The sequence below is a fragment of the Kogia breviceps genome, chromosome 13 (assembly GCF_026419965.1).
Source record: "Kogia breviceps isolate mKogBre1 chromosome 13, mKogBre1 haplotype 1, whole genome shotgun sequence".
NCBI lineage: Eukaryota > Metazoa > Chordata > Mammalia > Artiodactyla > Physeteridae > Kogia > Kogia breviceps.
Window position 1 is genome coordinate 45,173,348 of NC_081322.1, and position 72,089 is coordinate 45,245,436.

Sequence of the window (72,089 nt, forward strand, 5' to 3'; positions counted from 1 at the left end):
AATCGTGTCCTCCAAAAATTCATATTTTGAAGTGCTAACCCCTAGTGCCTCAGAATGTGACTGTATTTGGAGACAGGGCCTTTAAAGTAGTAATCAAGTTAAAATTAGATCGTATTGGTGGGCCCTAATCCAATTTGATTGGTGTCCTAACAAGAAGAGGAGATTTGGACATAGACACATATAGAGAGAGAACTCCACGTGAACGTGAAGATGGCCATCTACAAGCCCAGGAGAGAGGCCTCAGAAGAAACCAACCCTGCCAGCACCTGATTTCAGACTTCCAGCCTCCAGAACTGTGGGAAAATAAATTTCTGTTTAAGCCACCCGGTCTGTGGTACTTAGTTATGGCAGCCCTGGAAACTAATACAGCAGGTATGAGTTGGGCTCCAGGTACAAGTGAGCTGGGAGCTCTGCCCTGGGCTGGGTTTGACAAGGGTACTTTAGCTGGGGCAACTCACCTCCACATGCCTAAATTCCTACTTCTGGCACCTGTGGCTAGCTCTGGGCATATCTTTCTCGTGGATGCCAGGAACACAAGAGAGAAAATGGAAATATGCAAAATCTTTTGAGGCCTGATCTTGGAGCTAGCAAACTATTGATGCTGCTTCATCCATCGACCAAAGAAATCCAAATGACTAAGCCCAGGGTAGAGAATGAATGCAATCTAAATAATTGTCAATAAGAAGTATGCCTACTGTGGGAGAGAACTGCAAAGAAGCACATCAAAGTGTATGGATATGGAGGAGGGAAAGTGGGGCAGGGGCAATTGGGGCCAATGATGTAATCTATGTTAGTATCTTAGATGTTCACATATGTTTATATTGCAGCAGTCTTAAACTGTGTACTATATCTATATATTTCTAATTTTACTTACATTTAATCTTATTCCACATTTTTAACAGGACTGTTAATTTTAAACTTTATTAGATGCAAATACACCATATTAAACCCACTCTTTTTATGAATTGAGACTACAGAGGTACATAGTCAATTGCACAGTACATTAATGAGGAAGTAGTGTAAAAAAATCACGTTGAAAATTTGTTTCTAAAAAATCAGTCAAGGGCTTCCCTGGTGGCGCAGTGGTTGAGAATCCGCCTGCCGATGGAGGGGACACGGGTTCGTGCCCCGGTCCGGGAAGATCCCACATGCCGTGGAGCGGCTGAGCCCGTGAGCCATGGCCTCTGAGCCTGCGCGTCCGGAGCCTGTGCTCCGTAAAGGGAGAGGCCACAGCAGTGAGAGGCCCACGTACCACCAAAAAAAAAAAAAAAAAGAAAAAAAAGAAATAAAAAATCAGTCAGTAAAATTAACCAAGTAAAAGTTTAATCCAAATGGAAAGTTTATAACAGCACAGTATAATGTTTCATACATAGGGAGTACTCTACGTATTTGTTGAATAGATTCTATGTAAATTTATTTTGAATGTGAAAACTGTTGCTAAAACAACACATTCAAAATGTGAGAACTCTCATTTGTTGGAACAAAGAAAAGAAAATACATACAAAATACTGACAACAGTATTGACTCTAAAATGTTACCATTTGGTATCCACCATCATCTTTCTAGTTAGAAACACATGGAAGTATTTTACGGACATGTTAAAACTTTTTTACTCACTTGGATGGAAGATTGGCTAAAATTTAGCCATCCTGATAGCCATTTTTTTAAAACTATGATCCTATTTTTGCACTCCAAAAACACTTTTATGTTTATGCAAAAGGAATGGGAGAAATCTTCGAGAATTTTGTTTTCTGAAGAGTGATAAACCTCATTTTCCTAAAAGGATCAAAGGACGAGAAAACTTTATTGAAGTTTCCTTTCTAAGAGAAAGTAAATCTTGGCTCCAAGTTCATTTTCCAAATCAGGAAGCAGAAATTTTTTCTTAGGATAGCATTGAACTTGAGAAATAGAAAGAAAACAATTTTCCAGTGGTTAATTATTTTTATAATTTGGTTCTCAAAACATTACCACTACACATATTTCTAAAAAGATTTTAGTGTCTTATGTAATCAGAAATGCAGTCACTTAAAAAACATGTGGAAATTGCAGAACTAAATAGCGGACATATATTTATTACATTTGGTACATGCCCATACTCTAGGGATAGCTAAATGTGTGTATAGTACTCCTTTGTCTCCTCTTAGAAACCCCTCCAGAGCTCTGTTATGAATTATATTGTTTAAATATGTCCACATTCAGTTTCGGGGAGTTATTCCCAAGCCGGTTTCAAATTGAACACATGTTGCATCTGTTTTCTGTTTGTGAATACTGAATGCTTGGCACTCTAATTGGGATATTTTTCTTTAGAATGAAATAATTTCAAATATTCGCTGAATCAAAACATCAGTTTCCTTTTCCAGTTTCCATCATGGGTTGTTGGTAGGTTTCCCAGACCTGGTCTCCTGTGCAGTAGGGAGGGACCCACCTCCCCCTTACATGACAAGGGGGAACAGAGGAGAGAGCAGGCAATATCCAGACCACTGGATCATCCCTTCTGCACGTCCCATGCCTCTCCAGATCCCACCTGACCTGAGGGCACATATTCAAGTACTCTGGAAGGTTTTAACCATCTCACTTTCTTCTAGTAATTTATAATCTTTTTTTCTTTGAAAACTTTAATGGGTGCAGAAGAATTTTCCCCATAGATAAATTTCTGTGAAGCTACTGGAACCTCAGCTCCCTCCCCTGCTTTGATTCAATCAAAAGCCTTTGGGGACCTCGATTTTGGGGGTATATGTATTTAGGATAAATTATCCTGGTTGCAGGGTAGAGTATGGGACAGTGTGGATCGAAGCAGAAAGAGACTGGAGGGAAGGAAGGCAAACTAGGAAACTGTTGGTGTTGTCCATGGGGAAAACGAGGAAGGTCACTGCAGTAGAATTGAAAGAACACAGCACGTGCTCCTGGGAAAAGCAGACTTCAAAGTTAAAAAGGACTGGGTTTGAACCAAAGCTCAATCACGTATGAGCTCTGTGACCTCTAAACCTCAGTTTCTCTACTTAGAAAATGGATGTGAAGTTAACATATATAATTCTTGTGAAGACTAAATTATAGTTTTTTAAATTCCTAGTATATAGTGTTAATATGTGATTTTAGATAGACACATTTGAAAGATATTATGAAGGAAGAAACAAATAAAAGGCCAATGGATTGAATACAGGAAATGAAGGAGAAAGATTTTCAAAGATCAGAAAGTATCTAGTCCACCAACACACAATTTCTCTAATTTACTGACCACAGGACGTTTTTTTTCCCCCCACAAAAAATTAAGTAATTGGGGCTTCCCTGGTGGCGCAGTGGTTGAGAGTCCGCCTGCCGATGCAGGGGACGCGGGTTCGTGCCCTGGTCTGGGAAGATCCCACATGCCGCGGAGCGGCTGGGCCCGTGAGCCATGGCCGCTGAGCCTGTGCGTCCGGAGCCTGTGCTCCGCAGCGGGAGAGGCCGCAGCAGTGAGAGGCCCGCGTACCGAAGAAAAAAAAAAAAAAAAAGTAATTAATCAATTAAGAAATAATGAGGTTAAATAACTTGCCTTAAATCAGGCACTAATAGTGGCAAAGACAAGACTCCAGTTTTTGTCTTTTGCTCTCTCTCTTCCCTTCCTTTACCTTCTCTTTCTGAAAAACATTTGACGTGAAAAACTGTATCTTAGACAAGGCAGAGCCAAGGCAGATGCCTGCACCTTGAGGAGCCTCAAAGTAGAGTGCCGGCGTCCCAGCAGGCTGAGGGGCATATCCACATGGAGATGAGCGGCTCTTCCACTCCTCAAGGGACTGACTGAAGTCACCCCGGGGCACTCACTGGGCCTGGGCTGGGCTAGTCTTTCCATTTCTTAAATGCACTAGCTCTTTTCTGCCTCAGGACACTAGGCAAGGTGCCCTCTCTGTCTGGAGTCTGTAATACCCAACTCCTCACTAGGCTTAATTAATTCCTACTCATTCTTTAGGTCCCAGCTGAAAGGTCACTTCCTCAGATAGACCTTCCTGATGCCCCCTCTCCCGTTGTCCCCTCTCTCCCACATCCCGATCTAACTTAATTCCCGCACTGTGTCCTTCATGTCACTCCTTCTTCTCTTCTATATAGCTGACTGACCAAAATCATAACTACATAATTGTCTGCTTGATTGCTATGCCTGCCTCTTTCATGAGACTAGAAGGTAGATTACATTAGGGCCAGTGCTATGAACCCTACAACAAATACATCATTCAGGAGAGAGCCTAACATAAACATACACATTTGTTTTTGAGGCGAAATTCACATAACAGAAAATCGAGCATTTTAAAGTGAACAATTCAGTGGTGTTTAGTGCATTCACAGTGTTGTACAACCAACGCTTGTATCTAGTTCCAAAACATTTTCAGCACCTCCACAATGAAATCTCATACCCATTTAGCACTTACTCCCCAATTCCCCCTCTGCCCTAGCCCCTGGCAACCACCAATTTGCATTCTCTTGCTAACAGTTTACCTATTCTTGATATTTTATATAAATGGAATCATACAATATGGGACCCCTTGTGTCGGGCTTCTTTCACTTAGTGTAATGGTTTCAGGGTTCATCCATGTTGTAGCATGTATCGGTATTTCATTCCTATAACATTTCACTATTACATATTAGTCTGTAGTTTTTTCTTGTGTCTTCATCTGGCTTTGGTATCAGGGAAAGACTGGCTTCATAGGATGAGATAGTAAGTGTTCCTCTTCTATTTTTTGGAAGAGTTTGAGAAGTGTTGGCATAAATTCTTCTTTAAATGTTTGATGGAATTTGCCAGTGAAGCCATTTTTTTCTTTGTTGGGAGGTTGGTTTTGTTTTTGTTTTTGTTTTTTTTAACTGATTCAATCCCCATTACTTGTTATGTCTATTGGGATTTTCTATTTCTTCTTAAGTCAGTTTTGATACTTTGTGTATTTCTAGGAATTTCTCCATTTCATCTACATTACTAAATTTTTGGCACATAATTCTTCATATTATTCTTTTATAATCCTCATTATTTCTGTAAGTTTGTTAGCAATGTCTTCACTTCCATTGCTGATTTTAGTTATTTATGTATTCTCTCTTTCTCTTAGTCAGCCTAGCTAAAAGTCTGTCAATTTTGTTGATCTTTTCAAATTTGATGAAATATATGAATCTACAAATCAAAGAAGCTCAATGAACTCCAAGAATTATAAACACAAAAAATATACATTGAGACACAGTAGGGTCTCACAGTTTAGCATGAAGGCTTTCATTTTCTCAGGGTGTCACCTCAGGTCTTGTGTCTCTGAGCCCAGAGCCAATCTGGTTCATCTTCTGCAGAGGGCAAAGCTCTTCTACTGGGGAGGAGGAGTAGGGTGACTGCCAGGCTTCTCAGGGTAGGGAAAGGTATTTAGAGATCTAGTTGATCCTCTTAAAGACATCACCAATCATCCCACTTTCATTTCCAATTAGCACTGCAGCTGTCAGTGATGCCTCCCATTCTATGCCTTTCTGGAGTTCTGACAAGGAACTGACTGCTTCCTGACTTTTACCCTTGCAGGAGTTGGTTCCAATCATCACTTTCTGTAACTTTCCAAAATGATCCTTTTTCTTTTCTGCTTTAATATCCACTTCCATTCTCCTTCTGGATTTAGTTTTTGCTCCTTTTTAATATATTAGTGGTTTTAAGAAGGACCAGAGATAAACTCATATCTCACTTAATCTTTATATCTATCTGAAATTGATATTATTCCCATTTTATAGATGAGGAAACTGAGGTTCAGAGAGTTTAGGAAACTTATAAAAGGCCACAAAGATAGTAAGTGGTGATCTTTATACCACCTTATATAGCTTTACTAAGCATAAGTAGTCACAATTACTCCAAGGTTACCTGGCTTCAGCAAGTGTTCTAAAATAAGTTTTGTTGATAGAGTTCCCTCTGTTCCCTATGGCATAAATCAAGAAGTTCATTTTCCTGGCACTCGTACCCTAACACTAGACAGGTTCATTATTTTAAGCTTTACTCATACTCAATGTTCCTAGAGACACAGGAATCTGTGTTAGGCAATTACTAGCAAAGGTTCAAGAAGCAGTAAAGAGGAAATCAAGTGGTAGTGATAGTGGCTGAGAGAGATTTGGTTAGTTGTGCAGGAAGGAAGAGTGGATTTGCTTCTAGGTGGGCAAGGCAACAGTGACTCAAGTCTAGTGTACTTGAGCCCAAGAGAGAGAACAGTTGATGATTTTCTACTCCATTGCACAAAACAGCTAACACCAAAGAGTCCTCTGGGAAGAGGAACAGGCCAGTTATGAGTTTATTTCCTCTCAGTTCCAAATAGAGCCTTCTTTGCCTGCACCACAATATTAGAGCTGACTCTTAAATACCTCTGCTTGGTCAGCTGGCATGATACCAAGCTTTGTCACTAGAGGGTGCTAAAGGAGGAGGGACTTCTCTTCTCTGGTTCTGGTGTGCTCTTCTCAGCAGGTCCTTGCAGTGTGAATGGCTTCCCCAGCACCTGGCTCCTGCATCACCAGTTAGCTTTCTAGCATCACCAGTTAGCTTTCTAGCATCACCAGTTAGCTTTCTAGCGCTTGGCCTCATCACACAACGGTCAGCAGCATCTCCCATGCACCTTAGAGGGAGAATTTCGGCAGGTGTTGCAGAGTGGGTTTCCACCCGGACAATCCCCAGTGACTTCTCTGCTACCCTGAGAGCCATGCACGTCTCCTCTCCAGAGTCTGGATCTCAGTCTTGGGTTGGGGTGGTGGGCTCTTCGGACATGCTCTCTCAGCCCTAGGGGTAGTGGACTCTCCTTATGTTATTTATTGCTGTTTTTTTTCGTGTTTTTTTTTTTTTAGCCTTCTCTTTATTTTTCACTAGGCAGTCCCTCATTACTCCAATCCTGTTATAATTAATGATTATATTAAACTTGTGCAAATTACATTGTGGTTTTTCTCTCCTTATTAGACTCTGGCACAGGGAATCTTTGGTCTCTGTGACCTTTATGATATTTTTCCAATAGAAATTTTTGGTATAATGAACTGATGTAAAATTTTAAAAATTAACCTCTATGGGTAAATGTTTAGATATGAGGGAAAGATTTAAAAAAAGAATTTCTAGTAAGTATATTATATTCAACAACCAAGAAATATATTGCATACCTATTATGCAAAAAGACATAAAGGCATACTGTTAATTTTTGACTTGAAAAATCTTTCAACACAGGGATGGCAAAAGCATTTCATCTTTAATGCCAACTCTGATTAAGTATAATGGCTATCTCGGTTGAGAAGGATTTTAAGGCCAGAAAACAATGATCAATTTATGATATCTGCCACAGGTAAAAGAAAAGTGGTGGAAAAACATGGTCATTTGTCAGCTGTTACCTGACCGGTTTGACAGATTAGTAAATTGAGGCATAGAGATTTAAATGACTTGGTCAAAGCAAAGCTATATAATATAAAGGCTGGGGCTAACTCCGTATTTATGATTTCCAGTGCACTGCTCTTTACCTGTTGCTGCTCTAAGTGATGATGGAGTTTTGAGCAGGCCACGTAAGAAGCACAATCAAGCTAAAGACGAGGCTGTTTACCCTTAAATCACTTTTAGGATCTGTGGTGCATATCTGGGAAATCAGATTTATTGCTCACCATAGTAATAAATAGATCTGAAATAAAATGAACCTACACAGTTTTCTGTCTAACTCTAGAAATAGGACGGCATTGAGTGTCATTAAATTAAGGAACTCCAATGCTTTACCATTTACTTAAAGAGATGTCATATGTTAATTTGGTTTTCAGACAGATTTTTAAAACGTACTCACCATCAAAAAGGAATAGCACAGAAATTGCACTTAAGCCTAGTACATGTAAACATTAACTATACAAGTAAATATGTCTAAAAATAATATTTTCTTTTTTTAATTCACCAAATTTTTATTTGCAATTGACTGATGGGGAGGATGATAGCTAGTAATAGTTTGGACTTCGGATTGTAGAGAAAATATTTTCCTGGAAAATACTGTATGTCCACTTCAGGTAGATCCTATGGAAATGCAAATTCAGCCCATTTAAGAGTATAACTTCTGCAAGGCCAACGAGATGTAGCTCTCCAGTTCTTGTACCTGGAAGGCTGTTATCCACCACAGGAGCACACAAGAGTGCCCTTAAGCAGCTCAATCCCACCTAGAATCTAATCAAAGGCAACCCAAGTTTGAATTTTCCTGCTAGACTACAGAATAAGAGATTTTTGAAGTGCTTTTCTCACCTAGGGACACAGCAAAAGTGCAATTTAAAAAGGCAAAAGGAGAAACTCTTGTCTCTTAAGTCAAACATTCAGTTTATTAGTTGCCAGAACCCAATGACCTTTTGTTGGTATTTATTAAGCAGAAGAAATTTTGAGAACGTTTTCTCTTTTAACTTAGGAACTGCTTCTCTATATTTGCCTGTTTATTGAAAAGTTTTACCTGCACATCAGGCAATTAAGTATATGCCACGTGATTGGAGGTCACCCATGAAATGCTGATTTCTGAAGAAACAAAAAAAGCGAATTAGTTAAAGGATACATGAGAGAAGCTAGAAACTTCTGCTTTATCAATAGAACCAAAATTCATAACTTGAGAGAGACTAAAGTCCTAGATTTCACTCATTACTTTGTTGAACTCACTCCTGAACACATACCATTGGTTACAAGGTGGACCTGGCAAAAACACTGACCGATTTGGAATTTTATTATTCACGTTATTTTAGAAATAATTAATTTGTACATATTTCCTCAACCTTTAAACATTCATAAATTATTAAAGAGCAAATCACAATCTAATCAAGGACTCAGCTCTCCTTTATAATTTATTCCACCAGCACTTACTAGTAATCCTAATCACAACTCTGCAAAGTTTCATAATTTCAAAGATCAAAGAGGTTAGGTACTTAGTTTAGTAACAGAAGATGTGGAACAAGAGTCCAATGTCCCTGCATATGAACTTCACTCTACTGAGATGCATTTCTTTTTAAAAAATATTTATTTGGTTGCACCAAGTCTTAGTTGCAGCAGGCAGCCTCCTTAGTTGAGACTTGCCAGCTCCTTAGTTGCGGCATGCAAACTCTTAGTTGCGGCATGCAAACTCTTAGTTGCAGCATGCATGTGGGATCTAGTTCCCTGACCAGGGATCGAACCCGGAACCCCTGCACTGGGAGCGTGGAGGCTTATCCACTGCACCACCAGGGAAATCCCTGAGATGCATTGCTTAGAAATAAATTTCAATTCCTTTTCTATTGTGTATTTTAAATGATTCCATTCCCAGCCAAAATACAAAACTACTCTGGCTCTAATATTCATTTCCATTCTACTTTTGACTAGACAAGTCACAAGTAACATTTACTACCAGATACACTCTACCGTGTTTTATGGATGTAAAGCTCGGGAATCAGTGTTATAATTTTTCTACCTAAAGAAAAATCCAAATCAATAAACCACATTGTAGTTTAATTCAAATAGTATTGAGTCCAATATTGCATTCAGAAGAACCTGTTAATGAGTGTTAACTCTGCTTGTTAAATGGATCACCAAGTGATTACAGGAGAAAACGCACAAACAGTAGAAAAAAACAATTTAAACAATGGAACATCTGCCATCTTGTGGTAAGATGGAGGAAATGCAGCTACTGTTGAGTAACTTCTAAATATTTTAACCCTTCTGAACATTTATTTCTTCACATGAACATTGCTACGCATGTAAACAGCCAATAACAATTTAATAGTTTCATTTTTTCCATAATCCATTCACAACCATTTTGCTTGACAGATTATCTGCGAGTAAATTGCAAGGGCATTGAGATCCCCTTAAATTTGCCAAACGTTAATAGCCTCCTTGCTAAAACCAGTTGTCAAAAGATTGCTTCTCTATCCACCATGGCCTAGTAGTTTGATGCTAGTAGGCATCGAACTGCAACAGAAGGCTCAAAAGCAATTCATCTGATGTCTAAATAACACTTGAAGATTTAAGACTTCCCTCACAATTCAGGCCCCATCTATCTCCCTTTACCTGACATAACAACAGTAGTAGTTAACACTTGCTGAGTATTAACTGTGTATCGACTCAATCCTTACAACAACCTTAATGAGGTGAGGACTATTATCATCTTCCTCATTTTAAATTAAAAAGCAATTGAGGCACAGAGAAATTAGTAACTTGCACAAGATTGTGGAGAAGAAAAAAAGATCTTCAAGCTGCTGAAACTTATTACTTGTGATAGCATACAAATTGAAGTTTTCACTTAAAACCTTGAAATCCATGTCCTTTATACCACAATATAAATAAGAAATGCTATGAACCCCAGGTATAAGAGAAGCCTCAGTAGTAATTTTACTGAAGCCAGGGAAACCAGAAGATGCAGGTAAATTACTTCAATGTAAGGACTTCAAAGAATCTCCTATTGACAGAATGCTAGTAGGTTGGTAATTATACAACTACCTTATAGTACCAATGGGATTTGGAAGCTTTCACCCACGCCACAAGAAAATGAGAAAAATTGAGAACACAGCAACATCTCCATTAACTTAGTTAAAGGACTGGCTCCCACCCCCTTGCTGAATTGAGGTTTTAGTTTTAAAGTGCCATTTTTTAAGAATGAAATGATAGTGATGGTTGATAGCTACTATACCCTCATCAGGACCATATACATGATTGTTCCAGATGACTTACATACCTTATTTTTTGTGTTAGGCTTTTAGACACATGGCAAAATCTTCCTTCTCCTGGGAAGAAATGAAACTAAGATAGTCACTAATGTCCCAGCAACACTGAACTGCATGAATCTGCAAGTCATTGCAAAAGATAATTTAAGAAAAGGAAAAGAAAGCTGTAAGGTTGTATAAAATTTCCATCCCTTTGACCAGAAATGATCTGTTCATATTTTTTAGTTAATTAAAAATTTAATAATTTACACATTAAAAATATTGAATAAAAACCCCATGACAACCTCAATAGATGCAGAAAAAAACTTTTGATAAAATTCAACATCCATTTATGATAAAAAAATTCTTCAGAAAGTAGGCATAGAGGGGACATACCTCAACATAATAAAGGCCATATATAACAAACCCACAGCTAGCATCATACTCAATGGTGAAAAAGCTGAAAGCATTTCCTCTAAGATCAGGAACAAGACAAGGATGCCCACTCTCACCACTTTTATTCAACATAGTTTTGGAAGTCCTAACCACAGCAAACAGAGAAGAAAAGGAATCCAAATTGGAAAAGAAGTAAAACTGCCACTGTTTGCAGATGACATACTACACATAGAAAATCCTAAAGACACTACCAGAAAACTACTAGAGTTCATCAATGAATTTGGTAAAGTTGCTGGACAGAAATTAATATACAGTAATCTGTTGCATTTCTATACACTAACAATAAAATATTAGAAGAAGTTAAGGAAATAATTCCATTTACCATTGCATCAAAAAGAATAAAACACCTAGGAATAAACCTACCTAAGGAGGCAAAAGACCTGTACTCTGAAAATTATAAGACACTGATGAAAGAAATTAAAGATGACACAAACAGATGGAAAGATATACCATGCTCTTGGATTGGAAGAATCAATATTGTTAAAATGACCATACTACCCAAGGCAATCTACAGATTAAATTCAATCTCTATCAAATTACCATTGGCATTTTTCACAGAACTAGAACAAATAACTTTAAATTTTGTATGGAAACATTAAAGACCCCAAAGAGCCAAAACAATGTTGAGAAAGAAGAATGGAACCAGAGGAGTCAGGCTCCCTTGACTTCAGACTATACTACAAAGCTACAGTAAGCAAAAACAGACATATAGACCAATGGAACTGGATAGAAAGCTCAGAATACAACTCACATACTTATGGTCAATTAATCTAGGACAAAGGAGATAAGAATATACAATGGAGAAAAGACAGTCTCTTCAGTAAGTGATGGCAGGAAAACTGGACAGCTACATGTAAAAAAATGAAATTACAACATTCTTTAACACCATATACAAAAATAAACCCAAAATGGATTAAAGACCTAAATGTAAGACCGGATACTATAAAACTTCTGGAGGAAAACATAGGCAGAACACTCTTTGACATAACTTGCAGCAGTATCATTTTGAATCTGCCTTCTAGAATAATGGAAACAAAAACAAATGGGATCTAAATAAATTTAAAAGCTTTTGCACAGCAAAGGAAACCATAAACAAAACAAAAAGGCAACCTATGGACTGGGAGAAAATATTTGCAAATGATAGGACTGACAAGGTATTAATTTCTGAAAAATATAAACAGCTGATACAGCTCAATAAAAAAAAAAAAAAAAACCCAATCAAAAAATGGGCAGAGGGCTTCCCTGGTGGTGCAGTGGTTGTGAGTCTGCCTGCCGATGCAGGGCACACAGGTTCGTGCCCCGGTCCGCGAAGATCCCACATGCTGCGGAGCGGCTGGGCCCGTGAGCCATGGCCGCTGAGCCTGCGCGTCCGGAGCCTGTGCTCTGCAACGGGAGAGGCCACAACAGTGAGAGGCCCGCATAACACACACACACACACACACACACACACAAATTTGTATATTCACATAGTCCAGCATTCAAATCCTCATGAAAGCAGCCAATGCTTCAATGCTACCAGTTTCATTCATGATCACCTTCCTAGATATTTGTATAATCAAGTAATTTTGCCTCTTTTTTTCATTTTACACAAAAGGTATGTCACATGTCCCAGGTCTTCCTCTTTTCACTTAATGATGTGTCTTGAAGGTATTTCCATATATACAGTACATAGTTCTCATTCTTGTTAGTTATGGCTGTATTCTTTCTTAAGTATCATTCAACACATCCTATATTGAAATTTTAGGCCATTTTAATCTTTTACTTTAAGCGGTGTTTCATAATGAAGACTTCTGAAAGTCATATTGCACATGAAGTATACTAAATTTTCCAAAATGGCATTTTAAATCAGATTATTTGATTTTGATACAGAATGTCAAATTAAGCTCAAGGTTATACCGACTTATACAACCTACTGCAAAACACAACTTCCTTAAAATCTTGCGACAAGTTGTTCTTTATAACATGATAGGTTTAAAAAATTAGGTTAAAAAATTTAAAAGTATCTTCATAGCTTTCAACTAGCATTTCCTAAATTAAGGTTAAAAATCTTTTCATACTTAAGAATTATTTGCATTTTTTCCCAGTTAACTCTCCACATCCTTCATGCCTTAAAAAAAAACCCTTTATCTTTAGATATTAGCCTCTTGAACTGTGACAAGTTGCAATTCTGCACACCCCAATTGTCATTTTTCTCAATTAGAAGTTGCTAGCCTACAGAATCTTTTAAAATATTTCATTTACAGTTCGGGTTCAGTGTCATACTTAGAAAGGCCTAGTACTTTCTCAAAAGTCCCTTATGGTTTCTAGTACTTAAGTTTCATTTTCCCTTTCCAACTAATCTGATTCTTCTGATGGAAGGTATAAAACTTTTTTCCCATTTGGCTACCCATTATCCCAATACCACTTAAGGAATAATCTCTCTCTTCCCTCAACTTGAAATATTTTTATCCAATATTAATTTTCAAATTAGGGTATTTATACATCCTGTATTACGATCTTTTTCACTATACACCAGAACCGTAGCTTCTTTACACTTTTGTTTCTAGAAATTTTTGTTTTTCTGCTCTTGTAAATGGCATCTTCCTTTTTCCAACAGATCTTCTGGTTGTTCAGATATATTAAGTTGCTGGTTTCTGTGTATTAATGTTGCACCCAGTCACCTGGCTGAACTTGGTTTCATACTGTTCTCTTGAGGCTTCAGTTTTATATAAATGCTTCTATTTGTAAATAGGAAAACAAAACCTAAATGTGACCAAGCAGGCTAACCTCAGTAATGAAACAAATTTTTGGTATACCCCTGTAATCGAACATTAATACAGAGCAGTTAAAATGAGCTGTACTTGTTAAACAGGGTTAGATAATTAAAATGTAAAGCAAGTTACAGAAGTGTACACATGCAATACCATTTGTGTTTCACAAACACTAAATTCGTGTCACTATTTCACTAGTGAAAGACTGAATTCCATAATTCCTAATGTCATAAGGGTTTATATTCTGACAGATATGCAGCAAGAGTGAAAACATGGATAAGATATGGTTACTTCTGAAGAGTGGGAGGGAAATTAAATGGCAAAGTGGTAAGGAGGGCTTCTACTTCTGTGTGATTTATTTAAAGAAAAAAAAAAGCTTGAACCAAATACAGGTAAAGTGAAACATGTTAAATACAGGTGGGAGAATGGCTGTTCATTACAAAAGTCCAGGTGCTTTTGTGAATGTCTGAAGTATTTCTTAACACAGGCTTTTAAGTGAAACATTTTTGACTGACCTGTTGTCTAGCATTCTATAATTTTTCTCTCAAAATTGGGCTTTGTGAGAGATTTCACTGATTTTGGCAAGTTTCTGAAATGTTTTACTTTCTCCTTTGCATTATTTTAGTAATAGAAATTACCCAATTTGTCTGCTTTCTACCACTAGAATGTAAGCTATAGGAGCAGGCATTTTCCCCTTTATGTTCAGATGCATACTCAAAGCCTTAATGGGTAGACACTCAATAAATTGAACAATAAATGACTTTTAAGTGTTGATTTCCTTGATTTGGAAACCTGGGTGTAATTGTGGAACCTGGATACCATGTAAATGCAGTACAAGAACCAGGTTTTGTCTAAACAGCAGGTTTTATTTTAGCCTTAATATAAACACAGGAAAGTTCTGGTAAAACACAACCATAAAGTTCCTTGTCTACTTGGTTTATTGTGGGGGTTGGCAAAAAAGTCACATATAGCTCAGTACGGAAGCTATAGTTTCCTTTTCTGATTATGGATTTCTTCTTTCAACTCAGAATCTCCATTTCCAGTTTCTGAGAATCTTTGGTTCAGCTCAAAGATAATTCCTATATCTCAATTGCATAGCTTGTATCATTAATTTCAGAGATAAATTATGATAATGAGATATCAATCTTCACCAACACTGACTGGTTAACCTATAGAGGACAAGACTGTAGAACTCCTATTACATTAAGAAATAATAATTACTGTAAATACAGTAATTTCCTTAAGAAATAGTTTATGGATGTCTTTGAAGTTGCAAATCAGTATCTTCCACCTCTAGTGTATTCTATTTCTACAGAAACAGTCATGTCATCAGCCTATGAAAAAAGACTCCATGATGTAATAAACAGACAAAAGACAATCCAAATACAATTTTTTAATAAAGATAATTACAAAAGATGGAAAAATCAGCTCAGAACGGCCAATTACTTCTTTAATAGAGCAGTTTTTTGACATAACACATCAGTTTTAAATACTATCACATAAAGCATGGTGGAGAAAAGAAATTTTGCTTCATAATTAGAAAACTCACAATAAAACTTGCCAAGAAAAACAAAACCAAAAAAAGCCATTTTGAAAATAAATACAGTCCATGCCGAAGTAGTATAAAATGAAGCCAGAAGTCTTCAAAAAGAAAACATTTTTCTTCCCAATATTTTCTCACTGAAAGTGATGAGACTCTCAAATTCAAGGGTTGCTGAGCTGTTCTGATTTGGCTCTGTTAAAAGAGGCAACATGAAATATTAAAAACAGCACAATCACCATTTAAATGCACCGACCAATGGATCAGTCTTCATTGAGTTCTCATTCTTGGCTCATACCAAGAAACATGTTAAGCTGATAGTGCCTTGAGTGTTTCTGGAGTACTGACTGCCTTGATCTTTCTAGTGGTTTTACAATCTATTCCAAGTCATCTTATGAAGGCTAGCACAAAATTATGTGTGGCCAAGCATTTACATGCTTTCCAACAATAAAAACCTCAACTACAGTTTTTTAAAAAAACTATGTAGTTTAAAAAAAAATTATGTTATGCTAGCCCAGTGCTTCTTAAATTTACCTGTCTCACAACACTAAAAAATCATGTATACAGAAATAAGAGCACCATGAAAGATCACGAGTGCCTATATAAAAGTTAATAGCAGGCTTCCCTGGTGGCAGAGTGGTTAAGAATCCACCTGCCAATGCAGGGGACACGGGTTTGAGCCCTGGTCTTGGAAGATACCACATGCCACGGAGCAACTTAGCCTGTGCAACTCGACTACTGAGCCTGTGCTCTAGAGCCCAAGAGCCACAACTACTGAGCCTGTGTGCCACAACTACTGAGCCTGCGTGCCTAGAGTCCATGCTCCGCAACAAGAGAAGCCACCGCAATGAGAAGTCCACGCACCTCAACGATGAGTAGCCCCCGCTCACCCCAACTAGAGAAAGCCCGCGTGCAGCAATGAAGACCCAATGCAGCCAAAAATAAATAAATTAAATAATTTTTTTAAAAAAAGTTAATAGCAAAACAAGGCTCAGATAAATTATGTTTAAGAATATAAACTGATCTATATTCAGTTACAATACTGATTATCACCAGTCTTTGTAATTTTTTAAAAGCTACATAAATGAAAATTGAGAAAGTAGATGACATATAAACTAATAGTTAAGACACATATATTGTCTTATGCACCATTATAGACTAAAATTCAGAGCATCTCATAACAACTTACTGATATTCCAGGTTCAGTTCAGTACTTCTCAAAAGAACACATGTACACCCACCCCAACCCCAGTATGTGCTCATTATTTTTATAGTATATGAAAATTACTAGATAAAGAATATAGTTTACCCTTTGGTATCTGTTTTTTCACCACTATTGTCCTTGGATTTATCTTCTTCTTTAACATCTAAAAACAAAAATTGGGAAGAGATTAACATCTACTTTGAAATATAAAGTATATACATTTTATTTTCAAATATATCTTACTTAAAACATTAAAAACTGCCATATACAATCTTACTATTCATGAAATCAGTAACTAAATAAGCTTTGTGTTAGGTGCTGTACTAAATGACAAAGGTTCAAAGTGTCAGTATAACCCTGTAGTCCTGCCTTTGGGAAGTCTTCTTCTATGGGATCACAGCACTAGAGCCAAGATATGTGCTGTGAAGAAGTCCAGCCTACAGACGTGAGCACAGCACTGTGGGAGATTAGGAAAGGCTACAATGAAGAAGTGACGTTTGAGAGACATTCTGAAGAACGAATCGTTTTGGGGTGGGAAACAGGGAGAAGTATCTTGAACAGAGGGAAAACTTAAAAGGACTTTGAGGCAAGAAGGAATTAGGTTGGAAGGAAGAACTGAAAGACCAATGTGGCTAGAGTACTGTGAGAAGGGGACAGAATTAGATGAGGCCAGAGACAAAACAGAAGCGAAATTCTGTTGCTTATATAACCATTAGTTTAACCCTCACTGTATAAGTACCAAAACTTTACCATTTTTTAAAAAATTAATGAAACAGGAGGAGCAACACTACCTATTCAAGATCACTGAAACAAATTAGCCCAAATGTACTAAATTTTTTCTTTAGAAAAGCAAATGAACCAAAGTTGTGAGGCACTGATTATAATACAAACACATGGCAGTATGGTTACTATGACATTTGTTTAGGCTTCTGGCTTAATTTAGGATGTGCAAACTTAAATAATTCAAAGTGCCAAATGGGACAGGGGGAGGGAGGTAGAGAAAAGAAACGTTCCTAACTTCAGGTTTTGAACTACAGATGTTTAAAAATGTTTTCTATGGTTATATTTCTTTTATCTGTAGGCTGCAAGATTTTAACAAATGCAAGACCCTATAAGAAGAATTTCATTACCAAATTTCATTACCGTATCAGTAACGAAAGTATTTAGGAACTACTGAGATTAATCCACCACCAGGCCATCAAGCCAGATCAAAAAGTACTCTTGGGCTTCCCTGGTGGCGCAGTGGTTGAGAATCCTCCTGCCGATGCAGGGGACACGGGTTCGTGCCCCGGTCCAGGAAGATCCCACATGCCGTGGAGTGGCTGGGCCCGTGAGTCATGGCCACTGAGCCTGCGCGTCCGGAACCTGTGCTCCGCAAAGGGAGAGGCCACAACAGTGAGAGGCCCGCGTACCACAAAAAAAAAAAAAAAAAAAAAAAAAGGTACTCTCATTTTTAGCTTAAATAGCAATGAAAGATAAGCACCATAGTGCACCCACTTTCTCGTCTGGAAGAAAAAGCACAGAAAAGATAAAGATTTAAAAACAGGAAGAAACACCAAAAAGGAAAACAAACAGAAAAACCAGACAAGACAAATTGACAGTAAGAGAAAAATATACTAGAAAAATCCTACAACTACAGCTAAGTCCTTCTTACCTCCATCACAGCTGGCATTTCTGGATGTCAATCAGTACACAAGAGTAGACTGGAGCCATCATTGTAATACATTGGGAAGTTAAAATTATAAAATGGTAGATAGAGAACAGTAGCGTATAGAGGAGTTAATCCACGAACAAGAACAGAACTAGATGTGTCAGACATGCTATGGATTCCTAACTCTCTAGTAAAAAAGAACACGAGAGCCAGCTTACTCACATAACTTCAATATGATAGGGAAAGGATGTTGGACCAGTATCTCTGAATCAGTTTTCCACATGCTACAGGGTCAAAATTAACAGGTCAACTAAAACCTGTGCTCATCACCTTTACTTGCATATAGGTATCAGGTATTCCATCAGGAAATGCACCAAGTGCAAGAATACAGATATTTAGCACATTGCATTCTCTAGCCATGAGCACCTAATGAGGTGCTATAATACAATGTGTTAAATAAAATAAAATGACCCAGGTATGTGTAAGTGCTCTGGAAACTCAGATAAAAGTAACACATTCTGGTAGCAAATTCAATGCCCTAAAGCATCTATTTTCTCAACAAACTGACACAGCATTTTTAAAATTAGGACAGCAGAAAGTATTATCTCCTCCCAACCCAGCTCCCAAATCCCTTCCCATCTTTCTGCAGCTTTTATGTTTCCTTCATATAATTTCTGAACAAAGTCTATTCTCTGAGCCTTTTCAAAACAGTGAAACTGGTCTAAGGATAGATAATGTGACTCTTCTGTGTTTTATTCCCATCAAATGAACTTACAGGTAGTTACAAATTATCTTAGAATTTCAGCTCTGCTCACAGGCTACATATGGATCTATTATCCTCTCTCTTACCCAATCTATATCACAGTGCAATGTTCACTATTTTAAGCCTATGTCATCAAGAAGATAGTTTCCTGTAATATAAAAACAAATGTGACTAATCAGACAGCTCTAATTAAAAGAGCTTATTTACATGGGGGGAAGAAAAAGTCACCTACTTAGCACATTCACCCCCTCCAATACTTGTGTCATTGACTTCAGGATCTCATAAAAATTGCAGTATAGCTCACTTTCAAAAACTTACAATTAAAACATTAATCAAAAAATAAATCTGACCTGTTTTTTTGTCCTCCGTTTCCTTCTTGTCTTCTTCAATTCTAGCTTTCTTTGCTCCTTTCTTATGATCAGCCACATTTCTACGACCTCCCTCTCCTTCATCCTCAGAATCTGAGAATTCTTCATCACAAGCTATCCGTTTGTCTGATGCTCGAACTGATACATTAAAGATTTTTAATAAAAGTTTTGACAAAAGCAGTCACAGGTTTTACAATTGTTAAGTGCACCCCTCTACAAAAGAACTAGCCAGTCACCACATTTAAAAGTAAGGATAACAGATTTTAAGATTAGAACTGAATGCATGGCTTGCTAAATACTGAAAATTTAGCTTTAATCTAGGAAGAAATAATTCAAAGAAACATGAAAAACGTTTGCAGATCTCATTAAAAAAACAAACAACTTCGGAGGAAAAAAACTGTTTTCCTGATAGGTAGTGGGAATGATGTCTTCAAATAAAAATCTTTTATTTCAGAGCTGAGAGGGGAAGTACAGAAAATAAAAAATATCATTAACACCAACTATGTTAGAATGTCTACACTGTGATAGCATACCATTATGCTATAAACCTACGAATCACATTAAGTGGAATCAGACTGCAGAATCAAACAGAAGGTGCTTAATGTTATTCAACTCACTCTATGTAAGTGGTTAATTTGTGGAAACTTTTGAGTCAAATAAACTGAAATGGTTAATACTCCAATCAAGCTTTGAGACATAGGAAATTAAATCCACGTAAGATTAAAAAAATGGTAAAAATAAAGACAGTAATGATAGTGTGCTCATGAACAGGGGTCCCCAGCACCCCAGACCATGGACTGGTACTGGTCTGCAGCCTGTCAGGAACCAGGCCGCACAGCAGGGGGCAACCGGCGGGCGAGTGAATCAGCGAAGCTCCATCTGCCGCTCCCCAGCGCCTTCATTACTGCCTGAACCATCCCCACCCCCGTCTGTGGAAAAACTGTCTTCCACGAGACCAGTCCCTGCTGCCAAAAAGGTTGGGGACCGCTGCTCATGAAAACATGTGAAGTTCTTGGGCCACCAAAACCTTCAATTTATAGTGTTTTTTTAATAAACCAGAAAAATGTAACAGAATACACATCAAGGGACTATCTTACTAGAAATTCTCTTGTCTGGATCTTCTCCATCTTCATCTCCACTGTCTTCATGAACTGCATCTTCTGGAATAGCTTGCATTTGGACGCCAGGTGCATGTGGCAACATGCGTAAATTTTCAAATAAACGCTGTCTAAATTACAACATGCGCAGTTATTAGAAAAAATTATTTTCTTTCAAGTTCCTTTTAAATGTAAGAGGAAACATTATGCAAAAAAATTGCATCTTTTTTTTTTTATTTATTTACTTTTTTACGGTATGCGGGCCTCTCACTGTTGTGGCCTCTCCCGTTGCGGAGCACAGGCTCCAGACGCGCAGGCTCAGCGGCCACGGCTCACGGGCCCAGCCGCTCCGCGGCATGTGGGATCTTCCCGGACCGGGGCACGAACCCGCGTCCCCTGCATCGGCAGGCGGACTCTCAACCACTGCGCCACCAGGGAAGCCCAAAAAATTGCATCTTTTATCTAGCTTAACCTATGAACTAAAATAGTAACATTTACTGAGCACTGATACTTTACATAGTATTAACCCGTTTAATCCTCAAAATTTACAAGGTAGATACTATTTCATCCCCCATTTCAAGGATGAGGAAATATAAGCACAAAGGCAAATTAACTTGCCAAAAGTCACAGAGCGAGTGTGTGGTAAAGAGAGGACACAAACCAAGGTCTGTGTACTACAATGTCTCTCTAAACACTCCGTTCTTAGATAAAGCTTTATCAAAATGTTTCAATGAAAATAAATTTCACTTTCATGTAAAGTAAGAAAATATAAAATTTACAGCGCCCCTTTCAATTGAAAAATCCATTTTAACTAACAGAAAATGGAAATATTTTTGAGCTATGAATCCCATACATTTTCCATTATTTTATAAAATTAATCAATAACCTTAAGGTTTCAAATACTTTTGACAAAGGAAATACATATGTATAAAGCTAAAATGACCTACTGCATTTGGCCCTCTAAAAACTCCTAACGCTGTATCAAGATGAAACGTTTATCAAATCAATTCAATGATGTCTTACTTTATCTTTTCCATATATTCTGGAGTGTTCTGGTTTGTCATGTTTGAAGGACTAATATGCAGTTTGAAGTCTGGTCCAAAATACTCAAAGTAATCATTATATGGCAATTCTATCAAAAACAATGAAATAAAGTTACATATTAAAAGCTCAATTTTCACACAAATCCATGCACAAAATCCAGATTCAAGTTGTGAAATATTTCCAGAGAAAATGTTTAAAAGTGAATGCAAAATGAATTCATTAAGTGACTGCTCTCCTATTTACATGGTTTTGGAATCAACTGTAATCACCTAAACATCTTTTTCTATGAATTCACAGTTCATCCAATAAAGACATCAAAATAAGAACACTTACCATTGGGAATCTCACAATCAAGGGCAACAGCAGTCTCATATGTCCAACATCGAGCAACATTACGGATTGTGTACCCACCTCCCCCAAGCATCAGTAATGGTAAATTGAAAGTTTTTACAACTTCTACACATTTAGCATGACCTAAAACAAAGAAAATTTGGGTAACAATACATTTGCACAGTGTAACAGATGGAAACATAAATTTTAAAAAGATATTATAAACAATACTTTACTCAACCAAAATGGCTTTAATATGTGAAAATTTCTAGTTTAAAACTTTTATCAAACACCTTTTATGCAATGATATACAAAACACAATAAGACATAACTGGCTATGTTATCAAGTGTCCCTGATCAAATAAACAACTATATTAATATAAAGATATGAATATAACACTTTATTAATGTGATATGAAGATATTATGTTCCTGTAAGGTTACCTGGGGGAAAAAAATAAGTGAGCTTGCAATGAAACATTGTATAATCTAATCTAAACTGACTTGTTACCACTTTCCTCCATAGACATGTACAGAAAAATTATGTAAGACTATACAGGTTTAACGACAGGTTATCATTAGGCAGTGGTATTACCGACATTTTTCTCATCTAAAATTATAAAATTAATATCTATTACATTTAAAAAAACTTTAACAAATTTCTATGTGTAGAAATTTTAGTATAAAGTAAACCTAACATGAAAACAAAATATTTCCTGGATGTCATAGTTTAAAAATCAGTTACGAGGGCTTCCCTGGTGGCACAGTGGTTGAGAGTCCGCCTGCCAATGCAGGGGACACAGGTTTGTGCCCCGGTCCGGGAAGATCCCACGTGCCGCGGAGCGGCTGGGCCCGTGAGCCATGGCCGCTGAGCCTGCGCATCCGGAGCCTGTGCTCCGCAACGGTGAGAGGCCGCGACAGTGAGAGGCCCGCATACCGCAAAAAAAGAAAAAAAAAAAAAAAAAAATCAGTTACGAGTTACTAGTAACTTCTTATGTTATCATCATCATTCAGGAACACAAGTCAATGTTTAAAGCATGAAAAAAATCCTTCAATTATAGAAGAAATTGATGTATGTTGAATAATATTTTGGAAAAATCAAAATAGTACAAAGAAAAAACTACCTAAAATTCTATCATCCAAAGATCGTTTTTTGAATATTCCTTTCCAATTCTTTTTGAGTTAATTTTTAAAAGCTTAATGGTATGTTTTCTTCATGTAACTATACTGTGAGAATTTTCATTAAGTACTCTTCAATAGTTACATTATATGCTTTGTGACCACCTAGAGGGGTGGGATAGGGAGTTAACTGCACATTATTTTCAACAATATGAAACTGCTGCTTTTTGGACACTTCTGACCTAGCAAGAAAAGGGGCAATTAATTCCAAATTGTTCAAGCTAATATAAGCAGAATAGATTGATTACGTCATAATTCTAATGCTGGCTGTCATAAGAGCTATCATTAACATCAAATAAAATAGTCTTTAATATCTGTATTTAGTTATTAAATTCCATTTAGGCCAAGAGTTGTTCTGGAAAAAGTTCTACTTGAGAATTCTTCACATTTTATGAGAGAATTCAAAGCAGAATATGAACTTGTTACCTAAAAGTTCACAAGGAAAACAACTCCAAAATCATGTACAATATCCGTGATAAATCACAACTAATCCACACATAATAAATTTTAAGAAATTATTAAATAAAATTTCAGATTTATTCTTATACCCTAGCAGTTCATTCCATAATGGTGATCTTTACTTTGGTCTGGACCTCTATTATATGTTGATTTCAACACTTATAAGCAAAGAACAGCTCGATGTTCTACCAGATCTACAGAGGAAATTCACCCAAACAGGAACAAGTCAGGAGGCTGTTCTTCATGGAGGTAAAACTGATAGAACACTTGATCCATCTGAATATAATGTACTATTTATAAATACTGGCAATTTATTAATGAGTAAGGAGAAAACTAAGGAAATGACAAAATTGTATGGGGAAAAACAAGTTATGCAAAAGGGAAATTGAATAAGCTGAAACATGCTTTAATGTTGCTGGTGATGCCATTAACACTGAATACCATGACCAAAATTCTGGTCTAAATACCAGATTTAAATTGTAAAAATGGAAATATTGGAAGGGTGCATGCATGTGTTGCGGACAAAGTGGTGACTCCCTCTTCTTTCACAATGGAAAGTGAATATACAAGGTTAAAATTAAAAGTTAAGGGAGTCCCTGGTGGCGCAATGCTTGAGAATCTACCTGCTAATGCAGGGGACACGGGTTCGAGCCCTGGTCTGGGAAGATCCCACATGCTGCGGAGCAACTAGGCCCACGAGCCACAACTACTGAGCCTGCGCATCTGGAGCCTGTGCTCCGCAACAAGAGAGGCTGTGATAGTGAGAGGCCCGCACACCGCGATGAAGAGTGGCCCCCACTTACCACAACTGGGGAAAGCCCTCTCACAGAAATGAAGACCCAATGCAGCCAAAAATAAATAAATAAATAAATATTTTTTTTAAAAAAAACATTAAAAGTTAAAAATAATAAAGCTTGGGGAATTCCCTTGTGGTCCAGTGGTTAGGACTCTACACTTGCACTGCCAAGGACCTGGGTTCAATCCCTGGTCAGGGAACTAAGATCCCACATGCTGCATGGTGCGGTCAAAAAAAAAAAGAAAGAAAAGTTTGCATGTTATTTAAAGAAAGGTAAGCACCAAAAGAATCAACAAAAATTGTTGAAAATTATGCTAAGTGTAATATGTGGAATCAAAAAACAAATGAACAAACAAAACTGAACAGAAACAGTCATAGATAAAGAGAACAAACAGATGGTTGCCAGAGGGGAGGAGAGAAATATATGAGGGAGATTAAGAGGTACAAACACTGAGTTACAAAATAAATGAGTCACAAGTATGAAATGTACAGAGTGGGAAATATAGTCAATAGTAATATAATATTTTTGTATGATGACAGATGACAACTATACTTAGCATGGCGATCATTTTGAAATGTACAGAAATATCAAACCACAATGTTGTGGACCAGGAACTAACATAGTGTTGTAGGTCAGTTATACTTCGAAAACAAACGACAAACAAACTCATAGAAAAAGAGATCAGATTTGTGATTACCAGAGGCAAGGAGTGGGGGGAGGGGAGATTATATGAAGATAGTCAGAAGGTACAAACTTCCAGTTAAAAGATAAATAAGTATTAGGGATGAAATGTACAACACGATAAAGATAATCCACACTGCTGTTATAAATGAAAGCTATTAAAGAGAGTAAATCCTAAGAGTTTGCATCACAAAGAAAAATATACATTTTTAATGTATTTCTTTAATGTTGTACCTATAGGAGATGAGTGTTCACTAAACCTACTGTGTTAATCATTTCATGATGCTGAAATGATGTTGAAGTCAAATCATTATGTTGTACATCTTAACGCTCACATGGTGCTGTATGCCAACAACATCTCAAAACTGGAATAAATAAATAAATAAATAAATAAGTTTTAAAAAAAGAAGAAAATTGCTGCCTTGGTTCATACTGCAACAAGCCTTATAAAGATACTCATGTATGAATATATACATAAACTTGACAAAATAAAAGATACATACATGACAAAAACCCATAAAAAACACAAAACACACGGTTTCCTGTTAAAATAGCAGGTAAAAATTAAATGACAACTTTTATGGGAAGTTCTTAGGAAGAAAAAATTTTTCCTGGAATATCACCCTTCGAATTGCTTACCTTTGACTGTCAAATTGAAGCAACCAAGTCTATCACCGGATAGCGAGTCTGCACCACACTGTAGCACCACAGCACTAGGTTGATACATCTCCATCACTTTTGAGATAATCTATGTACAAGGTAACAAATGTTAATGTCTCTAAAAAACATTTTAGAATTCATTTTTGAAAATAATAATACTTACAGGCTTAAATATCTGCCCATATGACTCATCGTCTATACCATCTCTCATTGGAAAATTGACAGCATAGTATTTGCCTTTTCCTGCACCAATATCCTAAAATACATAGTTAAATAGATCTCAGAGAATACATCATAATAAAAAGTTTGACATATTTAATTATTAAAATATTTTTAAAAGATTAAAAGACTAGGTAACAAAACCCAATTCTTAATTCATCTAGTAGGCTGAGAAAGGAAATAATACAGAAAAAGTGCATATTACAACATTTACGGATGGCTTATAAAGCTGAAAAGAACCAATTCCACTTAAATCTGTAATGATTACTTTGGGGAGAAAAGAAATTTAACACAGTTAAATGCAATCTGAAGTTAAATATTACCCAAGAAATTTGTCATAAACAAAATACACAAGACAACTTTATAGGTAAAACTGTAGGAAATATAAACTCTGAGACAAAGAACCCTGCAGGACAACTGTCTCTAAAGTAGGATCCTTTTTGTGGCTCACAATCTGGTATAAGTTTACTTATAAGACTTTCTTGAAGTTTTAACAGTTGCAGACTAAAGCATTGAAATCTGTTCTTTAATTGGGCTTGAAATAAATTTTGTTTCTACTTGTTGAATAAGTACCACTCTAGGCATTAATACCTCCCAAAAGAAGCAAAGGAAAGAAACTGAGAGCTGGGTTCCAGCTACACACACACACACACACACACACACACACACACACACACACTTACTTAAAACATACATACATGTATTATATATACTTATTTATTTGTATATGTTATGCACGTGTATATCTATGTATGTGTATGTTCATACAGATATATACACACATAAACAGTTGACCTTTGAACAACACCAGGGTTAGGGGTACAGACCCCCATACAGTTGAAAACCTGAATTTAACTTTACAGTCTGTCCTCCATCTCCATGATTCTGCATCTGCAGATCAACCAACTGTGAGTTGTGTAGCACTGCAGTAATTATTTATTGAATAAAATCTACATAGAAGTTCAAACCTGTGTTGTTCAAGGGTCAACTGTATATTCCTAGAAGATATGGTAGAGACATTGCTACAAAACAGTGCTTTAACTACAACATCAAAGGATTGGGGGTAACTGATTCTTACATGTTTTAAATTACAGTTGACCCGTAAACAACAGGGTTTAAATTGTGGGTCCACTTACATACAGATTTTTTCTCAATAAATGTATTGGAAAATTTTTCTGGAGATTTGCAACAACCTGAAAAAACTTGCACATAACTGCAGTCTAGAAATATTTTTTAAAATTAAGAAAAAGTTACGTATGTTATGATTGCATAAAATACATGTTGATATACATATACAAAATACATTAACTGACTTTATATTATCACGAAGGCTATTAGTATTTATGCTTTTGGGGAGTCAGAGTCATATGCAGATTTTCAACTGCACAGGAGTCAGCACCCCAACCCTCTCATACTTCAAGGGTCGACTGTATAATGTCTCAATATGTATGAATCTTTAGAATTACTAATACAAATATATGTTCTTCCCTTATCTCTCATGGAACGATCTCAGCTTGAATCCATTTTTTTGGTTTTGTTTTGTTTTTTTGTGTGTGTGTTTGTTTGCGGTACGCGGGCCTCTCACTACTGTGGCCTCTCCCGTTGCAGAGCGCAGGCTCCGGATGCGCAGGCTCAGCAGCCATGGCTCACGGGCCCAGCCGCTCCGCGGCATGTGGGATCTTCCCGGACCGGGGCACGGACCCGTTTCCCCTGCATCGGCAGGCGGACTCAACCACTGAGCCACCAGGGAAGCCCAAATCCATTTTTTTTTTAGAAGCATAGCTTACCCTTCAATATTAGAGTTATTATGATCCAACTTTCAATGAAAAAGCATGAAATTACACACTCACTCCTACAATTTTTCTTAAAGAATCTAAATTTTTATATAATTAAATACAAACTATACACATGTGGACAAACTTAAAGAACTGTAAATCCCTAGACTTCTGCACTAAAAACACAGTTGGAATACAGTTGACACTAAGATTTAATACAGAAAGTTGGTCAGCACTTCTCACTCTAGCTAAAGGCTGGTAACTCAGAACTATGGCCTTTGTTGGACCAAGTTTTATACCTTCCATTTCTTATTCCACAACTACTACTTTATCACACCTTTGGTTTTTTTCTTCCACCTAGACTACTGATCTAATAAATGCAAGCATAGTTCTAACAACAATCTAAGCTTAGAGTAGCCTTTTTTGATTTAGAATGAATTGTCAGGTAGAAAAGGTAATGTTTATTAAGTTATACTCAAGTTTCACGAAAGTCCAAATACAACTACACATATAATGAAGCAGTTGATTTTAGTTTCCTAAATTTGGGGGACACCTTTATAATATGCAAAAGGAAAAAATTTTGACATTTTATACAGGGAGTATAAAATCCTAAGAAAAGAGGTATTGAAAGTCATTCTCAATCTTTTTAAAACACATATTCCCCAGTATTTTCTAACAACTTCAAGTACACTGTCAGAAATTAAAACAGAGGCTTCCATTTGCTATTTTTGAGATTATTAGAACTGTATTGCAAAGACACTATCTTTCTTTATTTAAGCTTAAAGCTGGAAAGCTTTTGCTTAATTTCTACCAGAGGGCAATGGTTATACACAAACAAATTCTACTGGTTTAGAACAGTGGTTCTCAAACTTTAGTGCGCAGAAAAGAATCATCCAGAGTTCCTAAAGTCTGAGAATATGTGCTTCTAAGTTCTCAGGTGATAGTGATGCTGCTAGTTTAAGGATCAATCTTTGGGAACCACTGGTCTATAAGATATGGCCAAGTGGGGAAAGTCACTGAATGAGCTAACACGGCAAGAAAGAACTGAAAACATAAATTATTTTAAAGGCCACATAAGTTAAACTGACATAAATGAAACAAATGACCTCTTACCCACTTACAGATAAAGAAAGGTTTCACCATCTGAATCCTTACTGAAAGAGCACAACCTTGTGATTAAATAATTAAGTCACACATTTGAAGACTACTTTAAGGTCACTCTAAACTTTTGGTTGTTAAACTATAAAGACATACCACAGATCTGAAAAACAACCTTAACAAAACAGCTTAGAACCAATGTTGAATGCCATGCCAAAAGAAATCTCCCATATAATACAGCTAAACTAAAAACAGCTGTTTAAATTTCGGAATAAACTACAACATGTTTGTAGTTTGGTTCAAAAAACCAAACCTCTAGTGGAGCAAAAAAGACAAACAAAAAACAAAACAACTTCAAGATCACCAAATGAAAGAAGATAACAGAAATATAGAAATAAATGCACTTAATGTAATAGGCAGGCGGGATAAGCTATGATGTTCTTTCTCTCCCCAAGGTGGGGGGAGAGAGAATATACATACATTACAAATTTCAGAAGCCTAAAGAAAAAAAGGGATTAAAATTAGACCAATTAAATAAAGACCAATCATAAAAGAAGGGCAATACAAGAACCTTAAAGACTCAATTATTTTATTCCACCAATCTTTATATTCAACAGCAATACAGGCTACCATCAAGTAGGTTTTGAAGATTCAAACTGAACATCAAGAAAACTGCTTCATGCTTTGTGGATGTTCAAAAATATTTATTCAACCAAAGAAAAAAGCTCAGCAAAAGAAAGCCCTTTAAGTTCTCGTTGAATGTTTGCTTGTAGTCAGCAAAAGTGAATTCCAACAAATGTTATAGCATATAAAATGACTAATCCTTCATACAAGCTTCAAATTAATGACTCAGAAAAACATTAGTTCAGGTGTAAGATTACTAACCTCCTACGTTAATCTCATAATATTTACTCAGACAGAATTCAGTCTTACCCTCAAGTCTCCCGTTCCAGGAAAGTATTCCCCATATTTATGGAATGATACAGTCATTACACGATCTGTTGTATAAAAAGCTTCTTCAACACCATCACCATGATGGATATCAATATCAATATACAAGACTCTCTGATGATATCTGAAAACAAAACCTTAAGTAAGTTTTCAAAAAGGTTTTAAGATGGGAAAAACCACCATGGATTCAGGAGACCTATTTTTGAGCTCCTGCATTCCAGAATGTTTAATCCCCTTTCTTTTCTTTACCTCCAGCCTAAGACACCATTCAAAGAGACCATCCTGAAGATACAGTTTAAGCCTCAGACCTTTAAATCTTCCCTTTACACCTAATCTAGGTGAGAAAATGTATTTACTCTGTGAAATCTGCCTTATTCTGCTTTAAAAACATAGTATATGTTTCTGTACATTAATAACTAAAGATTATACCCTACTTAAGATTGTCACTTTAAAACATCTCTCTAGCATATCTTTAGTATTATAAAATAGGGTTTGGCAATCTATGGTCCATAGTCCAAATTTGGACAATGGCCTCTTTTTGTATAGCCTTTGAGGTAAGAATAGTTTTTAACATTTTTAAATGGCTGAAAAATACAATCAAAACAATAATTTCATGATATGTGACAATTAAATGAAATTCAAATTTCAATGTCCGTAAGTAAAGTGTTACTGAAACATGGCCATGCTCGTTTGTTCACGTATTGTCCATGGCTTTTTTTATTTCAACTGAATGCTTGTGACAGAAACCACACGTGGTATTCTCATCACTTCATAGTGCTGCTTGGAGAACTACAAATCGCAGTAAAATTCGAATGCATTTTAAGAGCCACATGTATCACCATACTGGACATCGTATAACCAGTGTGTACCCATGTCAAAACAAGAAAAAAGGAAAGTGAATTTCATATATCATCCTTTCAAGGCACAATGAAGTGAGGATTATTATGGAATTAGATGGCGGAGCACTGTGTTTATTTTACAATAACACCACAGCCATGTTAAAAGAATACAATACAGGCTGACATTACCGACTAAGCACTCACAAGAATATCCTCAACTCGCAGGAAAGCAACATTCAGAAACTTGGAAAAAAAAAAACATAATGTCTCATCATAGACTTTCTTAAGAAAAGAAAAAGTGTGAACAAAGTTAAGTGTCTGAGTGGCTCATAAGCTTTTTCCAATAGTTAATTAATTAAATCAAGTTTGCACTAGTTGAAGAAGTGTGTCCAGAGAAACTACATTAAACCTGTTAAGACTGTTAGCATGCGGGCGAGAACTGCTGCTCAGAGATGAAGACACAGCAACCAACATCAACAGTGAGTTAAAAAACAAGGCAAATGATTTCAAGGGGTTTTGCTTGGCTCTCAATTAGTCAATTGACAGAGATCCGTTGTTTATTGAAGGAGTCAATACCTAATTTTAAGTAACTGAAAAATTCGCCTTTATAAATAGTATGCATGGAATAACTTCAGGCAAGAACATTTTCAAAGTTAAGAAAACACCAATTTGTTATAATCTGAAGTAGAATCTGCTAAGATGTGTTATAACTAATGAGGGTAAAAAATCTAACTTTGTAAATCTCCAAAATCACAAATACTGCTATAGATATTGCTCTCAAACTGCAATCAAGAATAACTTAACTCCTTTAGCAACTTAGATGATTATATCTATTAGCACAAAACCCCATTCTATGTGGAAGCTAGGCAGTTAGCTGGTCTCATTCAATAGGTAAACAAATTTCCTTTAACATAGGTTTCAAATTTTTGCCTTCAAAAGTTAAAACTTACAAAATGTTAGAACAAACTTCTAGGGTCATGTCATTTTTCATTAATTAAAACTATACCTCCAATCTAAATTGTCAAACTACTTCTAATATTTTTTAGAAAGGTACTTAATGGAGCCTCAAACATTGATATGTACTTCTCATTCTTAATAATCAAGGACTGGGCAAATTTCCTGTGTTTTTACAATGGTTTGGAATGAATCCACAGATGATGATTCACCATTAACTATTTTCAACCCACTGTTCACTTTTTTTTTTTTAAGCCATAGATTTTTGTTTTAAATAAAACACTTCTTCATAGGAAAAACATCAACACAAATTAACTTACTTTAGTAATTCAAGGATGGCAAGCACAATATCATTAACATAACAGAATCCTGATGCTTCTGATTTCTTAGCATGATGTAATCCTCCAGCCCAGTTAACAGCCATATCAGTTTGTTGTCGGTTTAACTTCACAGCCCCAGCTAACAAACAAGACAGGGGAGACTTTTAAATGTTTAAGATAAAAAATTAGTATAACTAGACAAAAGCCCTAGTGGAAAGAGTATGCCATGCATAAGCAAATAAGCAAGAGTATAAAGAGTATAAAAAGAGTATAAGAGTATAAGACCATAAAAGGATCATTATCAAGGGCATTAACAGTTTCTCCTTAGATAACTATTTTCCTATAGTTGTGATCCGATTAAATAAGAGCACATAGATGGAAAGGAGTAGTGACAATGGTAGCTAGAAGTCTCTAAGTGAAAATGCAACTGAAGTAACAAACTGAAAATTTTTTAAAAAAGTTTGAAACATTATGATCCCAAAACATGGAGGGAGGCCCAGTTAAAGAGAACTGTACTCTGCTAAACACACTTTTTGTTATTAAAATCCGCCACTATTAAAACTTGTTCTAAGCAAATAACCCAAAAGATACATACCAAGTTTAAATCAACTTTCAAATTTGACCAAATCAGGACACTTACCAACTGAACCACCAGTTGAAAGCTGACAAAACTCAAAGAGCCCATCAAACACTGGACAATCCTCTCCAACATTAACTGTGGAAGATGGATTTCATTAATTTCAATTCATTCTGTGAATTAATGAAAGCTTTTTCTTACAAAAACTATTTCCTACAAATAATGTTTGTTTGATGCAATCATAAAACATACATAGCACAGCAGTAATCTAAAGTTTGCAATTTTATCCAAGGCAGTTAAAGTGTTATATGTGAAATACCACCACCAATTCTTAACATGATTATTTGTGGAATATGTCTGCTTTATTAACAAGAAATCAATAGCTATCAAAATATAAAAGGTATTTGGTGTTATTTAATTATAACATGGGCTTAAATTTTCCAGGCATTTCTCCTTAAACATACGACAGTAAATTAATCAAAATTCTAAAAACTTTAAATAAGTAACTTCAGTTGCTTTACGATTTACATTCTTTAAAGCTCCTTAAGTACACAGAACATCCAAAACTTTGAAATGTATTTTGGTGGTTACCAAAAAGATGTAACAGTTGGTTCCCTACATCCATGGTTAGCATTGATCTTGAAAGATGGTTAAGAATTAACTAAGCTCATGACAGCCAAGATACAAAAGAAATATTTAAGGCACAAGGAGACAACACATGCAGATATACCACACATCACAACATATTTAGTTCATTAGTATTGAATGAAAGAGGAACTAAATATGTCGTGATGCATATAACCCTTGTCAGTTTTTCATCCCTTAATTTATATCCTCTTCAAAAAAAGGGTCATTATTTTATATAGCTTTGCACATCCTTAATTTATTGACACTATAATGAATAAATTTTAGCTTCCTGCTATTCAGATATGATCACAATCTTAATACAATTCAGTATTATGTAAATTTTAAACCAGTCCTGTTAATTCATTTACCTTAGGGCTACCCATGACTTAATCTAATCCTGAATCCCCACTGAAAAAACAGGGACAAACAATATCTACTTATATTACAGCATTTTACTGAATCAAATGAGATAATCTATGGTAGAAATGTACATGAAGTTCTATGAATTTATGAGATGTCTAGCAACTACACTTAACTTAGTATTATTGAAATTGTTCTTTTTTTAAAAAAATCATTAGTTAAGTCCATCAATAAAAACATCGGTGAGTGAATTCCAGTATCCAGCTTTAAAAGACACTGTTCCAGTCATTTTAGAATGACATTTTGCATTCCATCTTCAAGTCAACCAATCTCTAGTAATAAAATACCTTTTATCTACAAAAGAGAACACTATGTAGAAGAGAATCAAAAGCTTCACTAATACAACAAAGGGAAGTACAAATTATATGTACAATTGTCCCTTGGTATCCACAAGGGAGTGGTTCCAAGACCCTGAGGATACCAAAATCTGGGGATGCTCAAATCCCTTATATACTGTTTGCATACAACCCATGGAACATCCTCTCATGTATTTAAATCACCTCTAGATTACTTACAATACCTAATACAATGTAAGCATGTAGTTGTAAATTCAATGTAAACAGTTGCCTATAGGAGGCAAATTCAGTTTTGTTTTTTAGAACTTTCTGGAATAGTCCAGATTAACTAAAGCACCCAAACAGAAGACAAGAGGTATATACACCAAGCTAAGGCCAAAATACGATCTTTTTTTTTTTTTTTTTTAAAAGCAGGGGAGTGAGGTCTCCCCACCAATATCCATTATCCCAAAGTTAACAAGGAACCAAAACAAAGCGCAAAGATCCAAATAGCCCTTGGCAGTTTGGGAGACCAATAAGCTTCAAGTAGGTTTTTTTTTAAAGTAGCTTTAGTATTGTTTCACGGACTTTTTAAATCAGTAAATAATTAAAACAATATTTTAGATCAGGAAAATATCTAGATTTGGATAGCTGATTATGAAGCTTCTAAAAGTATTCATTTATATTATCACTACTAATATATACTTTTAACATAGAAACGTACATCTCTGCATTTGCTTACTATACTCGGACATGTTATCTGGTCTTATTGAACGTAGAAATTTGATGTACTCATCGCTGTGGTATTTTGTCATTTCTTCAGCAGTGGCTTTATGGGGCCTCTGGGAAGAAAAATAAAGTCAGAATTGTGGAATTACAACTGGTTACATCAGGGTTACCAAACACAAAGTATACAATTTCCCCTAACAATACTCTCAAAAGAACTAGATCTGCCAGAACAAAATAGATAAATTCCGAAGCAAATCCAAATTTATACATGTATGTTTTAGAAAATAGAAATCAAATCCAAAGATAATTCACATTCCTTTAAAAAGGATTAGGCAGGCCTAACACCAACTATGAATTAATCACTCCTTTTATTTTAGGGGAAATAGGTCAACCCTTCTAAAGACTAATCCATGTTCATAAACTCTACTTTCTCTTATTTTCTATCACAAACCTCCTGCTCTATATCCAGTAATTTCATCAATAACCAAAAAGCTTCAGGAAGGATGAGTGAGACTCATTCAGGTAGAATGAGATTCATTCTCTATTAGTTCATGATCTCTCTTCCTTTTCCTTTGACTATCCAAATCATCCTTGTTCCTAGGATCTTTTCATTTCTGACACATTTCTGCCACAAGGCTTCCTGACTGAAAGTCTTATCCAACTCCTCTTCTCTAAATGTCTATAATCTGAAACAGAGAAGCTCACATATATTACCCAACATTGTTAACTGCTTCAAGTCTTTCTTTTCTCCCCAAGTGGATGAATTGTTGCATCTTACATCTGTTTATCTATACTCCCATGTCTTCTACAAAAGACACTTTGCTTGCTCACTAATACAGTGTTCCTATATGCCGAAAAATACTGGTAGGATTAATTTTCTGAATAATTCTTTTGTAATAGTCCCAAGTCAACTCTTCAGCAGCAGACAGGTCAATCATAACAAAAATATTTAGTATGCTAAATTGAGTTGGTCTCCAGTTATGTGAAAACCTGGGGAAGGGAAACTTTTTTAAAATGGTTGAAGGAATAGGAAAAAAAAGAGGCCACAGCTCCCACACTCTCAAGTTTTCTCTGAAGAATAAAACAAAAAGAGGAGCTTGTTTTCTTCCACACCTTTTCATCTGCTAAATGCCCTCCAACTTTGAAAACAAAGTTTCAAAGTAGTGATTTAAACAAACAGTGAATATTTACCAAAAGGTATACTCACATATATTTCCATTTTTCTATACAAGCCATAATTTAGCAGCAAGTTATGGGTCATGCGGATCCTATGAGGTTTCATGGGATGACCCTGTCCGTAATAATAATTTCCAATATCACCTAGAAGAGGAAAGAGACAAAATGAACAATACAGACAAGAGAATCTTCATGAACTATTTAAATTTATGTGTCCACCATTAGACCACATTTATCACCTAAATAAGCTTTATTTGAAATCTTAAATAATAATTTAAAATTTTGCAACTTTCAAACTGTATTAGAAAACCAAGATCCTATATGCACACTTTTACATACTGATGACTCCATCAATACATTTTGTTTGTTCAAAGATTAAGGCAAGCAAGCTTTTCTGATTTTTAGTTTACTGAACTTTCTTATTTAGGATTAGCCCAAATAAAATACTCTTTACTCACAAAAGGAGTTTTTGTTCCTTAGAGTGATACCTGCTTTTAGTATTTACTGGCAAATGTAGATGCTTAAGGTACATTCTCTGAGTTTCACCAGTATGACTTAAAAATTTTATAGCAAATATTGCTTCTTGGATGATTCACTGGCATGCCAAAAATCATTTATAGTTGGTATTATCGTGGCTACAATGTTTTATATATCCGTATCACAGTCAATAAAAATTTTGGTAACTGAAATTTGGATCCTAAATAAAGTTTTGCTATGATGACATACTTATTACATTTTTCAAGGTAATAAGGATATTTTTTCTCATTCTTCATGATTAAAAAGTTATAATTCCGGGCTTCCCTGGTGGCGCAGTGGTTGAGAGTCCGCCTGCTGATGCTGGGGACACGGGTTCGTGCCCCGGTCCAGGAAGATCCCACGTGCCGCGGAACGGCTGGGCCCGTGAGCCATGGCCGCTGAGCCTGCGCGTCCGGAGCCTGTGCTCCGCAACGGGAGAGGCCACAACAGTGAAAGGCCCGCGCATCGCAAAAAAAAAAAAAAGTTATAATTCTTAACCTATCTTTTTATATTACATCCCAAGGTCTTAAAACTGACACATAAGATTTTACTTTAAATAAAATAACACCAAAATCCCAGATTTTTGTCTACCAAATTTCAACGAAATTAATATTTAGGTAAAGATCCAGTGTTTCTATAATAAAAAGTGTTAAGGATGCCACTTAAATATATACCATTTTTCTAATGTAATGGGTAATTTTTACAACAGCCTTTATTAAAAATTACCTTCGGTACTGATTCTAGTTTTTAAATAGTCAATTCTAAAATTTTGTTAGGATATAGCCAAGCTGATTTTAATGGTTTGAAGTTAATCATTTAAACATGGGTTCATATAATAAAAACTAGGGATAAAGAATGTCATTTACTCCCCTTCTAGTTCAAAAAAAAAAATCTTTCAAAATCTTGCCTAAATACACACCTTGTTTGGTTTGTTTAATGAAAACTAAGAATTCAAAAACTTTTGCTTCTCTCTTCCATATTTTTGATAACAGTCCAGGATAAACATTCACTTTTATAACATAACCGTTTCTAATACTACTACTAATTGATTTTGTTGGTACCACACCTCTAATTTACTTATTAACTCTTCATTTTCAACACAAGCTCTCTTCTGAAAACAATTCATATATACACATGGTCATTTAAAAGGAAAGTAACCTTTCTTAACCTGTACCAACAGTAAAGCTAAGACAATACAGACAAGTAGCAAAGCAGAGCTATGGGGACACTCCTCTGCATTTATCACAATTTAGAGGCTATGAATGCAGGAAACAAACTACCTCCCCAAGCTATAAAGCTCTGCTCTACATCGTGGTAGTACACATAAAGTTCCTTGAAAGCAGCCTGGTCTCAATGAATTCTTAGATGTAGAAAGCCCACTAGAGACACAAAGCATCATTGACCTAAGGTTAATGCAAGGAAGGTATTTCTAAGTTATCATCACTACCAAAGGAGATGAGGAGAGTACAAATAAAGAAACTAGTCTTCACGTAACTTCCATCTGCCCCGTGTAAGAATTATCAAGATGAAATGTCTCTAATATCTACCGTATCTTAAGATCAAATACTCTAGTTATGTACATACTGAGAAGCCAGTGAAAAGTAATCACTAATCTAATAATGGGAAAGACCACAATAATCTATAGAAGGGAAAGTACAGTTGCAATTTCTCAGCAAGAGTATATGATAAAAAAAGATGTTAGCAAAAAAAAAAGGCTTCCCTGGTGGCGCAGTGGTTGGGAGTCCGCCTGCTGATGCAGGGCACACAGGTTCGTGCCCCTGTCCAGGAGGATCCCACATGCCGCAGGGCGGCTGGGCCTGTGGGTCCAGAGCCTGTGCTCCACAGCGGGAGAGACCACGGCAGTGAGAGGCCCGAGTACCGCAAAAAAAAAAAAAAGTTGTTAGCATTAACATTTATTGACAGCTTACTAGAAGGCACTATTCTAAGCACTTCATGTGTATTATCTGTTAATCTTCTCAACAACCCTATGATGTAGGTATTATTACTACTTTCCTATTCTATAATAGTGAAGATGGATGAGATGCAGACAAGTCAGGTGATATTGTCAAAGTCACACAGCTAGCAATAGAGGAGCTAGATTCAAACTCAGGCAAGGCAACTCTGCCAATCTTCTTAAGTAGTATCTACTGGGAAAGCAACAGCACTTATAGAACCTAGAAAGAAACAGTAGGGGGAAGCCTGACAATAAAAGGACATAATACAGAATACAAACATTTTAATAAAGACTTAAGTTCTTTGTTGGGCTTCCCTGGTGGCACAGTGGTTAAGAATCCACCCGCCAATGCAGGGTACACGGGTTCGATCCCTGGTCCGGGAAGATCCCACATGCTGCGGAACAACCAAGCCCATGCTCCACAACTACTAAGCCTGTGTGCCCCAACTACCAAGACTGCATGCCACAACCACTGAAGCCCGTGCACCTAGAGCCTATGCTCTTTAACGAGAAGCCACCACAATGGGAAGCCCGCGTGCACACTGCAAGGAAGAGTAGCTCCCCACCTCTGCAACTAGAGAAAGCCCGCATGCAGCAACAAAGACCCAATGCAGACAAAAATTAATTATTTTTTTTAAAAAAGAAGAATATGCACACTACCTAAATGACACATGTCCACAAGGGCAGCCAAGCTACAGATAACTGCTATTTGGCTTATGAAGAATTCTTCCAAAATGTAAGGGGGGGTCTAAAAGAACCATCTCCAACCTTTTTCCGTGCTTTGCAGCCATCCACTTCTTCATAAAGATAAAATGGCTTTTCTTAGTTTTAAAAACCTATGGATTTCATTCATCTGATTTAAATGGTCAGTAATGTAATTTGGGCATTTTAAATGTTACCCTGATTTTCATCAAAATACTTTAAAATGCTTTACCAATGAAATAAGTATCCAGGAAAATTAGCTCAAAGTGGTTCCTTGAATACAACAAACTCTGTCAATGTGAAGTAATTACCAAAAAGATTTAGTTATCTGCAAACTTTTCAAAACTACTTACTCTTCAAGAAGCTATCAGAAGTGGCTACTAAGGTCTACAATCTCTTTTATCTTAAGTCCTCTAAAGTCCTTGAGACTAGATACATTTCAGACTTTTACAGATTTTATAAATGTAAAATGATACATCTGCCAGATATTATGTGATAACCTGGAGACTGGGCAGCATTCTGTAATCAAACATTAATATTTCTGTAGCAAAAATGTACGAATATTCAGAATAAGAGGAATAAAGATGATAAACATTAATTCAGGTTAAACTTTTGATTCCAAATGAGTTACAAAAATTTTTTTTCACCTTTCAGATAATTTTGGATTTCAGGACTATGAAATATAAAATATACCCCTGAAGAAAAGCTGACTGAAAAATGATTCAGGAAAAAACAGAGAGCTACTGCATCATTTTTGTCTTCCACAGACTAGTTAGTCCACTAGTGGCTTTAACACACTGGCCACTTCTTGAAATATCCACTCTTGGCTTCCACAATATCACGTTCCTGGACTTTACTACCACCCCACAGCCACTCCTCCACCAACCTTGAAATATTAGGGGTTTCTCAAGTTCACTCATTCACTGAACAGACCAAGAGCCTACCGTGTGCCAGGCAGGTGCTTGGGTAAGTCAGTGAATCAAGAGTGCTGCCCTAAATCCTCTTCTCTCAAGAATAAGTCACCTAACTGCTCAATTCAGAAATTTAGGAGCCATCCTTTATTCAGTCATCACAAAGCCCCAAATCCATTTCCAATCCATCAACAAGTTCTATAGGTTTTACTCCCAAAACCTCTTAAATATGTCCATGTCTATCAGTTGCAATCATCTTGTACATGGACCAATATATACTCAATTCTTGCTTTCAGTGTTCACATTCTATTACTCTTTACCATTCTTTCTCCACTTTCCAGAGTTCTCTCTACTAAACCTTCAATGGCTTTCTACTTCCTGAATATTCAAGTCCAAATCTCTTACCACAAAGTCTTGTGTGGCCTGGCACCCTACAGTTCCCCATGTCTTCTTCTTGGCTTCCTTTCTGTTATGTGCACCAGGTTCTTCCTAACTACCCAGCCTTTGAAGTTTGCAATGTCTTATGTAGGAAAACTCTTTTAAGGAGGCTGGTCCATTCTCTGCCTTCAGGCCTTGCCTTGTCTGATTTACCCTACAAAGGTCCCCTCTCTTACTATCTAACAGTCTTTTTTTTTTTTTTCTCCTTAAAGACATTTTTTAAAAAAAATTTTAGATTGTTATTTTACATTGGAGTATAGTTGATTTACAACGTTGTGTTAGTTTCACATGTACAGCAAAGTGACTTCGTTATACATATATCTATTCTTTTTCAGATTCTCATAGGTTATTACAAGGTACTGAGTAGAGTTCCCTGTGCTATACAGTATTATACAGATTAACTATTTAATATACAGTAGTGTGTATATGTTAATCCCAAATTCCTAATATATCCCTCCCTCCCACCTTTCCCCTTTGGTAATAACCATAAATTAGTTTCCTAAGTCTGTGAGTCTTGTTTCTGTTTTGTAAGTTCATTTGCATCATTTTTTTAGGTCCCACGTATAAGTGATATCATATGATATTTGCCTTTCTCTGTCTGACTTACTTTACTTAGTATGATAATCTCTAAGTCCATCCATGTGGCTGCAAATGGCATTATTTTATTCTTTTTTATGGTTGAGTAATAGTCCATTGTATATATGCACCACACCTTTATCCATTCCTCTGTCACTGGAAATCTAGGTTGTTTCCATGTCTTGGCTATTGTAAACAGTGCTGCAATGAACATTGGGGTGCATGTATCCTTTTTCTTTTAAAATCAATTTATTTATTTAATTTTGGCTGCATTGGGTCTTTGTTGCTGCACACGGGCTTTCTCTAGTTGCAGTGAGCAGGCGCTACTCTTTGTTGTGGTGTGCGGGCTTCTCAATGAGGTGGCTTCTCTTGTTGAGGAGCATGGGCTCTAGGCGTGCGGGCTTCAGTAATTGTGGCGCAAGGGCTCAGGAGTTGTGGCCCGCAGGCTCTAGAGTGCAGGCTCAGTAGTTGTGGCGCACAGGCTCAGTTGCCCCACGGCACATGGGATCTTCCCAGACCAGGGCTCGAACCTGTAACCCCTGCATTGGCAGGCAGATTCTTAACCACTGCACCATCAGGGAAGTCCTGGGGTGCATGAATCTTTTTGAATTAGAGTTTTCTCCAGATATATGACCAGGAGTGGGATTGCTGGGTCATATGGTAGCTCTGTTTTGTTTTTTAAGGAACCTCCACACTGTTCTCCATAGAGGCTGTACCAATTTACATCTCCACCAACAGTGTAGGAGGGTTCCCTTTTTCCCACACCCTTTCCAGCATTTATTTCTAATACGGTCTTATATTTTCTTCTTAGGACTTCAATCTTTTCTCTTCCTGGCACACAGTAGGGATTTTAAGCCCATTTGATATTTCTGAACCCAAAGCTGACTTCACCCTTACACTTGAACTTTTAAATCTTATCTCATCCATGTTTCAATGCTGTTATTATTCCCTAAGAGATAACTACCCACCCTCCCCAATTCCAACTGTTTTAAGGATTTGTCAACACAAGCATTTAAAATTTTTGTTAATGGAAAGACATAATTACTACTACTTTTTTTTTTTTGGTAGCAGAGAAACCTCCTTTTTTTAAAATAGCAGTGGCAATAGTTCTACTCTTGGGTCACCAAAGGAAAAAATAAAAATCTTTTAGGTACCAGATGTTGATCTCTCCTTGGACATTAAAACTAGACAATGTAGAAAAGGATTAAGTGGTAGACTGAGTCAAACAGAGATATGAATCTATTTTCATGGGGAAAATAAATAAAACACCACTCATCCTACCTGTCTGTAACTAGAGTGGGTGTAAGAATTAGAGAGAATATTATATGAAAGTGCTCCAGCTATAAAAATATAAGGTGTTAATCATTTATTCATCAATAATGTAAAAAATGTTTATTAATTTATATTTAGGCTGGTGAAAGTATAGACATCTGCAAAACAGATTCTGTCCTCATGAAGTTTATATTCTAGTGGGAAGAGAGACAAAAATTAGGGGGTATAATTGATAGGGAGAAAAGCAGTAACAGGGATTAAGGTAATAGGGAAAAGCTTCTCTGAAAAGGTGAAATTTGAAGGAAGTAAATGGTAAAAAAAATCTGGGGGAAGAGAATCCAAGTACATGAAAATCTCAGTCTTATGTTCTACTATGTTTAAATTAATGATGTGCAATTAAAACCATTGGTATTTGTGAACTGCTGCTATAATTCATTCAGCACCCTGATCTGCCTCCAAAGAAAAATTACCTATTTTATGGATAATAACGACTTATACTATAGCTAAGAACCCATGCAATTACATTAAAGACTACCTAGCAAAAGGCTTTCGCATCACTGTTATAAGTAAACGTCTAAGGAAATCTGTCAATGGTTGGCTGCCAAGCAGAATTCTTATAATGTGCTACAGTAAACTAGGAGTATATTGGGAGACATGATCTTGGTAACTCTTTGTACAGTGTTGAGTGCTTTTCTCTGAACCACTTGTCTCCAAATAGTTTGATGTATCCTATCAGAAAAGGGAAAAATACAACACACAGCAATTCATGTAATCATATAAATTTTTATATATACAATCCTATTATATTGTATATACAGTAAAAGACACTAAATGTAATTGGCCTCAAGCTTAATTTAAAAGAAAGTACACTTAACATTTCTAGATAAAGCATTAATAATGTGAGTATTTAATCAGAGCCTAACAAAGCTTGGTTTGCCAATTACATTTAAGTACAGAATCACATCATTTTATTTTTTACTTTTCTCTTTTGGCCGCTCTGTGTGGCGTGTGGGATCCAAGTTCCTCGATCAGGGATAGAACCCATGCCCCCTGCAGTGGAAGCTCAGAGCCCTAACCACCACATTGCCAGGGAATTCCCAGAAGTCACATTATTTTAAAGCCAGAAAGGATCTAACTATATCGTTTATAGATTACTGACAATCTTGCAGTATATACTAGAAGGTCCAGATTTAGATATATGTTTTTGGAAATGAGTCAATAGCTGCAATAAGTAAAAACTTCTCTTACTTGTCCTCAAGGTTTAAGAATACTTTATCCATCAGTGCCTGAAGGTTCACTTTAAACCATCATTCCAGTGATCTAAAGGGTATGATACTGAAGACTGTAATGTGTACAGAGAAAAGAACATATGTCTTTAGAAGCCCCTTTCATTTGCTAGACATTCTCTCTGTGTCACCAAGAGTAGTCCTAATGGTCCCAGTAAGCCTAAAGGTAGGATTCCTATGGTTACAGAATTTGCTACTTCACTCCTTTCCTCTTTATATTTCTTCCTTCTACTTCCTTTACTAACAAGTTAAAACCAGCTATTCTAGTCTAATAGATTAAGGCCCTATTATTATTGACACCACACACTCCCAATCCAATCCATGTTGTGTACCTTAGCGTCAGTTCCCTGTGCACAAGCTGCTTTACTTGCATCCTCTTTCCTCACAATTAAAAAGAAAAAACTACTATGGCTACCTTTATAAGCTGACAAAATAGGGTTTTTCTGGTGATGAAAATGTAAGCTTTGAAATTAACTATGCACAGCTTAACACACTATCACATACAAAGAATTAGCATAATAATGCCCCTTCAATTTAATAACCTCTGCAAAATATTTTATTAGCCCCACGCCCACAAAAAGAACTCAAACCATATTCCAAATGTAAGCAACTACAAATTCCATTCTAAAAATTAGTCAAGGAACAGCCATAGACAAAAGACAGATAACCTAACCAGATACCAAAACATTGTTATACACCTGCTGTTGGCCATCAGATAAGGCAGTTGTATGGTCCACTATAAAGTACTTAAGTCACAATCAAAGATTACTCTTTCTATCAAGTCTGCATCCCACCTTTGGGACCAGTACTTGCTCCCATTCCCTCAACAAAGGCTCATCAGAAACAGGCCCAGGAACAAATAGCTGATAAAACTGCAACTTAAGTGCACCTCCTGGTTCTACGGTTCAAGTCTGGTGCCAAGAAGTTTCAAGCAGCTTACTTCATCAGAGCCTATCACTGTCAACAGCAACTAACAGCTCCAGGAAAAGCCTTAGCACCAGTTACCCCAACCTTTTAAATAAAACCTTTCTTCTCTACCCAAAGCCCTGACAACAACAAATCTCTAAACTTTAGAGAAACAATGTTGTTTTAAAAATTAACTTACATACATGACATGGTTATTTACTTTCCAATTTGGTCATGGAAGGCAAGACCAGGCCAGTGACCCAAAATATGTGTGAATTCTTAAAGAATTAACTTTAAGAAACGTTAATAATTCACGTTAAAATTAAAATGTACTCCCGGGGCTTCCCTGGTGGCGCAGTGGTTGAGAATCCGCCTGCCGATGCAGGGGACACGGGTTCGTGCCCCGGTCCGGGAAGATCCCACATGCCGCGGGGCGGCTGGCCCCGTGAGCCACGGCCGCTGAGCCTGCGCGTCCGGAGCCTGTGCTCCGCAACGGGAGAGGCCACAACAGTGAGAGGCCCGCGCACCTCAAAAAAAAAAAAAAAAAAAAGTACTCCCATCTCCACCCCCCCCATGATGGCATAATTTCAAATCAATTTGTATCACACATACATGCAGTTCTCTCAAAATATATTTTAAAAACATGGCTGTGACTATTTAGCACTAGCTACCAAATATCAAACAATTTGTTTCTTCTGTAAGGTTTTAGATTTTTCCCCAAATTTTCCCACAAATTTTCCACAAGTGGTTATTTTATATAAATAGGCATTAAAATGATTCATCCTTGATAACTGAAGAGATATGATATGGCCATTTTAAAATTAAAGTGAGATTTATTCTGACCTAGTCCTGTAAGATATTTCCACCGCTCTAAGATTTTACGGTTTATAATACATTGAATGTAGTAAACAGCTTCCAAAATTTGTATCGCTTCTCACAAATCAGATGGACTTTCAGGTCTCTGAACCTAGGTTCTTTGTTAAATTTTAGAATTTCTTCTCTGGAGAGTAACCTACTAGGAACTATTTACCAAGTTAACGTCTTTGTGCAATCTGTAAAAAAGGCAACTGCTCCTTTCATTGTATTTTGACCGGCACAAGAAACAGGATTCAAGAAGACTTACTGCTCAAATTGCAAATGAGAAGAACCCCTAAAATGAAATTATCTGACTTTTATAATTTACTGTTCCATGAGCTCAAGCTTTTCTGATTATTTAGCGCTTTCTGCACTGCTCCTCAAAGTTTCCCTGCACCAGGACTCCCATCGCCTAGAAACAGCCTTCGCAAGACAAATGCCAATGCTATCTGTCCCACACCTTTTCCTGATCGAACAAAGCAACAAAGAAGTGGGTGGTAACCACCTCTCAGAGAGGCAAGCCAGGACCCATCGAGTCAGATCGACAACACAAGCAGCAACAGCTCTACGATGCCCTACCACCGTCTTATTTCCCGTGAAGCCTGACTACCTCAAACTCGAAAACCTCATTTTTATTGAGGAAGTGAAGCCTTTTCATTTGAATGCTGAGAAAGTGGCGCTCAAAGAACCCGGCAAACAAAGGAGAGAGATGGATCCCACGCAAAACAGGGGTGTGAGCGCGCCTCAAGGCGCACGTGGGCCCCCACCCTCAGGGGCTACTCTCCAGCACCCACCCGGGTCGAGAGGTGCGGGGAGAGGCCGGGGGCAGAGAAAGGAGAAGACGCTCGGGCCAGCCGGGGACAGAGGGGAGCGGAGGAGGGGAGGGGAGAGGAGAGATGGGGGCTCGAGGGGCGGAGCTCTCGCGGCCGTGGGGCTTTGTGTGGAGTCTGGGCCCGGGTAGCTGTTTTGACCCGGGGGGAGAAACCGGGTGCAGGCGGCCGGAGCAGGGGACCCCAAACCTCCCTCCCACGAGCGGCGGACGGGAGAGGCGCGAGGGAGGGCCGTCTCCTTCGCACCAGCACGAAGCCAGGGTAGGCCGGCGGCGGACCGCACTGCGGGAGGGAGAGGGGCAGGACGGAAAAGTGGGGCGTCCACTTAGCTCCCCGCGGAGGCTGCCAGACAGCGTCGGGTCGCGAATGGGTTAAGATGCGGCCAAACGTCGGTCCCTCCTCCTGACCCCTCAGCACCGGCGACCACTCGCGACGGCTGCCGCAGAGCCAGATGCGGCTCCGGGCCAGGCGCCGCAGCCCTGCCCGCCCACCCACCCGCCGGCCTGCCTGCCTCTCACCATCGTAGTAGTAGCAGACTTTCTTTTTGCCGCCTCCCTGACTGTACGCCATGGGCTCCCCGGCCACCGCCGCCTCCGGCTCCTCCTCTGACTGCTGCTGCTGCTGCCGCCGCGGCTCGGCGGGGAGAGAAGAGGGCTGGGGCGAAGGTGGGGGGGTGGCAGTGCCGCGGGGAAAGGCAGGCCAGAGGGCCGGAGGGAGGAGAGGAGGGGAGTGCCGGGAGGGCTCGGTACCGCCCGGCCGAGTGGCCGAGAGCGCGAACCGGGGGGTGGCAGCGGCGCCAACTCGCGACACTGGGGAGGGGGAGGGGGCAGCCAAACTACCTCCGGAGGCCGAGGGGAGGTGGGGCGCGTCCACTGTGACTCCACGGGGGAGGAGGGGGCAGGACTAGAGAAAGAGGCTTCTTTAGTTCTGGGGAAGGAGGCCTTCTAATGATGAACAACTTGCGCAGCGCGGCTACAAATACAGTCGGAAAACGATTTTTAAGAAGAGTCAGGCTTTCGCTCCGTAAGTAAAGAGAGCGTGGACCCAGGTGAACGCTCCCCCCCTTCGGATCTTCGCACAGTGGTTGCGCCTATCTTGAGCCTGCGCAGTCGGCGCCTCCCCAACCGTAGCCGGGGCCGCCTAGACCCCCTCCGCGATGTCCCACGCCGTTCCCCTCCCCCACTGTGGCGAAGCTCCCGCCCGGGCGGACCACGTGCTCCGAGCCGGGCGGGGAGAGACCAGTCTCCCACCCCTTCGACCGCATGGAACCCGCTGAGCTGCAGCCCACGACCCCTATACTGGGTCGTCGTGGATTTCATTTATTTTTTCATTTTCTGCTGATAATTGCTCGGAGGTTCTGACCTGTTAAGGGGACCTACTGCAGCCATTAAGGAGTACCTGGGTTTGAATGGGCATTTATGGAATGCATTTATGTGTTGGATACGGTTCTGAGTGTTTGCATTTATGATGTATTTCATTGATACCTATTTGTAATAGATAACCTGTTAACTCAATTGAGACTCCCAACAACGCTGGGATGTAAGTATTATTTCTAGTTCTTCTTTATAAATAGGGAGATTAAGGAACTTGATCCTCTCAAATGTTGATGGTCTGGAGTTTGATTTCAGTCTTTCTCCAAAATCCATACACCCTAGCTACTCCATTATGACTGCTTCTGATAGCTGGGCACTGAAAGATGGGTGCAGAAGTTCAGAGAAAGGACTTCCAAAACTCTTGGAAGTTATAAATACCTTTGTCCCTGTGTTCAACAAGTCAACAAATATCGAGCACCTACCTACTCTAAGCCAGCCACCTTGCAGGTGACTGGGGGAAGCGGAGGCTGACAGTTCGCTACATAAAACTCTCATTCCCCTATACCATTTGCCACTTATAGTTTTCCCAAAATACACACTCTCCCTCACCCCCATTTAAAAAAAGGCCTTATTGAAGCAGGAATTATTCAGAGCCACTACCAAAAATATCCTCTTTATTTTGCTATTTGACTTCAAAATCCCCAAGTAGTTCATACCTAAAGCAGCAATTTTCCTGGACCTCATCCCCAAGAAATTTAGAAAAAGTCCAGGGTAGCCTCCATCGCCCTCTACCCAATTCTGTATTTTTAGCAAGCACCCCAGGTAACTGATGCAGCTGGTACAGGAACCAGAGTTAGAAACTTTGACTCAGGTAAAAATTGCATGGTATTGACTTAAAAAATTTTACTCTATCAAGTCCAAAATCAACTTGGTACATTCTAAAAACAGAATAAGTTAATTTAGTAGAAACTAATGTTCTTCTCAGAGCCAGCATAGTGGAATCTGAAGTGAGACTGTTTACTTCTGGAACACTTCCTTGACTACTTCTTCCCCACCCCGGAGTCTGTTTTTTTGGCCCCTCACTGCCTGGATGTGACTTGTACCCCTCGAGCTCCACACTCACCATATTGCAGTTGCCTACAACTTCTCTGAACTTCTCATTAGAACAGAGCATCATGAGAGGAGCAACTGTGTCTGTCTTGCATATAAATATATGTGTATGCCTATGACTTGGGGCAAGTCACTCAATTGTCTGAATTGCCTTATCTGTAAAATGGGGCAGTATTACTTGGAGAGTAATTCCTCATGTGAATATAGAGTACCTCAAATAAGAAAATTAATACAGAATAGTTTTTAAACAATAAAGAATTATGTGAATATAAGGGTTTATTAGGATTATTGATATAATACTAGTAATAATTATTATTGTTGGCATCCACAGCACCTAGCCTTGAACATGTGAAAAGAGCCTGGACATATATTTATATATTTTGACTGGTTGAGGAACTTGTTATATTAATTATTATTTAATAGTTTTATTTATTTTTAGTTTTTTAATTGAAATATAGTTGATTTACAATGTTATGTTAGTTTATGGTGTACAGCAAAGTGATTCAGTTTTATATATATATATGTATACTTTTTATTTTTTTTATTATTTTTTATTTTTTTGTATACTTTTTAAAGTATATATGTGTACCTTTTTTTTTTTTTTTTTTTTTTTTTTTTTTTGCGGTATGCTGGCCTCTCACTGTTGTGGCCTCTCCCGTTGCGGAGCACAGGCTCCGGACGCGCAGGCTCAGCAGCCATGGCTCACGGGCCCAGCCGCTCCGCGGCATGTGGGATCTTCCCGGACCGGGGCACGAACCCACGTCCCCTGCATCAGCAGGCGGAATCTCAACCACTGTGCCACCTGGGAAGTCCTGTACCTTTTTATATTCTTTTCCATTATGGCTATTACAGGATATTGAATATAGTTCCCTGCGCTATACAGTAGGACCTTGTTGTTTATTTTATACATAGTAGCTTGTATCTGCTAATTCCAAACTCCTAAATTATCCTTCCCCCATCCCCTTTCCCCTTTAGTAACCATAAGTTTGTTTTTTATGTCTGTGAATCTGTTTCTGTTCTGTAAATAAGTCATTTGTATCATATTTTAGATTCAACATGTGATATTATATGGTATTTGTCCTTCTCTTTTGGTTTACTTCACTTAGTACGATAATCTCTAGGTCCATCCATGTTGCTGCAAATAGCATTATTTCATTCTTTCTTAAGGCTGAGTAATATTCCATTGTGTAATAAATACAAAAAACTTAAAAAAACTTTTTAATGATGGCCATTCTGACCAGTGTGAGGTGATGCCTCATTGCAGTTTTGATTTGCATTTCTCTGTTAATTAATGATGTTGAGCATCTTTTCATGTGCCTTTTGCCCATCTGTATGTCTTTAGAGAAATGTTTATTTAGGTCTTCTGCCCATTTTCTGACTGGGTTGTTTAGTTTTTTGTTCCATTTTTGTTTAGTTTTTTGTTATTGAGTTGTATGAGCTGTTTGTATATTTTGGAAATTAAGCCCTTGTTGGTTGCATTGTTTGCAAATATTTTCTCCCAGTCCGTATGTTGTCTTTTCGTTTGGTTTGTTTCCTTTGCTCTGCAAAAGCATATAAGTTTAATTAGATCCCATTTGTTTATTTTTGCTTTTATTTCTATTGCCTTGGGAGACTAACCTAAGAAAACATTGCTACAATTTATGTCAGAGAATGTTTTGCCTGTGTTCTCTTCTAGGAGTTTTATGGTATCATATCTTATATTTAAGGCTTTAAGCCATTTGAGTTTATTTTTGTGTATGGTGTGAAGGAGTGTTCTAACTTCCTTGATTTATATGTGGCTTTCGAGCTTTCCCAACACCACTTGCTGAAGAGTCTGTCTTTTCTCCATTTTATATTCTTGCCTCCTTTGTCAAAGATTACTCAACTGTAGATGTGTAAGTTTATTTCTGGGATTTCTGTTCTGTTCCATGGATGCAGGTCTGTTTTTGTGCCAATACCATGCTGTTTTGATTACTGTAGATTTGTAGTATTGTCTGAAGTCTGGGAGGGTTATGCCTCCAGCTTTATATTCTTTTTCCTCAGGATTACTTTGGCAATTCGGGGGGGGGGGGGTGTTTTTTTGATTCCATATAAATTTTAGTATTATTTGTTCTAGTTCTGTGAAAAATGTCATGGGTAATTTGATAGAGATTGCATTAAATCTGTAGATTGCTTTGGGTAGTATGGCCATTTTAACAATATAAATTCTTCCAATTAATGGGGCTCCTATGGCAGACCTGGGCTAGGTCCTGTGTACCCCCACCCCACCCCGATTGCAGCTCAGACCACACTCCACTGTTGCAGGCTGTCTCCACAAGGCCAACCCCAGTCCTCTCCCAGGCCTGTCTACTGAAGCCTGAGTTTCAGCACCCAGCCCCCCAACACACCAGCAGAGGTGTTCTTAGGCTAGGGAGTGCATGGAGATGGCCAGGACCCTCTGTGCTGATCTCTCTCTGTTCTGCCTGCTACAATCCAGCTGCTGCTCTCTCCTCTGAGCCTCTGAAGCTCCTTTTCAGTTCAGCTGATCTCCCAGCTGGTGAAGAGGGTTCCCAGGGTGAGGGAACCTTTTGTCTTTCACAGCTCCCTCCCAGGCGCACAGGTCCACCCTGATTCCTTTCTTTTCTTTCATCCTACCTGGTTACATAAAGATCTTTCTTGCAATTTGGATTGTATGAGATCTGCCAGCATTCAGTAGGTATTCTGTGAGGATTATTCCACAGAATTTTGGTGTATTTGTGGGAGACGGTGAGCTCCATGTCCTTCTGTTCTGCCATCTTGATCTCCACCCGATTATTTAATGATTTTAAATCAACCAAGCAAATTATTTTAGCCCTAGAAACTGGTATTGGAGAAGGAGTCTTGTCCAATGATAATTATGGTCATGAGAATTATGTGCCTAAACATCTGTAGTGAACTTTAGATCATTAGAGCTAAACCTGGAATCAGTTATTGAAACCTGTTGACAAGTTCATTTCCATATTCAAACTCATCTCTATCAAACCTTTTACCATTAGAAAAAGGGGAGTTTTAGACAATAATCAGTAGAAGGAAACAAACTGAATGCATGGATAATTCATAGAATGCATAATTGAGGACTGTCTTTATTCTTAAACTATTTTTCTTTAGTTCCTGCGCTGTCTACATGGACTTATTTTTTTCAATCTTGAAGATGTTTAGTGCTTTGAGATTATTCAATTAAATGATCTGTTAAACATAAATGGATTATTTAGAAACATGACTATTTAAAACCTGATTGCCTCAGCTTATGCTGAAAATTAAACCTTGCTATCAACTGTAGCAGACAGTTTAATTTTGGTTGCTCTAAAATTATTCATATAAGCTTGTTTCTGCTCTGAGGAAATTTAGATTTCTTGGTATTAAATTCTATGTAGCAATTCCATAAGGTAATACAGAAGGTAAAGTATAGTGACTAACACTAGGGTGTTATCACAAACTAAAACAGCCTCAAGCTGACTTCTGATCTCCTTGGAAGCATGGTGCCTATTTTTATACAGTACTGTAAACTGTAGCTCATAAATCTAAACAGTAGTACCAAAATAATGAAATATTATAATGCTATTTGAACTGTGTATTTGCGGGATAAAATTTTAAATCGCCCCTTTTCATTAAAAATATTTTTGAGTTATAGCTTATCTACTAAATTATTCAGTTACATTAAACCTTTCCAGTCACCTCTGTTAACTTGTTAATTATTACTTTGCCCATGAACCTCAAAACATAGTATTACTTTGATCCAATCCATCTACTTCCACAAATTTTCTAGTAAAATTCTATACCCACACTGTTTCTACGGAAATCTACTTGCTAGTATCTCCTGATCACTCTACATTTGTATCTTAATTCTTCCTCTTTCATATCTCAGTTTTTTCAGTTTTCCTTCAAATCTGATAATCGGAGCACTAGAACTATACAAATGAGGGTGGAGTATGCTGTTACTCCACCCATCAAGTGGAAAGCCAAACGGTGAGGATGGTAGAGCAGGAGAATAGGGACCTGGTCCTTGAAAAACTCATTTAGTTTTGTACCAGACCTGGACCTCTGGACTGCTGGTTACATGCAGGGAAAAAGGCAAACAAAACAAACAATATTTGGTTAAACCACGGTAGTCAGGATTTTGTTATACACAGCTGAATACAATAGCTCGTGCAAAATATGAATTAGAAGTTAGTGGCTTCTGGTAATTTCTACTAAGAAACTATAGATTTCTGTTAGGAAACAGCTCTCCATGGGTTTCTGAATATCTTGAGAGCAGGGGTACTGAGTGCCTTTTGTTCTGAACAATCCATTCAAGGATGTTTGTATAGTGAACAGCTCTGGAAGGTAGAGATGATGACTCCCCCTGGAGCAAAGGATGGGCATGCTTACTACCCATTATAAAAGATTCAGGTTCCCTAAATTCAGGGTTCCTCTCCTTAATGCAATCCACTGCAAGTGTAGGTATCATCTGGGCCTCTTCCTCATGGTCTGTAGGAACTGGGGCCTCAGGGCAGCATCACGAAAAAATAATATCGATGCACTGGTCACTGCTATGGTCATGAATAATAACTTATCCTTTATCTTTAACACAGGTTTTTGTGTCTTGTACTAGCATCTGTGAAATTGTGTTGGCTAGCTATTGGCTTGCAAATAGGCTAAAATCTCAGATCCTTCCCATTTCTAAACAGTTTTTGGTGATGAGGCTTGGATGCTGAGAGAGACAGAGCTTTCTGAAAAAGGAAAGATGAAGGCCTTATCAACCAACAGAATTTGAGGCAAGTCCATGGGAATTGGTAGCAAACATATCAGCCAGATTGTATGGTCACCTGGGAATTAAATGGCCCTCCACTGTATTGCCTGTTAATGAGGAGCAAGTGAGGAGGGGGTTTCAGGATGAATACCAGAACGTAGGTTTAAAGACAGATGCGTGAACAGTGTCCTGGTTGTTATAACTTTCCCCCAGGTGTTGGAACTTCTTCACCATGTTGGAGGCACTGTCCATCTGGGATCTCAGACTTATGTTGGTTCCACTGGGGAGCCCCAATAGTTATAATCAACACTTTCTTTCAAGGGACACCCTGTTCACCCCCAGGACTGTACTTCTTGTGTGGAAGCCACACATTAATTTTTCTACTTCCAAGATCACAATAATTTGTACCCAAGGTGTGGTCATAAGAGACTCAGATAATTATGGAGATCTCTCTGAAACAGGGCCATCCTTAGTTACTTGGAAGGACTTCCCAGAGGGATAACTGACTCATTTATGCACACTCTGTGATTGGTAATCCCAATGATGTGAGTCAATTAATCAGAAAAAGTGGTAAGATATGTATCCCTGAGTTTAGCTAAAGTGATCAGTGATGCCATCCGATCCTTAGAAGGCAGTCAGGTCTGCCTCAACTCACTGGCCAAAGTTGTTATAGATGATGGAATTGCCCTAGGTGGCAGATTCTGAACTATCCCTAATAAATCCAGATGTACCTGGATTAATGCCTCAGACCGAGTAGAAAGGTCAAATCAGAGCCTTAAGGCTGCTGGCTTTCTAAGGTAGACCCTGATGGGGACTTCCCTGACGGTCCAGTGGTTAAGACTGCGTGCTTCCAATGCAGGGGTCACAGGTTCGATCCCTGGTAGGGGAACTAAGATCCCACATGCCTCGCATGGCATGGCCGAAAAAACAAAATCAAGACAAAAAAAAACAAAACAAAAAAGATGACAAGAGACAAAGAAGGACATTATATATTAATAAAAGGTTCAAAACAGCAGGAAGATATAACAGTTTTAAGGTAGACCCTGATGGTTTATGGGATTTCAGGAACCTGGGGGCCACGACTGAAGTCACTACTGCAGATTGGCCTCACCCTGCTGTTCGGCTGTTGGTGACAGTGCCTTAATTAAATGCTGTATGAGACAAATTGAATGACACCTTTGTCAGATTAATCATAGTGGTCAACAGAATCATATATCCATGTAAACATTTCAGTTCTGCCAAGAACGTATGGAGTGGATTGTTAGAAGAGGCAGGTCTGCCATAGCTCTGAGCGTCCTTGCACATCCTTGCTGAGTATGCCAGATTGTGAGGCTTCTCCGTTCCCTGAGACTGACCAGTTTCTGTGGCTGGTCACACAGACAACTAAGTAGGTCAAGGTGACCATATCATGGCTATCGTTTAACTGCCTGCTCTCAGGGTAAGGGAGACTGGCTTGCTGCTGCTTGCTCAAGAAGCCTGGACTCTTGGTCTTTAGTTCCTCTTTTGCAGTGCAACCCATTCGGTGTACAGATGTTGTCTGGGTCCATCACATATTCCCCCGTGGGGCTTGGGGGAAAGAGCAACTGACACAAATATGTTGATGCTTATGCCACTCACTGTGCTGTGAACAGTAAAGTACTTTGTCTCTGGTCCAGGAATCTCTTGACTTCAGCCAGAGTCCATGAAACTGTAACAGGTGAATTTGTTACATTGCAAGATGGAATAAAATCTCAAATGCTTCACAGTTCGTAACCATATAACGCCAAAACATTGTTACCAGTGAGAAATTTTTCCTTATACTGTGAGCCTATAGATATTTTACATCCAACTTGAGATGAATCCTAGATTCTTCTTTCTGATCATAGGGGAGAAAAATGTCAAAATTCCCAGGAAACTGCACATAAGCTGTGGATGGGTTTAATTGGAAAACTCCATCAGATTGGTAGTTAGCAAAGAAAACTGGATATGCTCTTGTATCATATCCCATTTGTGCTAATGTTAATACAAAAAAAGGTTGAGGTATTAATCAAAAGCACTTGAATAGAATCACAAATTATACAAGATTCAATATCTTCATGAGCTTGTAGGGAGAATGCTGATAATCCGGACTAGATATTACTCAGCAGCAGGGGAGGTTAGATTATGTCAACTGACGTTTTCTTCACCTTCTCTTTTTCTCTTCTAACTGACCTTGTTTTCTTTTTTCCAGTTTTATTGATATACAATTGACATATGACCTTGTTTTCTTTTTCATCCAAATTTTCCATTGTGGTGCCATTGTGGAGAGATTACCACACCTTCCTTAATATAACGACTTCCACCTGGGTGCACACAATCATAGGGGCTGCGTCCTTTGCTGCTGCTAACTCTTTTTTTCTATAACAAAGTTTCATCATTTTCTAAAGCATTACACTTTTCACTGTGGACCCTGGCTTAGTCATGCTAGTAGCAGTCTTTCTTCACAGGATGGTCAGTTGCTGTCCTGGTATAATTTAGCCACCTTGCTTTGTGGGAATAGTTTGATATTAGTTATATATTCTATCTGTTCACATAATAAATGTGTACAGTGGTTAATATATTAGTATGTTCGAAAGCATCTTTCAGGAAAAACTTTAAAAATAAGATGTTAAGGCTTGAATTTTTTTTCTCCATCAGTTGCTTTATAGTTTGCCTTTACTGCATTTCTTTTGTGAATGTAGGTTAATTAGCCAAACATTTTCATTTTCCTCTTAAGCTTAAACAACTAGTACTTGAACTATTGAGGTTCAAGAAAAGATCATGTTTAAAAATAAGACAAATAATATCTAAAGCCATATAGCATTTTCCTAACCCTCTTCCCTAACTCTTCATGCTTATCCTCCACCATCCTCTATTTAATTTATATCTTAGCATCTATATTTTTTTCTTATGCTTATGCATATTTATCACCCTTTACAAAGTTTTAAGATCCTTGCAAATGTGTGTTATTTCACTAGGGCTGCCATAACAAAATACCATAGACTAGGTGGCTTAAATCTTAAAAATGTATTTTCTCACAATTCTGGAGGCTAGAAGTTCAAAATTAAGGTGTTGGCAGGTTTGGTTTCTTCTGAGGCCTTTCTCTTTGGCTTGCAGATGGCTCCCTCTTACTGTGTCCTCACCAGGTCATCCCTTTGTGTTGTCTGTGTCCTAATCTCCTGTTCTTATAAGGATACAAGTCATATTGGATTAAGACCACCCTAAGAACCCCATTTAAACTTAATCACCTCTTTACAGGCCCTGTCTCCAAGTACAGTCACACTCAGAGGTCCTGGGGGTTAGGGCTTCAACATATGACTTTTGGAGGGACACAATTCAACCCATAATAAGAGGGGAACTTGTCTTATTTCTCTTTGGATTTTGGATGACTAATATAAATGTACGCAAGTTATGTCCTAAAATTAATCCAGGCTTTGTAATATATCAAAATAGCCCCACTTATGCTATAACTACTTTATAAACTATATCAAAAGAACTTCCCTTGAAACTTCCTAGACAGGAGTGCTACACTAGTCAGGGTTCTTGGTTGCCAATTCTGGTTACCATAAGCATAAAAGGAATGTATTAGAAGGGTACAGGTTGCTCACAAAGCTGATGGGAAAGCCAGGGGTATGGGCTTGGGAAATTGACAGGAATCAACCAATGTAAGACAGAGCACAGCTAAATATTTCACTTGATGGGTCTGGTTATGATGTTGCTTCCTCATTGGCACTGAAAACTGTCATTGATAGCATCACCATCCCCACACCCAGCTCCAGACCCTGGAATCAGCTACCACTGGTCACACCAGAGTCACAGATTGTCCCTCCTTTCTCTGTGTGTTCACTTCAGGATAAAAGTACTGGGCATTGGAGCATCCAAGCATATGTCTTATGCTCCAGTCATCAGGAATTCATGGGAGCACATGTCTGGTGTTTTTGGTGGGAGATGGGGGCTTGGCCGCTATCAAAATAAGCCAGTGGAAGACTGCCCAAACGTAAGAAGAGAGTCAAAATGCTGGTCAGCCAAGAAATGTCCACCTCAGAGTTTAGCCTCTTGATACAAATGACATATAATTAACTTTGATGGTTCTTCTATGTTATTATACTGATATACAGGCTCATCTTTCTTTTCATAAAGTAACTTGAAAACCTTAATTTTTATTATAAAATATTCAACTGGAAAATGAACCATTTCTGTAAAAAGTAAAGAAAAATTACTGTTAATCTCATAGACATCACATCCAATTTAGGTCACTGTGATGGTTAATTTTGTGTGTCAAGTTGGCTGGGCCACAGTGTGCCCAGATATTGGGTTAAACATTATTCTGGGTGTTTCTGTGTGGTGGTTAATTTAATGTGTCAACTTAATTGGGCCACAGGGTGCCTAGATATTGGGTTAAATATCATTCTGAATGTTTCTGTGAGGGTGTTTCTAGGTGGGATTAACAATTGAATCTGTAGATTGACTAAGGCAGGTTGACTATTCAGTTGAAGGCCTGAATAGAACATAAGACTGACCTCCTCCTGAGCAAGAAGGAATTTTGCCAGTGGATGGCCTTCAGACTTGAACTACAATATTGAACCTTCCTGGGTCTCCAGCCTGCTGACCCAACCTGCAGATTTTGGACATACTAGCCTCCATATGTACAGTAGCTAATTCCTTAAAATAAATCTCTTTCTATAGCTACACACATCTTATTGGTTCTGTTTCTCTGCAGAACCCTAATACAATCATATTAGAATACAATAGAATGAGTACTATGTCCCTAAGAATAAGCTGTGTGCTGCATAACTGAAATCTGGTACACAGCAGCTCTCCTATAGTAAAGCTTTCTTTAAGCTATTAGGAAACTGTAGAATTATAGCAAAAAATAACTGAATGGGTAATTTAACTTATATATTTTGCTGAGTTTCCCTCCACACTGTATTTCCAAATACAGACATTTTATTGTGCTTCGCTTTACTGTGCTTTGCAGATAACTGCGTTATTTACGAATTGAAGGTTTGTGGCAACCCTGCACGGAGCAAGTCTATTGGCATCATTTTTTCCAAACAGCATTTGCTCACTTCATGTGTCTTTGTTACATTTTGTTACTTCTTGCAATATTTCAAGCGTGTTCATTATTATAATATTTATTATTATGGTCTGTGATTGGTGGTCTTTGATGTTACTACTGTGACTTGCAGAAAGGCTCAGATGGTGATTAACATTGTTTAGCAATAAAGTATTTTTAAATTAAGGTATTTACATTGTTTCTTTAGACATAATCCTATTGCACATTTAATAGACTACAGTATAGCATAAACATAACTTCTGTACATACTGGGAAATCAAAAAACTTCGTGTGACTCGCTTTGGCCTGGTTGTCTGGAACCAAACCCGCAATGTCTCTGTGGTATCCCTGTACTTTAAAACTACTTATAGCAGCCAATAAAGAATTTTGCTACTCCCAATGGAAAATTATTCAGTATATTCATCATAAAGATTTACCAGAATTTAGCTTAACTCATTTTACTCTATTAAACAAAACTTTTCCATTAAATTACTTCCCTTATTACTCACTACTTTCCACTACATTACTTATGTATACCCATTGACTAGGTAGAGTTGAAGCAGTCTTAATTATTCAACTTACTTTTATTTCTTCATTTAATTATCATTCTACTAAAGTTAGGATAATAAGGAACACCTAAAATTGTAGATTCCCTGAAAGTTAATCTGCAAATTCAACTTTGGTGTAATAAAATTATATTTTCAATCATTTAGAAAATAACCTTGATGGAGTTTTCTGATTATAAAAGTGCTTGTCCTAAGTATAATACTTAATTGGTGCCTAGCAAAATGCTAATGAATTCTTCTTTCCTTCCTTCTCCCATCCTCCTCCCTCCTTCCTTTCCTTTTCTGTTTCTTTCAGGACTATGTATACTTTCAATACTACTTTGCTAACAACATAGATATGATCCTAGAATCGTTTCTATAATGTGAATTTTTGAAGATTTTATGAATTTTGATCCCTAAAAATTTGGAATGTATTCTACTTGGAAAAAATGTAGTGAAATGATTCTACTTTTCAAATCAAAGAATGTTTGATGACAACTGTATAATTTTCTGATTAATGTTCATAGATGAAATGTTAGACAAAAGAACTGTGCAGCTGATGATAGTGGGAACATAAAGGCACCGGGGTGTACAGTGGTCCCTTCTTGGCAGTGCAGTCACTTTCTTCTCACGCTCTTCCTTATGATCTCTGAAACAGGTGTTCTCACGCATCAGTGTGCATAAAAATCCCCTGGGGGACTTACTGAAAATGCCAGTTCTTTGGCCCACTGCCTAAAGTTCTGAATCATAAAGTCTGGAATAAGACCAGGGAATCTGCATTTTAGCAAGCTCCTCAAAAATGATTCTGATACAGGTGACCCAAGACCCACACATTGGGAAACATTACCAATACTTGGTATCTAAATATTTTCCTGCAGGTCATTGCAATCCACTGAGGCTTTTGGCGCAATTTTTCTATTGACCAAATCATTTAGTTAACTAGGTAAGTTAGTGGGGCTGACACCTGCCTGTTGCCACCATTGTGAAACTGACTAAGTTACTTGCAAGTAACATTTAATGCATAAAATTTTATATAGAATTTGAGTTTTATTTTATAGGAAAATAAAAACTATAAATAGGCCAAAATTTTAAAAAATCATCTATCATCCATTTCTTTCCAGCTTGAAATATCCCTTGGTAACATTCTATTGTGTATACTTCCCTACTTTTTATTTTTTATTTATTTTATTTATTTATTTGGTTGCGCTGGGTCTTAGTGGTGGCAGGCAGGCTCCTTAGTTGCGGCATGCATGTGGGATCTAGTTCCCTGGTCAGGGATTGAACCCAGGCCCCCTGCGTGAGCTCGGAGTCTTAACCAGTGTGCCACCAGGGAAGCCCCATTCCCTATTTTTTAAATGCATATGTATCTATGTAAGCAGATAAGAAAATCCATTATAAGATGAAAAGAAAGGTGGGATAGGGAGGGTGGGAGGGAGGGTGACACAAGAGGGAAGAGATATGGGAACATATGTATATGTATAACTGATTCACTTTGTTGTAAAGGAAAAACTAACACACCATTGTAAAACAGTTATACTCAAATAAAGATGTTAAAAAAAAAAAGAAAAGAGAGACTTAGTGTTTATATACTGCTTTATAAATACATACAGTTTTTAAATTTCTATATATATTCAAAACCATTTCATGAATAACATAAGATTTGTTTAACTGAACCTCTACTAGATTAAATAAAAATCTTTAGCTCTTATAAAACAGTGTTTTCTTTAAATCTATGATAATAGATTTTTATGTTTTTATCCAATATTTACCTTAAAAAGCTTTTGATGTATAGTTATCTGTGTTTAGGTTCATTAGAATTATATCATAAAACTGTGCCTTTATGAAGCACAGGGGAAAATTGTAGCTATGGTTTTTGTCTGTCTACCAGTTTTTCCTTCTCTCTTCTGGTTCTTTAGGTGAACTGCACCTGTAACGTCCGATTCTGCCCCCACCCCGCCACCTTGGATCATGATCCTGGAAGGGTTGTCTCCCTTTTCCCATCCCAGGCATGTGCTTGTGATCCAAACTGGACCAGAGTATTCCCCCAGGCATGGCTGATAAAGCAAATTAAGAGACGTATTTTATCTGCCCTTGGCTGTCTTCCCTGGCCTTAAGGAGAAGGCCGTTTGTACAAAGAGCAACTGGGAGAAATATAGAGGGAAGTAGAAACTGATAAATGATTGATGTTTAGGTAGATAGGCAGATAGATAGCTGGAGGGATGGATGGATGGATGATAGATAGATAGATAGATAGATAGATAGGAAAGATTTGAACCTCTGTATCTAGCCATGCCTGAAAGTTACAACTACCTTTGGACTCCCTAGTAATAGAGGCCAATAAATTCCCATTTTTTGCTTAAACTAGTTGATTTGGAGCTCTGTCACTTATAACCGTAACAGCCTTGATAATACATGAAGAAATTTATTTTAATATCTACATATACATTTATTTCCTATATTTCCTATCATGTGGTTCATTAATTTAAAACATAGGATTTTTGCTCTTAAGCTTACACGATTTATCACTAGCCTCTACCTATCTAAACATCCAACTTTGCAGGAATACTGCACTGTAAGGGAAGATGTTTGTTTTAGACACTGAAAATTTGGATTAAAGAACTAAAAAGTTTGTATGTTCTCACATTTCAAAACGTTATTCTATAATATTCTTTTAAATGATTCTCGTGCAATGAAAATATGGTTTCAATTATAAAAATACAAATTATTCATAGCTTTTTATGAACACACAGTCTGCAAAAGACCATTACATAATTCTGTTTGGCAGTTGCACTTTTACCTTTTGTGAGAACTTACCTGGTTGTATTTTCACCATCTTCTCTTAGCACTTGCATCGTTTTTGACACAAATGTTGTGCAGGAGTGTATAAAGCTAAGGAAGTAGGATTGGCATCACTTTATAAACTCAGGATACAAATACTGTTACATCTCTTATTTTTCTACTCTCTAGTTTGAAAACTCACATGCCATATTTAACAGGAAGCATAGTGTCCCCTCTTAACATCTTTCCTCCCAAATTGTCCAAGAACTCTGACAAATGACCAAGTTCAAAGGTTATTCCTGGCAAATACATGGCACTGAAGTCTACAATAGTTCATTATTGCCACGAAGTGTCACGGAAAAATTTGCATGGACTGACCACCCTCTCCTACAAAGCAACACTTGCTGGTCCAAGCCCCTGTCCAGAATCCAGGGCATCCCTCTGTACTGTATTCCCATTTTCTGAGGATCACTCATTGCTTCCCAAAGCACAACCAGCCTACGAGCATTGCTGGATTCAGAGAATCTTCTAAGAGCAAGAAGATTGCCTGTGCCCAAACCAGCCCTATCCCATGAACGCTTAGGTCCCTCTCTTCTTTTAGGGGGTTAGGGAGAGCTATTTACTTTGACATAACTTTTAACTTTCAGAATAGTTACAAGGATAGTACTAGAAACTTCTGTATACTGTTTTGCCAGATTTGCCAATTATTCACATACACTTCTTTCTTCCTGAACCATTTAAAAGTACGTTGAAGGGCTTCCCTGGTGGCGCAGTGGTTGAGAGTCCGCCTGCCGATGCAGGGGACGCGGGTTCGTGCCCCGGTCCGGGAAGATCCCACATGCCGCGGAGCGGCTGGGCCCGTGAGCCACGGCCGCTGAGCCTGCGTGTCCGGAGCCTGTGCTCCGCAACGGGAGAGGCCACAACAGTGAGAGGCCCGCATACGGCAAAAAAAAAAAAAAAGAAAAGAAAAAAATAAAATAAAAGTACGTTGAAAAGTAGGTTGAAAACATTTCAGTGTGTATTTCCTGAGAACTAAGACATTCGCTTACATAAGCAGAGTAGCACTGTAAGAATTAAGAGATATAATATTTGTAGAATACTATTATTTAATCCAGAGTCTATGTTAACATTTCTCAACTCTCCCAATAATATTTTTATAGCTATTTTCACCCCCAGTTTAAGATCTAATCCAGGATCATGTGTTGCATTTAGCTGTGATGTCTCTAGTCGCCTTTAATCTGTAAGAGTTCCTCAGTCTTTCTCTTTCTTTAAAAATTAATTAATTTATTTATTTATGGCCACGTTGGATCTACGTTGCCGCACGAGGGCTTTCTTTCTCTAGCTGCGGCAAGAGGGGGCTACTCTTCGTTGTGGTGCATGGGCTTCTTATTGTGGTGGCTTCTCTTGTTGTGGAGCACGGGCTCTAGAGCATAGGCTCAGTAGTTGTGGCGCACAGTTTTAGTTGCTCCGCAGAATATGGGATCTTCCCGGACCAGAGCTCGAACCCGTGTCCCCTGCATTGGCAGGTGGATTCTTAACCACTGTGCCACCAGGGAAGTCCCTCTCTATCTTTCTTGATCTTGCCATTTTTGCAGAGTACAGGCCAGTTATTTTGTAGAATGCCTTTCTCTTTGTGTTTATCTGATGTTTCTCATTATTAGATTCCATTTTTTACAGATATGCCACCGCAGTGATGGTGTGTCCTGCTTAGTATATCATATCAGGAGACGCATGATACTCATTTTCCTCATCACTGTTCATGTTAACTTTGATCACTTGGTTCAGATGGTGTCCACAGGTTTCTCCACAGTATAGTTTTTTATTCTTCCCCTTGTAAATAGTAAGTTATTTGAGGGGAGATACTTTGATACCCTCCACGGGTTTGCTTAGTGTTTCTTGCAGCATAGTGGCTGAGTTCTAAGAACATGCCAAGATAACAAAGTGAAAGAACATGACATTTTTGGTGACCTTGCCTCAGAAGCCACATAACTTCACTTCTACAGCACTTTCTTGGATGAGGCAGTTACAAAAGTGTACCCCAACTCAAGGCAAGGGGATATAGAGCTCACTGCTTGATGGGTGGAATGTCAAGGTCACATTTAAGAAAAACACTAGGGATTGAAAGTGTTGGCAGCCATTTTTGAAAAATGCTGTATGCCACCCTGGGCACCAGCATGCTTATTAAATCATAGCCCTTTTCTCACAGCTATATCACCCCTCCAACTCTGTGGGCCCCACTCTATTTAATTGTAGGCCTCTGTGAACCCTCTTAAGATTGGGATTCTCAGGAGAGCTCTGGCCTTAACATCCAGTGGATTTGCTGGCAGCCCAGTCTTTTCGTGTGCCTCTTGCTGCCTCCAGCACAGATATCCAGCTGAAAGGTGGCGCATTCCTGTAAGCCATGTTGGCAAAGAAGAGAATTCAGCCCAAAAAAGATCCTCATCTTGCCCTCCATCCCAGAACCACTTACAAACAGTGGTTGACTTTACAACCTCCTTGTTCTTCATTTCCCTTTTGATGCCATTTTTATACTCTGGTCCAAGGATCTGGGCATTCTAGCAATTGACTTCTTCCACTCCCCTGCTCTAAGACATCTAAATTCCACACTGTAAGATTTCTAAGGCAGGGGAAACTTTTGGAGTCAGGCTCTAGTCTCTACGTTCTACTCCTTGAATGGGCTGAGACTTTTCAAACATCTTATTTGTAAGGTATTTAGTAGTTGTGGGGATGAGAATCTGGAGGAAATAGTAATCTACCTCAATATATTGATCTAGTATGATTTAGCCAAAAAAATCTATTTTTAATTAGAGAATATTATACATATATGTATATTACAAATGGGCAAAAGAGCTAAACAGACACTTCACCTGTGAACATATACAGGTGTCAAGCACATAGAAAGATGATCAACCTTATTAGCCGTTAAGGAAACATACATCAAAATCACAATAAGATACCACTACACACCGATTAGAATGGCTAAAATAAAAAAGACTGTCTATACCAAGTGTTAGCAAAGATGTGGGGCACTTGAGATTCTCATACACCACTGGTGAGAATGTAAAATGGTACAATCTCTTTGGAAAACAGTTTGGCAGTTTCTTTAAAAAGTTAAACATATATCTATCATATGATCCAGCCATTCCACACCTAAGTATTTATCCAAGAGAAATGAAAGAATATGTTCATACAAAGATTTGTACATGAATGTTCATAAGGGCTTAATTTTTAATAGCCCAAAACTTGAAACAACCCGTGTCCATTAACAAGTAAATGGATAAACAAATTGTAGGGTGTCCATGCAATGAAATACCATTCTGCGATAAAAATGTAATGAACTGGGCTTCCCTGGTGGTGCAGTACTTGAGAGTCCGCCTGCTGATGCAGGGGACACAGGTTTGTGCCCCAGTCCAGGAGGATCCCATGTGCCACGGAGCGGCTGGGCCCGGGGAACCATGGCCGCTGAGCCTGCGCGTCCGGAGCCTGTGCTCCGCAACGGGAGAGGCCGCAACAGTGAGAGGCCCGCGTACCACACACACACAAAAAGTAATGAACTATTGATATATGAAGTACCATGAATGAATCTCAAAATAATTATGATGAGTGAAAGAAGACAGACAAAAATAAATACATACTGTATAATTGCATGTATATAAAATTCTAGAAAATGCCAACTGATCTATAATGGCAGAAAGCAGATGGATGGTTGCCTGGAGATAAAAGAAGCACTCGGGGGGAGCAGAAGAGCAGGAAAGATTACAAAGGGACAAGAGGAAACTTTTGGAAGTGATGGATATGTTCTTCATCTTCATTGTGATAGTGATTTCACAGTAGACACAGGTCAAAGTTCATCAAACTGTGTACCTTAAATATATGCAGTTTGTTGTACACCAGTTATATCTCGGTTAAGTGGAAAATAAACAGTACCATGTACACTAATGTGTATCTCCATTACACATGCTTGTAATATGAGTATGTTTCAATTCATGGGCTTAAGGGAAAAAAGGATGTTTTGAAGGGACTCCTATTCCCCTTATCCTTTGATCTTTCTAGGATCTGCATTATGATGAGTTTAAGTACACTGAGGATACTTCATCCAGAAGGGCCATAGCTACCAGTGTGAGAAAGTCTAATGGCCAGTGAATCAGCCCCTTTACTGCTGTTGCTGCCACTGGGTCCTCGCAGTGCTGGGTGAGCAGAGGCTTCAGCATCAGCCATACGCTATACCCAGAACAAGCTTCTCCTCAGTTTACTCCCAACTGTGCACGCAATCTATTTCCTTTAACTCTACACAGATTATTTGCTCCATACAAATTACCAAGGACACTATGGCCTAGAAAAGCACTGCTGATGATTGATTCTTCAATATTAAATCATCCCATAAGAGGGCCGCCACCTAAATTTCCTTTTTCCTTCTAATGAAAACTTTTCCTTTTATGTTGTTTGTTTTTTGTTTTTGTTTCTGTTTTTGTTTTGAGGGAAGGGTCTGACTAACTCTACAATCAACGTCTACTGTTCTCTACAATCCTTAAAATTCTAGGTTTGTAGCATCTGTCACAGATTTAAGGTAACCTCAAACTAATCTCCGAAAACAATGGATGGTTACTAGCTTTATCTCTGTATAAGTAATCCCATTAAGTTTTACAAAACGAAGGGTGGCAAACTCAAATAATATGATGGCTTTATATCTAGGGACTGAAACTGCTATTAACTGTGCAAAAGGCCATTTCTTTGCTATAAAATGCTTTAACACTTTTTTCTCAAAGCATCACACACTCCAGGGACAGGAATTGGAAGTAGCCTTGGGACTGGTGGAAGATCAGGCTCTCTAGACCTTCAAGTGATGGGAATTCAGAGATCCTCATGAGGGAGTCCCCCAGAACCCATCCTGTCCCAGTCACCCTTCCCCAAGGGAAGTCGTTCTGTGTATGCTAAATTCAAAGCACTAAGTCAGGAGTGGTGCATAATCTAGTTAATGGGCAAGTAGAGTCCAGTGGTCAGTAGTCAAAACTCGTCAGCTCCTTAATGTTTCTACCATGAAAAACAAAAACAAAGCCATAGGAGGAGTAAGAATGAGCTAGCCATTCCAGTGAGCCCTGCTTATGCTTTGGTGGGCTGCTTCCAGATGGGCTGCTTCAAGTGGCAGAGAAGAGGGAAGGAATTCCTCTTAAGTGATTGCAGGGCTGAAGATGTGTGTTTGCCACTATTTGTCATCCAAAGTTGCCTAAAAATGTAGAGGCAGTGTGAACTCTGCTTCAAAAACTGCTTCATTACTGTTCCAACCACTCTTCAGGGTTCTGTGAGAGTCCATTCCTCCCCTCTGCCACACACTTACCTGCTGAGGCAGGTGCAGGAGCTGGAACCTATCTCTCATCCTCTGTCACATGTGAGAGGCTTTGCAATGGTGACTGTAAAGGGAGTTCTCAGGAGTTCCCAGGCTGCTCACTCCATGGGTGCATCTTCCATTTCTGCCAATACATTTAGAAGATGATGTCAGGCAGCAGCCAGAAGAAGAGCTGGGAGAGCAATGAGCAGCTTAAGAAGATGCTCCATGTGCCTGCCCTGGCCTTTCCTATCTGCAGCAGCTGTAAGCTTTATTTATTTATTTTATTTTTTGCGGTACGCGGGCCTCTTACTGCTGTGGCCTGTCCCGTTGCGGAGCACAGGCTCCGGACGCGCAGGCTCAGCGGCCATGGCTCACGGGCCCAGCCGCTCTGCAGCATGTGGGATCCTCCCGGACTGGGGCACGAACCCGCGTCCCCTGCATCGGCAGGCGGATTCTCAACCACTGCGCCACCAGGGAAGCCCAGCTGTAAGCTTTTGACACCTTCAAGCTGGTAAGAGGAAGCACAATCAGTCATAGGCCATCTAGAAGGCATGGGGTTCTTGTGTCCTCACAGGTATTGAGTTCCATGAACTTAAGTCTTTTTACACAGATATGGAAATTGCATGACAGAGTTCCCCACAGGCCACCCAAAGAAGCAATTGCACAGAATGGTGGCACTGTGTCTTCCAGCAGTTTAAACCCTGAAATTATCCAGATTTATGAAAGTGCATCAAATCCATCAAAATGCAGGAAAATCTAAATGAGGTGCAATGGATTAAACAGTCTCTAGTTAGCAGAAACCTTTGCCATGGAAGGGTTATCAAAAATCTCAGAACTCGGGCTTCCCTGGTGGCGCAGTGGTTGAGAGTCCGCCTGCCGATGCAGGGGATACGGGTTCGTGCCCCGGTCCGGGAAGATCCCACATGCCGCGGAGAGGCTGGGCCCGTGAGCCATGGCCGCTGAGCCTGTGCGTCCGGAGCCTGTGCCCCGCAACGGGAGAGGCCACAACAGTGAGAGGCCCGCATACCACAAAAAAAAAAAAAAAAAAAAAAAAATCTCAGAACTCGAAACTCCAAATTTAAACACTTGTGATTGTTTGTGTTCTGTGGCCCATAACACTGATTGCTAAAGTTGTGTGTAATACTTTCTATTTCATGGTACAGTATTATTCTATAAGTTATAGTGTTGAAAAATCTATAAAATAGAACAAGACATTGAATCAGTTAGATACTTTGGGCTGAATGTAATTGAAATCATCACTCAAAATGGCTTAAACAATAATAACGTTTATTATCCCCCTAACAGAGAATCTAGAATAAGATAGGCTTCAGGGTTGGTTGATTCAGCAGCCCATCTACTTTGTTGGAGACGAGCTTCCTTAGATCACTTTTTCTGCCATCACAGAGTCAGCCCCACCCTAAGGCTGGCATCAACTTGGGCAATGGGCTTTCTTTTTCTCATCCAGTAGGAGAAAGAGAGGCACAATGGAGTGTATATCCTTCTCACCAGTCTCCTTGGCTAGCCTTGGTTACAGGCCCGCCCTGAACTGGTAACTGACCTTGGGAAAGACTGCGCCTATTGGTTTAGAGTCTAGAGTTTCTCATCTTGAGCTAAGAATGGGTCAAATGTAGAGATATTGACTCCTTTAGGCCTTAAAACTGTCATTTATTCCTGTCCAGAAGCCACTGTCACAGCTGGTTAGTCACCTCCAGCCAGAGTGGCCTGTTCCCTTTACCCCCACGGTTCCAAAAAACACTATCATTTTCTGTATTTGTCACATCATGGAAAAGGTGAAACAATCTGATAAATTTGTCTACTTCCACATTATATACAGTACGCCTATATGTGGATATCCATCATGTACTTCCAAAATTTGGTATCTTTAATAGAGTATATATTTCATTGTTTAAGAATAGTTAATGCTTGGAAAGCACTCACCCGTGTCAAGCAATACTGTGTTAATTCACTTAATCTTCACAATAGGTCCATGAGCAGGTACCATTTTTACACTCATTTAACACATGAGAAAATTGAGAAGTAGAGAGGTTAAGTAATTTGTCCAAGAAAACACAGCTAATAAGCACTGGAGCTTGTGATTGAACCCAGGTAATATAATTCCTGAATCCTTCCTCTTACAGTTTGATCGGGGGTGCTCTGGAAGAGATAGTGGTCTAATCCAGTAAGTATTCAACTTTTATCAATGACCCACAGTAAAAAAAAAAATAAAATTTTTATTATGACCCAGTGCACACACACTGAAAACAAAAAAATCTTAAAGCAATACTTACTTTTACCAGGGAGACAAGCATTGGGCTACTTCTATTCCATTGTATTCCATGTTCCATTCTTGAGAAAACTAGTTGTAACTCCCCAAATTAATTCTAGTCCCAATAATGGGTCGTGATCCACAGCTTTAAAAACCCTGGTAATATAATGAGATTGATTACAGTGATGATTAGATGCTCAGTCATCATTTTTGAGCCAGGGCTCTAGTTCTTCAGGAAAAGCAGGGGCATACAGGCAGAAGGGTAAAGGGATAACTGTAGTTACAGTGCAAACTGATCTCAGGGTAATGAGAGCCCTGAGGGGTTTTGAGTTGTGAGTGAGTAGCTGGAGATGGAGATCTGGGAGTCAGCAGCAGATAGCTGAAAATCAACCAAAGCCATGAGGATGAGATCACTGGGGGAGAATGTGCAAAGTGAGAAGAGACGAGGCCTGGGACAGCACTGTGAAGAGCACCAGGATTTGTAAGAGAAGGCTAAGAAGCTCCTGTAGCAGTGGCAGGAGAAGCAAGAGGCCAGCTGCTCCGCAACACTCAGCTTCCCTTCGTAGGGTAGAGATGTCACGGGAGGCTGCTGCCCGGCTGGGACTGCATCCTCTAGTCCTTCCTGCATCCAGATGTGGCCACGTGACTAGTTCTCACCAATGGAATGAGGAGGAGATTTATGACACTTCCCAAAAGAGCTTTTACAAAGCATCTCTGCCTCCCCTGCTCCCTCCCTTACTCCTGTTTGAATGGGAAAGCTTCTTCAGCCTTAGGGGTTGTGGCAGAGTCATAAGATGGAAGGAGCTTAGGTCTCTGAGCTCCTCTATAGAGAAAGGTGTAGCCAGGGCAGAATATCTGCTCTGGACTGTTAACCTGGATATGAGAGAACAAGCCACTGAACATTGGGGGCTTATCTGTTGAAGCATTGTGTGTCTAGCGTTACCATAACTGGTACCTAATTAGCCTTCTTACACCCTCAACCTTCTCACCTTAAATTCCATCTTCTCCTATTCCTTCCAGGCCGAATTCTCCTGTAATCTCTGCAAGAGGCTGCTCTTTCTCCCACAGTCCAGAAACCATGGGGCTTAAACTCCTCATTGCACGTTTCAGACCACCTCACCTTTGAAATCAATGCTGTCCAACTTTTCCTAGCCAGTGCTCAGTAAACACGGTTAGTCTTGTCATTGTTATATAGTCTGCCTGTGCTTAGGGAGAGGATTTAAAGATACAAAAGAGTATCAGCCCCAGTCAGTGTCTATGGCAACCATAAGAAATGTATGAAGGTGTGCACATCAAGTTCTCTGATTACCAAGAGGAAAACACCCATTTCCTCCAGGTCTGCCGCCTCTTATTTGTCTCACTCCTTCTCTCCCTACCCACCAATTGCCTCAGCTCTACCATTGCTACAGAGGGTGTGGGCAGCGGAGGGAGATGCAGCATAAGATATCAGTGTTGAAAATCCTGCCAGGAAGGACCAAAGACCCAATGAGATCCTGTAGCCGACTTTCTAATGCTTACATAACCAAGGTATAAGGCTCCGGTTTGCTTAAACCTCTCAATGATATGATAATGTACTGATGATTCAGTATAGAGCTTTGAAAAAACAAACAAACTCTTGTATTTCTGAAAATAGGCCTAAAATTCAGTAATCTTTTTGCATAGCTCGAATATTACCCTGTAACTGGTGATTTAAGGTAAGCACATTTTTGCAGTCTATCCAAAAGAACTTACTTTTCCATAAAAACCGTCTGTTTCTTTGCCCCTTATTAGATTTATAGCTGGTTCTTTCAACGCTGACTTTCACCTTGACCTGTGCAGACAATAGCAGAATATGAATTCCGGGGGGAAGGCCGTAAGCACTGTCTTTCTCAGACAAAGACTGAGAATCCTACCAAGAGGAACTAAGAAATGTTGCCAATCTTAATGCATATGATTCAAGTCACTCCCCCACGACCCTTCTTTTCCTTTTGATTTATTTCTCTAGGTTTACTGCACTTGCCTCTGGCAGTTATTGACTCTTGTGCCACTCAAATCCTCCATCAGATTGCAAAAATGTGATCGTAAGATGGTGCTTTTGTGCTGTGGTGAAAACCGTCTTCACACAGACACTCTGTGGCCCATGATGCAGCAACGGATAGGATGGATGCCAATAAAGGACCAGCAGAGCGCAGCCTTCCTGAGCAGCAGAACCCCTGTGGGAAATGGCAATGTTAACAGCTGGCCTTTTTGTCTTTTTTCTTTTTTCTTTTTTTTTTGCGGTACGCAGGCCTCTCACTGTTGTGGCCTCTCCCATTGCGGAGCACAGGCTCCGGACGCGCAGGCCCAGCGGCCATGGCTCACGGGCCCAGCCGCTCCGCGGCATGTGGGATCTTCCCGGACAGGGTCACGAACCCATGTCCCCTGCATCAGCAGGCAGACTCTCAACCACTGCACCACCAGGGAAGCCCCCAGCTGGGCTTTTTTGAGAACAATTATTCCTTCAAGGCCCCGTGCAAGCATTCCAACAAGTGGCTCCCAGGCAGGCCTGGCATAGCTTAGGATCGGTGATAGCCAGGATTATTTTATTTCTGAGTGACTGAGAGACGTAGGACTTGGGTGTCCCTCTTCATGTGACTTTTATTTTCTAAGAACAAAATAGCAACAAATATAAATAACTGTTAACAGCAAAGATCATAGTTCTTTCTACAATGAGGATCATATTTATGTATTTATTTTTCTTCTTTTAGGTGTTTTTATATTGAAGTAGAGTTGGTGTACAGTATTATATAAGTTACAGGTGTACAATATAGTGATTCACAATTTTTAAAGATTGTACTGCACTTATAGTTATTACAAACTATTGGCCATATTCCTTGTGCTGTACAACACATGAGGATCACATTTAGAATGTCCCAGATTGGGATACATTGTCTGACAAGATGTCAGAATATCAGAAGATGGAAGTGTCTTAATTAAATAGTCCCTAAATAATTTAATTTCATGGGTAAGGGGTTTTTTTTAAGGGCTAAAAGAAAGCACCATCTCTAAGAGAAATAGTCCTACCACCCGCATAATCATCATACAGTTTGTATTTTATAGTCAGAGATGCTGCACCCCGGCCAGGGATTTTTAAAGTGTGGTTCCTGGCACAGCTGCATCAGAATCACCCGTGTTGATGATTTAAAA

At 38.5% G+C, this 72,089-nt stretch overlaps 1 protein-coding gene across 1 annotated transcript; it reads right to left on the reverse strand.

Moving 5' to 3' along the window:
- Positions 1–14,677: 14,677 nt before the first annotated feature.
- Positions 14,678–46,984, reverse strand: HDAC2 (histone deacetylase 2). The gene is made up of 14 exons (XM_059082867.2): positions 46,326–46,984; positions 35,593–35,705; positions 34,381–34,498; positions 32,398–32,472; positions 31,758–31,896; positions 29,627–29,768; positions 25,765–25,857; positions 25,581–25,689; positions 21,830–21,970; positions 21,476–21,584; positions 20,453–20,583; positions 19,338–19,493; positions 16,679–16,736; positions 14,678–15,564 (listed from the first exon to the last, which is right to left on the reverse strand). Exons 1-14 carry the CDS (start codon positions 46,375–46,377, stop codon positions 15,534–15,536), a joined length of 1,467 nt encoding a protein of 488 aa, XP_058938850.1. The 5' UTR covers positions 46,378–46,984; the 3' UTR covers positions 14,678–15,533.
- Between the last annotated feature and the right edge of the window lie 25,105 nt (positions 46,985–72,089).

Bases quoted from the DNA above. Each gene is read 5' to 3' on its own strand.
- HDAC2 (XM_059082867.2), bottom strand. From the start codon at position 46,377: ATGGCGTACAGTCAGGGAGGCGGCAAAAAGAAAGTCTGCTACTACTAC. The intron at 21,585-21,829 runs GTAAGTGTTCTT...TGTTTTTGATAG, and splicing joins TGATTGTGAGATTCCCAATG to AATTGCCATATAATGATTAC. The intron at 15,565-16,678 runs GTAAACTATATT...CTCTTTTAACAG, and splicing joins GAAAAAACAGATACCAAAGG to AGCCAAATCAGAACAGCTCA.